Consider the following 72089-nt stretch of genomic DNA (forward strand, 5'->3'; position numbering starts at 1 on the left):
CGATCGCGTTTCGTCGAAAACGAAAGTGTGTAACGAGGCTTCTGAAATCTCCTGCTCGTATCGAGAATTATTAAATTCTCTACCGAGAATGGGGGAGCATCAATTGTACTTCGGACGAAGGGAAAAAAGGCTGAAGGACGCGTGTCGCGACCGTGAAAAGGGGGGGGGGGCGCGGTCGCGGCACGGAGCTTTTTCGGTTTTTCAGCTCTTGTTCGTGTCTTCGACTTGGCGTTATTAATTTTTGTCGTCTTTGACTCCTTTTGTAGGGCTTTTCTTCTATTTTTAAGCTTTTTTTACTCCTATTTGGATTTTACCAAATATTTATGTACCTTACACGAAAGAAACATATTCGAGAGTAAAAGTATTCTAAATAGGTATGAATAGCATAAATTCGTAGCAATATTGATGTAATTATTGATGATATTTTAGGTATATTTTGGGCTTAACAAATCTCCACACTTAATCTTTTGCTAGTCCCGAGCAAAATTTCTCTGATTTTATTCTTTAACTAATCTCTTTATGAAAATAAAACATATATCTTTGTATTACCTTTTAAATTAGTTAAGCCGAAAAGACTAACTTTGCATGGCAAATTTATACGCAAAATATCAAACTAACTTAGTATAAATACGATATATCATTCGTCTTGTATTTCCAATTTTTGTATTGAAGCATTGGGGACGAAATAAGCACGCATGTTTTTGAGTTTTTCATCTCAAGGCATTTCAAAGCACAAATTTTCCTTTCCCAAACCTAAACTAATATATGAGATATATTAAAATGAATAAGTACTTGATTGTAATTTATTTGCTTGGTTACGCCCGAAATAAGGGTGGTTTCAACCGTAACCTTATACGTATTTTATTGCTCTGTGTTTGCTTAAGAGGTACCGACCATGCCATGGGTGGACGCAACCGTGGCCAAAAGTAAACGGTACTTAATTTTCTTCCCTTTCATACCTCGATTGTGATAAGGTTGGTCTCAATCGTGGCCAAAAGTTAAGAATTCAACTAATTGATTGATTAATATGAATTATAAAATTGTAACTTGGGAAAAAGAAAAATAGCACATTCATCCTATATTGATTTAAAATTCAACATGTATTATGGCTAAAGTTTCCTTAAAAACTTCAATTAGTTTTAATGTAAGACGAAATCAAACCGAGCTAAAAAATTGTTAGTTTAATTAAAAGCCTATAAACCTAATTGAAAATTTAAAATAAGATTTATTCTATCATGAATTGCATGATATAAAATAGAGATTGAAAATAAAGAATTTTTTTACTTAAAATACATTCACTCGAGACAATTTTTTAAAAAACGTATCGGAGATTTGTGAAAAATTTGAAAAAATATTACCCGTATAGAAATATTATTTCTATCGATAATGATAACCTAAACAAATAATCATATTGACTTATGAAAATGTTAAGTTATTGTGAAAAATGTTTTGCAATATATATATGTGTCACATTTGCATGAATATCATCCGTTGCATTTGTTCGTATTTGTGTAGAAATTAATATATGAATGTCTCCCCCCACACTTAAATTGGACAATGTCCCCATTGGTGCAAAAATAATGGAGAAAACATAAAATACGAAACAAAGATTGAAATTGAGCAAATTAATCATTCAACATAAAATTAAAAATTGTACCAAACATAAGAAAATGAAAAGTGTACCAAATTATAACAAGATAAAAATAAAATGAAAGGAAAACAACCTAAGCTTGAGGTGGTGAATCGGGAGGTGTAGGTGACGTCTCCACATTGCGGCGTCGGAAAAAGAAAAGCATCCGATGCCGAGTCGATCGATGTTCACGCCTCAAAAGGTTGAGGTTGTCATTCATCACCATATTGTTTTCAACCAAATCATCAATTCTTAAATTCATTTGACGGTTGTTGGAATTGATTTGGTTCAAAATCCTCCGCAAATCTACCGGATCATCCTCCGCTTGAGGTGCTTGGGGTTGTGCTTGAGCCGGTGGTTCATCGTCCTCGCCTTCCGCATCTCCGCCGCCTTCGGTACCTACAAATTGTGAACTTGAAGCGCCACCACCCATAGTGCCACGAAGATGGGCAATTCGGGTAGCATATGAAATAAAGACGGGAGGTCCTTGTGGAAGCAATAAATGAGCTCGCTCAAGAGCCGAGATGTCCAAAAGCGGAACATACCCACGGTAGGTGGACATGTCATAGTCGGCCAATTCACCCCGAGCTCCCAACACAATTGCGGTGATAAAATTACAAAGAGGGATTTGAATGGTACTAGCCCTCGAAGCACGGAATAAATTGTCAAATATTATACCAATGCTATCAATCCTCAAGTCTTTAAGCAAACTATCCAAAACATACAAATCCCGAACTTGAACCTTTGAACTCTCAACACGACCAAACAAGGAGAAACTTAAATACTTATGAAAGAAGAACACACAATTGTCCTTAATCAACTTGCTTGAAGTGTTTTTCGAATTAAAATAATCTTGGTCCGAAAGAGTTTGCCAAACCGCATCATTATCAAAATCCTTAGGCTTATCGTAAAAATCAGAAGTAGGGAAACCAAACATGTTTCCCATTGCTTCATAATCAATGGTGTAAGGGATACCATTATTCCTAAAAGAAATTGAAGTTTTCTTCTTGTTCATGGACAAAGTGACCAAAAATTCCACCACATATTCATTAATACGCGGGAAACGCATATTAACGAATTCTTGCCAACCCAAAGCTTCAATAAAGGCATCAATTCGAGTAGAGAAATTCAACGTTCTTACCGAATGGAAGTCTAAGAAGTGCATACAACAAATTGGCGGTCGGCTTGAGAAAAATGTTTGAAACGAGCGGCTTCTTCCTCCGAATAGATGTCAAAATAAGCTCCACATTGAACCCGAAGGCGATTAGCTTCCGTAACGGCGGGCTTGTTACCAACACGCTTTGTCCTAACCATGGTGATGGTGGTTTGAGTGTTTAGGGTGGAGAAGAAGAAGAAGAAGAAGAAGTTGAGAGAAATACCAAAGCTTTGAAGATGAGGTTGGGGGTTGTGAATTGGAAGTGATTGAAAATAGGAAATTGGAGTGAATAGATTGGGAAGAGTAAAAGTAGGTTTTTGGGGAAGAGTTTAGAGTAAGGGATTGGGTAAAAATAGAGGTGATGTGAGGTTTGTGTAAGAAGTAGGTTTATATAGGGTTATATAGGTAGGTGAATAGGTAGAATAGGAATAGGAATAGGCAAAATTTGGTGACAAAATCGGATTTAATAGGGCAAATTATACGCGTGTCGCGACCGAGAATGGCATAGCCGCGGCACGCGACTTTCAGGCAATTTTCGCAATGAAAAATGGCCGAACTTGCTGGTCATACCGAGAATGAGAATTGGTTGAAATGGCCAATTTTGGTGCCTTTTGACTTGGTTTGTGCATTTTTTGTTGTGGAAAGGTTCCTGAACTTAATATTAAGTGTTCCTGCACTTAAAACTAAAATAAATGACATTAATTGCAAGGAAAACCAAAGGTTTAACCTTAATAAATTGAATTAAAATAAATTTATTATGAAGAATTAATGAAACTTAAATGTGCATTTATGCATATAAGTTAAGAGAACCATATTAAATGCATAATAAGTGCATGTTAATACATATTTAATACATGAATTGAATTGATTAAATGTAAACTTAATTCATTAAAAAAAATTGAGTTACAAATAGAATTAAATGTGAATATACGTGTGGAAAAATAGAAAACCATATGAATTCATGTGAATCCTTTTTATCTTAATTTGATTATGAAAAATTAGAATGTACCCATATGAAATATGCTAAGTATATATAATGGATCAAATGGATAAAAATTAAGAATCGAAAGAAATAAGATCTTTATTATTGTAACATATGTACAAATAATGAAAACAAACTAGTAATTAAAACAAAACAAAATATATACAAAAATAAAATGAAAAATAGAAACTATTCTACATATTCATCCCTATCTAACGGGATATTTCTGGCCTTAATACGATCAATTTGAAACTGCACGAAAGTTTCACGTTCTGGTGCAGACAAAAATTGAGGCTTTGCTCGAAAGACACGTTTCACAAGTCCTTCGTGCTCGAGAAATTCATAATCAATTTTCGGGAAGAATTCATCATCACTCCAGGGAACATCAATAGTACCCTTTGAATCGAGAATTATTCCACAGATTATATTGCCGAACCCAATCTTCTTATCTTTGGATCGAGAAGCGGCGACAAGACTTCCATCAGAATTTTGTAAGAATCCACTGCATTACCCTGGAATATATCTCCAAGAACATATAAATCAGTGTCACGGACTACACTCCTGAATGTGCGCCCGAATAAACTGTGACACAGAAATTTGTGCAAATACAGCATGGAGTTGGAGCGAAAAGAGTGATTATAGGCGAGTTTTGAATTGAATCGCCAGAATCCAGTGAGCATTCTCCAAATGTCCGAGGATGTCATGTCTCGTCCAGGATGACGTTTGATTGTATCCCTCGGGGGAAAACCAAACCAAGCATGCAACTCGGGATAGCCGAAAGTGAAGATTTCGCCTTCTCGACGAAAACTGAGACGTACTCGTCGTTTATTTGTAAAACGCACGGTACAGAAAAATTCGAGTATCCAGTCGCCTATTATTGGAAATCGCATTTGGGCAAATTTTGTCCACCCTAGGCGCTCCATATAGCGGCTAATGTCATCAGAAATGCCTAATTGGCTATTAAGAAATTCATCCATATACAACATTCCGGTGAAGAATTTGTAACGGTGATTCCAATAATGCCTACCTTCATCGTGGTTGAAGATAGGAAAAGGCGCCCCATATCGCTTGGATAAGTCTGGGCGTTTGTTGATTGAGGCAGCGTTGTGCCTAGATGGTTTGTATTTGGTAGGCATGGTGCAAAGTTTGTGTTACTTTAGCAAAGAACGGTATTTGTGAAGAAAAATCAGAGTTCTGACAAAGATGAAAAGAAATTGTAACAGAACTTGAATCCTCTAGGATTGTGACATTTTAGACCTGTATTATGAAAAGGTATAAAATTACACCTTTCGAAAATGAAGAAACTCAATGTTTCGTTTGTCAAGAGGTTTGTTGAAAGGATTGTGACATTTCAGACCTGATAGTGCAGGAAACACGCGTGTCGCGACCGTGAATGGCAAAGCCGCGGTCGCGACACACTGATTTCCTTGTGGAAATCAGGCATCAAAGCTACCTCCCGATTCACGGTAGAGAATTTAAAATTCTCGGTATGAACAGAGAAATCCGAATCCAAATAGACAATTCTGAAAAAGAGTATTCTCGGCAGGGAATTTCAAATTCTCGGCAGAGAATTGCCTTAAACTACAATTTCATCCTAATTATCTAAAAATTAAATCTAAAATCATGAAATAAAAATATTTACGTAACTAAATCATAACATAAAGTAATCTAATCATAAAAATGGCATTTTGGAAAAATAAAATAAAATAAAATAAAATAAAAATAAAATAAACAAAAACATAAAAACAATAAAACAAAATAAACTGTGTAAGAAAAACTGAGTAATTTATACATCAGATAATCTCGTTACGAACGGAATTTCAATTTATGAAATATTTTTGTAATAGATTTTACATCGATTACCATTAACTTTGAATCGAACTCCGTTAGGACCTTCCAGTTCTAAAGAACCATAATCGAAAGTTTTGATGACTAAATACGGTCCTAACCATCTGGACTTAAGTTTTTCTGGAAATAAACGAAGTCGTGAATTAAATAACAGCACTTTATCCCCAACATTAAAGTGTTTAACTTTAATTTTGGCATCGTGCCATTTTTTCACTTTTTCTTTATAAATCTTTGCATTTTCGTACGATAGATGACGTAACTCATCTAACTCATTTAAATTGAGCAAACGTTTCTTACCTGCTTGATGTAAGTCAAAGTTAAGTTCTCTAATAGCCCAATAGGCTTTATGTTCTAATTCGACTGGCAAATGACATGCCTTACCATACACTAAACGGTACGGAGTCATTCCTATTGTTGTCTTAAATGCAGTACGGTAATGCCCATAACGCATTATTGAGTTTAGAAGACCAATCTTTTCTAGAGGATGAAACCGTTTTCTCGAGAATCCATTTGAGTTCTCTATTTGATATCTCCGCCTGGCCATTTGACTGCGGATGGTACGGCGTTGATACGCGGTGGCGTACTCCATATTTTTTCATAAGTGTTTCAAAACTCTTGTTTATAAAATGAGTACCGCTATCACTAACGATAACTCTTGGACAACCAAATCTACAGAATATATCGTCAAGAAAATTAACGACAACTTTAGAATCGTTCGTCGGGGTTGCAATTGCTTCAACCCACTTCGAAACATAATCGACGGCAACTAATATGTAAGTTTTACCATTGGAAGGGGGAAAAGGTCCCATGAAATCTATTCCCCACATGTCGAAGACTTCAACTTCTAATATGGTTGTGAGGGGCATCTCATCTTTCCTTCCTAGATTTCCTGTTCTTTGGCACTTATCACAACGAGTGATAAACGAACGGACGTCCTTAAACATCGTAGGCCAAAAGAAACCGCTTTCAAATATTCTAGCTGCTGTCTTGTTAACTCCATTATGTCCTCCATAAAAGCTAGAATGACATTCTGACATTATGGATTCAAATTCATTTTCACCAACGCATCTCCTAATTATCCCGTCACCACAAGTTTTGAACAAAAAAGGATCTTCCCAAAAGTATTGTTTAATATCGAAGAAAAATTTCTTCCTTTAGTGGGAATTTAATCCTTCCGGAACAATATAGGCTGCGAGATAATTAGCAATATCTGCATACCAAGGTGATATGAAACTTTTCATTTGATAGAGATGTTCATCAGGGAAATCATCTCTTATACCGATAGTTTCACCTATAGGACCGTTTTCATCTTCAAGTCTCGATAGATGATCGGCGATAAGGTTTTCAACTCCCTTTTTGTCTTTAATTTCTATATCAAATTCTTGCAACAATAAAACCCATCTAATTAGACGTGGTTTTGCATCCTTTTTAGCAAACAAATATCTTAATGCTGCATGATCAGTGTAAATAATAACTTTTGAACCTAATAAGTATGACCTAAACTTGTCACATGCAAAAACTACGGCTAACATTTCTTTTTCTGTTGTGGTGTAGTTTAATTGTGCACCAGACAGTGTGTGACTTGCATAATAAATGACATGAAGTTTCTTATCTTTCCTTTGACCTAAACCACATCCGACAGCTAAATCACTTGCATCACACATAATTTCAAAGGGTAAATCCCAATCGGGTTTAGCAATAATAGGTGCACTGACTAAAGCAGTTTTCAATGTTTCGAAAGCTTTAACGCAATCTTCATTAAAATCAAAGGTAGAATCTTTCATGAGTAGATTAGTGAGTGGTTTGGAAATTACAGAAATTTTTTTAATAAATCTTCTGTAAAAACCAGCATGTCCTAAAAATGATCTTACTCCCTTAACAGTAGTTGGAGGGGGTAATTTTTCTATTACTGAAGTTTTTGCTCTATCTACTTCTAATCCTTTTTCAGATATTTTGTGACCTAAAACAATTCCTTCGTCAACCATGAAATGACATTTTTCCCAGTTTAATACCAAATTTGTTTCTTCACATCTAGACAAAACTTTATCCAAGTTTCCTAGGCATGAATCAAAAGAATCTCCATAAACTGAAAAATCGTCCATAAAAACTTCCATGATATCTTCAATGAAATCATTAAAAATCGCAGTCATACAACGTTGAAATGTTGCAGGTGCGTTACATAGACCAAAGGGCATTCTTCTATATGCAAATGTTCCGTAAGGACATGTGAAGGTTGTTTTATCTTTGGTCATCCGGGTAAATGTATATTTGAAAGAATCCGGAGTAACCATCAAGAAAACAGTAGAAAGCATGACCAGCTATCCTTTCAATCATTTGATCAATGAAAGGAAGAGGAAAATGATCTTTCCTAGTTGCTTTATTTAAATTTCTATAATCTATACAAATCAAAAGAATCTCCATAAACTGAAAAATCGTCCATAAAAACTTCCATGATATCTTCAATGAAATCATTAAAAATCGCAGTCATACAACGTTGAAATGTTGCAGGTGCGTTACATAGACCAAAGGGCATTCTTCTATATGCAAATGTTCCGTAAGGACATGTGAAGGTTGTTTTATCTTGGTCATCCGGGTAAATGTATATTTGAAAGAATCCGGAGTAACCATCAAGAAAACAGTAGAAAGCATGACCAGCTATCCTTTCGATCATTTGATCAATGAAAGGAAGAGGAAAATGATCTTTCCTAGTTGCTTTATTTAAATTTCTATAATCTATACAAACTCTCCAACCAGTGGTGGTTCGTGTGGGTATTAATTCTCCTTCTTCATTCCTTACAACTGTTATGCCTCCCTTTTTAGGTACACAATGGATTGGACTAACCCATTCACTATCTGAGATAGGGTAGATGATTCCATTGTCCAGAAGTTTAGTAATCTCACTTTTTACTACTTCTTTCATGTTCGGGTTTAGGCGTCTTTGCCTATCTGCTTTAGGTGGCTTATCTTCTTCTAAATGAATTCCGTGCATTACAATACTCGGATTAATACCTTTTAAGTCAGAAATTTGCCAACCCATGCTTCCTATCCTATTTCTAACAACTTCTTTTAATTTTTCTTCTTGAACTTATGTCAACTTGTTAGAGATAATTATAGGTAGAGAATCGCCTTCGCCTAAGAAAGCGTACCTCAAATGACTTGGTAATTCCTTAAGTTCTAATTCAGGTGGAACTACAATCGAAGGCGGAACTGGTCCATCTTCACGAATCAAAGGTTCTGGGTCCTTATCTTCTAGTTCCTCACTCATTATAGGTTCTATTATTTCTTCTTTCTGAACAATGTCATTTACACATTCTTCAATTAAATCGAGTTTCATACAAGCGAAATCTTCCATAGGATATTTCATCGCTTGGTTCATATCAAACTCAATCTTATCATCTCCTATCCGTAAAACTACTTTCCCTTCCGACACATCAACTAGAGCACGTCTCGTGTTCATGAACGGTCTACCAAAGATGAGCGGACAATTTACATCATAAGCAAAATCTAAAATAATGAAATCGGTAGGAAAAATAAACTTGTCAACTTTAACTAAAACATCCTCTATTATACCGTATGGTCTTTTAGTGGTTTGATCCGCTAATTGCAAAACCATATTGGTACGTTTGATGTCTTCTTCTAAGCCTAACTTATTAAAAATAGATAATGGCATCAAGTTAATACTTGCTCCTAAATCACAGAGACAACTGGGAAATTCAATATCTCCCAATTTACACGGAATGGTAAAACATCCGGGATCCTTGAGTTTTGTGGGCAAATTGCTTGACACAATCGAACTACAATCTTCAGTTAGTGAAATGGATGAAATTCCTTCCCAACTGATTTTCTTTGAAATTAAATCTTTGAGGAATTTACCATAATTGGGAATTTGCGTAATTGCATCCATAAACGTTAAATTAATATGCAAATTCTTAAGTTTGTCTAAAAATGTTAAAAGTTGTTTATCATAGTCCTTGTTGCAGACTTTGTGTGGAAAATGTGGTTTGGGTACAAAAGTTTTTGTATTAGAGTCAATCGGTGCATCTTTTTGATTTAACGTATCTTCTTTGGGCTTTGGTAAATCAGTTCCAGGTAAAGTCGAATTTCCGGTCATTTCCGGGCCTAAGTAATTTTTCCCTGAACGAAGAGTGATAGCCTTAACATGCTCTTTCGAATTTTCTTCCGTATGGCTTGGAAGACTTCCCTCTTTGCGGGATGGAATTGATTTAGCGAGTTGTCCAATTTGAATCTCCAAATTATGGATGCTAAATGATTGGTTTTTAATAAGCTGATCGAATTTATTCTCGATCCGTTTAAAACCATCGTCGTGATTACTTATTTTTCCGCTCATCGCATCATTGAATTTGTCGATTTTAGAAGATAAAGTGCTAATCGAATCTCTTGATTGATTTTGATAATTAGTAGTACGATTTTGATTAGCATTAGCATTATTATTGTCTCTCCAGTTAAAGTTAGGATGATTTCTCCATCCAGGATTATATGTATTGGAATAAGGATTATTAGTTTGGTTTTGCCCTTGGACAAAATTTACCTGTTCAATCTCACTCATACCTTCGTAATCCACATCTGTTTGGATTGGTTGACCATTAGGATCACACGGTGCCATAAACCTATCAATTTTGTGCGACAAGGCAGAAAATTGGGCTTGCAACATCGCTACTGGATCAAGATTCACTATACCTTTAACTGATGATGTTGTTGAGGATGATGGTTTCGCTAATGGTATGTGTCCACGTTCCGCGGGCCACATACTGCTGTTGATTGCCATTTCCTCTAAAAGTTCTCTTGCTTGGGCAGATGTTTTCTTCATGAATAACCCTCCAGACATAGCGTCCAATGAACCTCTTATTGTAGGATTTAGTCCATTATAAAATGTTTGCATTAAGAGTTCAGCGGGCAATTGGTGGTGTGGGCATAAACGTTGAAGTTCTTTAAAACGTTCCCAAGCCTCATAAAGAGTTTCACTATCATTTTGAGAAAAAGATGTTAACTCTTTAATGACTCTTGCGGTTTTTGCTAAAGGGAAGAATTTTGATAAAAATGCTTGGGCTAATTGTTCCCAAGTCTCAATTGATGCGGCTGGCATAGAAGTTAACCATTCTTTGGCTCGATCCTTCAAGGTAAAAGGAAAAAGGCGAAGTTTGATTGCTTCTGCAGTTACATCAGTAATTTTAAAAGTGTCACAAATTTCTAAGAAATTTGTCAAATGAGTATTAGGATTTTCGTTAGGTAACCCGTAAAACGTTACATTATTTTGCAACATATTAAGCAACGCAAGCTTAATTTCAAAATGATGTGCATTAATTTGGGGTCTAACTATACTGTTGGTTACACCGGCCACTCTTGGCCTAGCGTAATCCATAAGTGTGGCCATAACTTCTGGCTCGGTAATTTTAGTTTTTATTGGGGTTTGGTTTTTCTTTTTCTTTTCTTTCTTGTTCTTTTTAAGAGTTCTTTCAATTTCTGGGTCAATAGGATCTGGTGACGTGCCCGAACTTCGAGAACTGCGCATGAACTTGAAATTTCGCACGAACCGAAACTACTTACAAAACAGAATTTGAAAAATAAATATGTTAGTAATTGAAAATAATTAAAAATATAAAAGTTTGAATAAGTATGAATAAACCTAGATTCGTAATAAAACACGAAAAATTTAAAATTTTGTCAAAAATTTTGGCATTCCCCGGCAACGGCGCCAAAAACTTGTTGAGCGATTTCCGCAAGTGCACGGTATACGCTTGTAGTAATAAAAGATATCGATCCCACAGGGAACGTTTTTTGAACAAAACTTATTTATAATCGGTTAAATTTACTTTAAAGGTTTATAATATGGAAAATCGTTTAATCGGTTTTGGTTTTGAAATAGCTAGAATGAGAATTAGATTAGAATATGAAGATGTTAGAAAATATCTGATTTAAGATTTAATTTGCAAAACAGGAACGTTTTAGTACTTTAGAAAAGTAAACAGGTATATTTGTTTGCATTAAGCAAAGAAACAACTTTAAACTTTGTACGAATTATAAAGATGAAATAAATGACGGAACCTCTAATTAATTGGCTTTGAACGCGACAAAACCCTTTCGGGATAGTTGCCCTTAATCAAATTAAAACTCTTTCAAGATGATAATTTGCCTAAGTGTTCAACAAAGTTTCATTGTAAAGATTTGAATTAAATACGTTTTAATGAAAACACCAGCATCAATCCACTTCGGCTCATTTACCAAAGTGCTGCATAAGAATCTATCGAATAGAACGGACTTTATTAGATGAAATATAAATTGATACAAGTTTACAGAGAACATGGAGCATTGAATTCTTCGACGGCGTGCAAGTGAACGGGTTGTCAATCCTTTCCTTGGGTTTCGTTAGAGTTTGTCAAGCTCAGGGGCGAATCCTCTACTCAATCTTCTCGCTGAATCTTCGTAATAGAGACTGGGTCGGTCTACTACCAAAATGAAAACTAAACTGGAACAATGTCTAAATGCTACTGAATTTGTTATTAATTTGTAAACAATGTGTGTACATCATATTGCTTTTTACAGAATCTAAATCTAACTTCTGAATCACTTGATTCGGAATTTCTGCATAAATTCTACACTAATTTCTTTCTTCTACACATATCACTATATCATTATTATTCTTCAATTCTCCATCAACTCTTTATTTATAGATGTTGAAGAGTCTTGATTAAAGTGTCGTGTCCGTTGTGAAGGATTGTGTCCGCTGCGAAAGGACGTCTTTATCCACTCGAACGATCGCGTTTCGTCGAAAACGAAAGTGTGTAACTAGGCTTCTGAAATCTCCTGCTCGTACCGAGAATTATTAAATTCTCTACCGAGAATGGGGGAGCATCAATTGTACTTCGGACGAAGGGAAAAAAGGCTGAAGGACACGTGTCGCGACCGTGAAAAGGGGGGTCGCAGTCGCGGCACCGAGCTTTTTCGGTTTTTCAGCTCTTGTTCGTGTCTTCGACTTGGCGTTATTAATTTTCGTCGTCTTCGATTCCTTTTGTAGGGCTTTTCTTCTATTTTTAAGCTCTTTTTACTCCTATTTGGATTTTACCAAATATTTATGTACCTTGCACGAAAGAAACATATTCGAGAGTAAAAGTATTCTAAATAGGTATGAATAGCATAAATTCGTAGCAATATTGATGTAATTATTGATGATATTTTAGGTATATTTTGGGCTTAACACGCATACTCACAATCCAGGAATAAGTGGAAGTTATGCTCATTCCATTGATTACACAACTTGCAAATAGAAACCGTCGAGATTCCTTTCAAGAGAAGACGATCACAAGTAGGGAGCATATTAGTACCAAGTCTCCAAATAAAATGTTTGATCCTTGGAGGAAGACTCAAATTCCAACACTCAATCCACTCCTCCCAATGCCTCAGAGTCATTTCCACATAATTGTCTTTGCGCCACCCTATAAGCAGACCGCACCGTGAATTGTCCCCTCTTGTCAAAGTGCCAAATTAACTCATCTTCCTCCTCGACCCCAAGCAGAATCAAAATGATTCGAGCCACATCAGTAGGTGTAAAAACAGACACTAGATTATTCATATCCTATACAGAATTATTCTCCACTAACAGATCATGCACCATTAAGTTCTCAAATCCCGCCCATACACTCGCAGTAGGCCGTAGTATATCTCCACCGGCACCCATGGATCAGACCAAACATGAAACCCCAAGCCTTACCAATCCTCCACCGCCTGCCAGCATCAAGAATGGGTTTAGTTTCGGTCATGCTCCGCCATACAAAGCTCGGGTTACTACCCAATTGAGCTGTCCAAAAATCCCCATTACGGTAATATTTTGGTTTGATAACACTCACAAGAGCATTTGGCTTCAAGACTAAAGACCACGATTGTTTAGATAGAAGCGCAAGATTAAAAGCCTCGATATAACAAAACCCAAGACCCCCACACTCCTTACGTTTACACAACCTTTCCTAGGACATCAAGTGAATTCTCTTTTTCTCATGCTTCGAACCCCACCAAAAGGAATTCATCATCATTTGTAACTCATCGTAGATGGATAGAGGAAGTTTAAAAATACTCATACAATAGACAGGAATCGCTTGGGCCACAGATTTAAGAAGTACTACACGTCCCGCCTGAGATAAGAGCTTACTGTTCCACCCAAAAATTCTCTTCCACATACTATCCCTTAAATAGCTAAAAATCCTCGCTTTACTCCTCCCGAAAAGCGAAGGTGACCCCAAATATCTGCTCGTATCCAAGGGAGATGGCACCTGAAGACAATCTTGTATAGTGGCACGCATATCACCCTTCATATTGCTACTAAACATAATGCCAGATTTATTCAAAGTAATAGCATGCCCTGACAAATTAGCATATTTACTCAAAATGGCCTTTATAACCTCACATTCGTCAGTATTAGCACAAAAAAGAGGAGACTATCATCAGCAAACAACAAGTGTGATACTTTAGGAGCATATCTATTTACGTGACACCCATGAAGAAGGCCATTTTGCTCAGCATCCTTAAAAAGACCAGATAGGCCTTATGCATAGAGGATAAAAAGATAAGGAGACAATGGGTCACCCTCTCGAAGACCACACTCGGGTAAGAGGCCCAATAAGGTTGCCATTCAGTAAAAATTTATACCTCACAGATGTCACACACTTCATAATCCACCCAACAAAGATGTTACTAAACCCAAGCCTAGCCAGAATAGCATTCAGAAATGGCCACCTGACCCTGTCATACGCCTTACTAATGTCAATCTTGAAGGCGAAATCCCCATGTTTGCCAGCCTACTTTATTTTCATAGAACGAACAAGCTCAAAAGCCAGAAGACTATTATCAGTAATAGAGCGGCCAGACACAAATGCAGACTGCTAATCAGAAATAAGCCAGGGAGGATCCACTTCAGCCTATTGGCCAATACTTTCGCTACAATCTTATAAAGGACATTACATAAAGATATAGGTCTGAGATCCTTCATACTGACAGGTGACTCAACCTTTGGGATAAGCACAACAGTAGTCTGAACAAGGTGAGAGGGAAACATACCAGATAGCAGCCACTCCTTACATTGGTGAAAAATATCTTATCCAATCATCGGCCAAAAATGCTAGAAAAAAGACGGGTTCAAGCCATCAGGCCCCGGGGATTTATCAGGGTGCATAGAGAAAACCGCATCCCTAAACTCTTCAATGGAAAAAGGCTCCAGCAATTGACCATTCATCTCATTAGTGACCCTAGGATTTAAGAAATTGACATTAACCTCCTCATCAGATTCAGCCTCCTTAAATAAATCAACAAAATAATCGAACACTACTCCCTTCATACTATCTTGGTCCATAACATAGGTTCCGTCACTCCGAACAAGTTTTCCAATCTGATTCCTTCGCTGACGAGTAGACGCCGACTTATGAAAATAATTACTATTTTTATCCCCACACTTCAACCAAAACGATTTAGAATGTTGCCTCCAGTAGTCTTCTTCCTGAAGCAGAAGCATATTTAGCTCATCTTTGATTGCACAAACGACATCTGACCCTACTGTTGAGAGTCTTGCATTGCAATGTTGAGGCGTCGTTGACACTGTGCAATACAATCGGTGAATTGCCTCCAGAACTGACCACCCCATCTATTCATAGACTTTGTAATACTATCCAAATGATCTAGCAACTCCCTTCCATCAGTGTGATATCAGCTTTCTTTCGTTACTTCAATAAATTCATGCTCCTGTAGCCATGCGTTCTCCATTTTGAATCATTTTGAGCTCATATAAGTAGGTGGACGAGCAGTACAACGAATCAGAATTGGGTGGTGGTTAGATGTGCTGGTGAATAAATAATGTAGGGTAGCCATAGGATAGAGATCAAGCCAGTTGCTACTAATAAGACATCGGTCCAAACGTTCTTCGATAAAATTATTTGTACCCCACCCACCTTCCCATGTAAAATCATATCCCATCAAAGGGAGGTCCACCAAGTCACACCAAGAAACCGCATCCTGAAACCCTCGAAACAACCACTCTGGGTGTGGAGCACCCCCACGTTTATCAGAGACAAAAAGAAGGTCATTAAAATCCTTGAATATGCACCATGGTAAATCGGAACGCTCCTTAAGGGATTTCAAAAGGGTCCATGATAAATGTCTATCACTCCTGTTTGGTTGCCCATAAAAGCCAGTACCATGACATATAATACACATATGGTCCTCAATCGTAAAATTGATATAAGAGCTAGAGTAAGACAAAATAGAAATCTTCACTTTATTATTCCACAAAAGAGCCAGGCCCCCACTATGGCCAATACAATCAACGGTAAAGCAACTAGAAAAACCCAAATTACATTTTATTGACTCAACTTTATTAGAATGCGCTAGTGTTTCCATAAGAAAAATAAAATTCGACCTCTGAACACGGGCAATATTCCTCAAGACGTTCACTACACGGGGATTGCCCAAACCCCTGCAGTTCCATGAAAGGCCTATCATGACTCCCGGTAGGGCTCCCCAATGACCCGGTCGATTCTAGTTTGTTCTCGGACTGACAATATTTTAGTAATAGCTACAACCTCCCCCTCAGTACTAGCCTGAGCAGTCTTACGCTTCCTTTTTCGCTCCTTTAGCATCCCAATCTCAATATCAACATCAGTTTCCAGGCTACCCATACCATGATCCTTATTGACTTCTCAAAAACCGAGTGTTGCACTGCCCCTTTTCTTGTGATAACCATAACAGTTGTAGGTAAAGAGTTTTGAACAAGCTGCTTATTAATTTTATTGGCAGCATTTCCTCCTGCCACAGCATCAGTGTTCATATCAACAACCATCTCCAATTTCCTCCCAGGTTTTGTAAAAAAAAAAAAAAATTTAAGTTAAAAAATAAGTGTTAAAGTGCAAAAATACCCATAATGTTTTGGGTCAGGAGCAATTTTATCCCTAACGTCTAAAATGGTATAATTTTATCCCTGATGTTAGAAGCCAAGAGCAATTTTACCCCTAACGTTGATAAATTGGGTCAATTTGAGAAATAATTCATCAAGCTGTCTTCTCGGTTATGAATAATAGTGTCTGAAATTGATCCAATTTATCAACGTTAGAGGTAAAATTGGTGCAAAATTACAAAATTGATATGCAATTGGTGAAAAATAAAGAAAAAAATGATTGTATTTTATAATAGTGTCTGAAATTGATCTAGTTTATCAACATTAGGGATAAAATTGCTCTTGGCTACAAACATTAGGGTAAAATTGCACCATTTTAGATGTTAGGGGTAAAATTGCACCTGACCCAAAACGTTAGGGATATTTGATGCGTAACAACCCGAGAATCCCGGAAATGGATGATTACGAGTCGGAAACATTATAATTTACGTTTTTTATCAAAAAAATCATGAAAATAATGCATGACACTTGAACGATTTTGCATTTTTCGTCACCAAAAATTGAACAATTTTGCATTTTTTGTCATAAAAATTGAATAATTTTATATTTTTTGTCTAAAATTTTTTTACGTAGAATTTTGCCCCCCGCTCCCTCAAATCCTGGATTTTCCACTGCTTTGTACCAGCCTCAACCTCCTCACACAGCCAACGGTCTCCCCCAGTAGCACATTGTCTCCTATCCGCAGCTCTAATCCAGTGACCCCATTCCAATCGAACTTCTCCTTCCACAAACCTCTTGTTACAGTACATATCTATATGACCCAGCAAGCCGCACAAGTAACAAATGGGGATGGACTTGAGGACTTCATACTTAAAGTGAATAATTTTTGAGTCACCATTCTGTATTTTGATTTTTTCCAATGTTTCAGCGGGCATCGAACATCAACATTAACGTTAATGCGCATATAGGAATTCCATCCTCTAGAATTATTTTTCAGATAATATTCAAGAAAGCTACCCAAAAAATGACCTAACAGCTTTCCCACTGCCGCAGACATATATCCCAAAAGTACCTCATGAACCTGCACCCAAATCGGAAGACAAAAACAAAGGAATAGAATTGGCTGTAGATGGTGAAGAAGAAGAAAATGTCCAACAATTCGCCATCAACTAGGGATCGGAAGTCAAAACTAGGGATCGCCATCAACAATTCGTTTAATATCAAACACATGAAACAATTGAAAAAGGTATAACTCATCCCCAATATCTCGAATCATTATCCCTTTCCATGGACGCCATAACCCCACCACACGGTGTTTCATCATCGAAAATCGAATTTCCTTGTCTGTTAAAAATCACCCCACCAGGCAAAACTCAGTGAGGGAAATATCGGACTCATCGCCCCCTTGTACCACCTTAATCGTAGATTCCTCTTCAACCGTGAGGGATAATCGACCAAAACTTTCCTCCATAGGCCATTTTGCTCAGCATCCTTAAGAAGACCAGATAGGCCTCCAACATAGAGGATAAAAAGATAAGGAGACAATGGGTCACCCTGTCGAAGACCACACTCAGGAACAAGAGGCCCAATAAGTTTGCCATTCAGTGAAAAGTTATACCTCACAGATGTCACACACTTCATAATCCACCCAACAAAGATGTTACTAAACCCAAGCCTAGCCAGAATAGCATTTAGAAACGACCACCTGACCCTATCATATGTCTTACTAATGTCAATCTTGAAGGCAACATCCCCCTATTTGCCAGCCTGCTTTCTTTTCATAGAATGAATAAGCTCAAAATCCACAAGACTATTATCAGTAATAGAGCAGCCAGGCACAAATGCAGACTGCTCATCAGAAATAAGCCCAGGGAGGATCTGCTTCAGCCTATTGGCCAATACTTTCGCTAGAATCTTATAAAGGACATTACATAAAGATATAGGTCTGAGATCCTTCATACTGACAGGTGACTCAACCTTTGGGATAAGAACAACAGTAGTCTGAATGAGGTGAGAGGGAAACATACCAGATAGCAGCCACTCCTTACATTGGTGAAAAATATCTTATCCAATCATCGGCCAAAAATGGTGAAAAAAAGCCGGGTTCAAGCCATCAGGCCCTAGGGATTTATCAGGGTGCATAGAGAAAACCACATCCCTAAACTCTTCAATGGAAAAAGGCTCCAACAATTGACCATTCATCTCATTAGTGACCCTAGGATTTAAGAAATTGACATTAACCTCCTCATCAAATTCAGCCTCCTTAAATAAATCAGCAAAATAACAGAACAATACTCCCTTCATACTATCCTGGTCCGTAGCGTAGGTTCCGTCACTCCGAACAAGTTTTCCAATCTGATTCCTTCACTGACGAGTAGAAGCCAACTTATGAAAATAATTACTGTTTTTATCCCCACACTTCAACCAAAACGATTTAGAATGTTGCCTCCAATAGTATTCTTCCTAAAGCAGAAGCATATTTAGCTCAACTTTGATTGCACAAACGACATCCGACCCCTGCTGTTGAGAGTCTTGCATTGCAATGTTGAGGCGTCATTGACACTGTGCAATAGGATCGGTGAATTGCCTCTGAAACTGACCACCGCATCTATTCATAGACTTCATAATACTATCCAAACGATCTAGCAACTCCCTTGCATCAGTGCGATACCAGCTTTCTTCCGTTACTTCAATAAATTCATGCTCCCGTAGCCATGCGTTCTCCATTTTGAATCGTTTCAAGCTCGTATAAGTAGGTGGACGAGCAGTACAGCGAATCAAAATTGGGTGGTGGTTAGATGTGCTGGTGAATAAATAATGTAGGGTAGCCTCGGGATAGAGATCAAGCTAGTTGCTACTAATAAGACATCGGTCCAAACGTTCTTCGATAAAATTATTTGTACCCCGCCCACCTTCCCATGTAAAATCATATCCCATGAAAGGGAGGTCCACCAAGTCACACCAAGAAACCGCATCCTGAAACCCTCGAAACAACCACTCTGGGTGTGGAGCACCCCCACGTTTGGTAAATCTGAGACGAAAAGAAGGTCATTAAAATCCCTGAATATGCACCATGGTAAATCTGAATGCTCCTTAAGGGATTTCAAAAGGGTCCATGATAAATGTCTATCACTCCTGTTTGGTTGCCCATAAAAGCCAGTACCACACCATATAATACACATATGGTCCTCAATCGTAAAATTGATATGAGAGCTAGAGTAAGACAAAATAGAAATCTTCACTTTATTATTCCACAAAAGAGCCAGGCCCCCACTATGGCCAATACAATCAACGGTAAAGCAACTAGAAAAACCCAAATTACATTTTATTGACTCAACTTTATTAGAATGCGCTAGTGTTTCCATAAGAAAAATAAAATTCGACCTCTGAACACGGGCAATATTCCTCAAGACGTTCACTACACGGGGATTGCCCAAACCCCTGCAGTTCCATGAAAGGCCTATCATGACTCCCGGTAGGGCTCCCCAAGGGACCCGGTCGATTCTAGTTTGTTCTCGGACTGACAATATTTCAGTAATAGCTACAACCTCCCCCTCAGTACTAGCCTGAGCAGTCTTACGCTTCCTTTTCCACTCCTTTAGCATCCCAATCTCAATATCAACATCAGTTTCCAGGCTACCCATACCATGATCCTTATTGACTTCTCAAAAACCGAGTGTTGCACTGCCCCTTTTCTTGTGATAACCATAGCAGTTGTAGGTAAAGAGTTTTGAACAAGCTGCTTATTAATTTTATTGGCAGCATTTCCTCCTGGCACAGCATCAGTGTTCATATCAACAACCATCTCCAATTTCCTCCTCGGCTTTGTAAAAAAAAAAAAAATTTAAGTCAAAAAATAAGTGTTAAAGTGCCAAAATACCTATAATGTTTTGGGTCAGGAGCAATTTTATCCCTAACATCTAAAATGGTATAATTTTTATCCCTGATGTTAGAAGTCAAGAGCAATTTTACCCCTAACGTTGATAAATTGGGTCAATTTGAGAAATAATTCATCAAGCTGTCTTCTCGGTCATGAATAATAGTGTTTGAAATTGTTCAATTTTTGGTGACGAAAAATGCAAAATCGTTCAATTGTCATGCATTATTTTCATGATTTTTTTTTTGATAAAAAACGTAAATTATAATATTTCCGACTCGTAATCATCCATTTCCGGGATTGTCGGGTTGTTACGCATCAAATATCCCCAATGTTTTGGGTCAGGTGCAATTTTACCCCTAACATCTAAAATGGTGCAATTTTACCCCTAATGTATGTAGCCAAGAGCAATTTTATCCAAATTGGATCAATTTGAGACACTATTATAAAATACAATCATTTTTTTCTTTATTTTGCACCAATTGCATATCAATTTTATAAATTTGCACCAATTTTACCTCTAACGTTGATAAATTGGATTATTTCATACACTATTATTCATGATCGAGAAGACAGATTGATGAATTATTTCTCAAATTGACCCAATTTATCAACGTTAGAGGTAAAATTGCTCTTGGCTTCCATCATTAGAGATAAAATTGCTCCTGACCCAAAACATTAGAGGTATTTTTACACTTTAACCATTATTTTTGGACTTTAATTTTCTTATTATAATGGGATGAAGGGGGCATATGGCCCCTTTGACCCCTACATCCGCCCTTGTCCATCCTCTAGAATTATTTTTCAGATCATATTCAAGAAAGCTACCCAAAAACTGACCTAACAGCTTTCCCACTGCCGCAGACATATATCCCAAAAGTGCCTCATGAACCTGCACCCAAATCGGAAGACAAAACAAAGGAATAGAATTTGGCGTTTCACCAGGCTGCAGATGGTGAAGAAGAAGAAAATTTCCATCAAAAGACCAGGGACCGCCATCAACAATTCGTTTAATATCAAACACATGAAACAATTGAAAAAGGTACAACTCATCCCCAATATCTCGAATCATTATCCCTTTCCATGGACGCCATAACCCTACCATATGGTGTTTCATCACCAGAAATCGAATTGCATTGTTTGTTAAAAATCACCCCACTAGGCAAAACTCATTGAGGGCAATATCAGACTCATCGCCCCTTGTACCACCTTAATTGCAGATTCCTCTTCAGTCGTGAGGGATAATCGACCAAAACTCTCCTCCATAGCAGCAATAACTGTCGATCTTAAGGTTTCATGGATATAAATTAATATCTATAAATTAATATTTTTATTTACCTCATATAAAAATGAATAAATTTTGGGTTAATTACAAATAACTATCTTGTGGTTTGGCCGATTTGCAATGTGGTACCTGTGGTATTTTTTTTGCAAACACAACTCTATGGTTGCAAAATTTTACATGTTTTTTTTACTTTGCCAAATTTGGCCGATAACGACTTCGAAATAAAAAATTTCAAGAGCTAAATGATATTTTAAGCAACTTTAATTCTTCAACTTTTTAGGTTTGAGGTCATTTAGATGTTGTTTTTTATGAGAGAGAAAGATAATGTTTAGAGAGAGAAAACTCCAAAAATTATGATTTTGAAAAATTAATAATATGGTTCCATAGTAAATATGACACCAAACAAGTTTAATTCTTGAAAATTTTCATTTCGAAGTCGTTATCAGCCAAATTTAGCAAAGTAAAAAAAACATGTAAAATTTTGCAACCATAAGGTTGTGTTTGCAAAAAAAAAATACCACAGACACCACATCGCAAATCGGCCAAACCACAGGGTAGTTATTTGTAATTAACCCATAAATTTTTTATATGGTTTGGTCAGTCCCCGTCATATTTTATTTGTAATCGATAAACGAACCCATAACTCTAATTCAATTGGATCTAATTAACATCAAACCTATTAACCCAAGCAAGATCATAATTAATTATGGACTAAGACCATTTAAATTTGGGTCAAGGTCCATTCCAATGGTCGGGTCAGAACCACTTCAAAACTCGAGTATGAGTAGAAGGAGGTCGGATCCATCTCAGTCTCAGTTAAGATTCACTTCAGAATGGATAGAGAACCATTTCAGCATTTGGGTCGGATCAAAATGAATGGGCCAAACTTGGCCAGCAGGCCCATCATAATAATTCTAGAATATTCTCAATAGTAGTGATATTATTATAATCATATAGATATTTCAATACTTAAGGGGAAAAATGTCTTTTTGCCTAAAAACTTGAAGACAAAGTCTGAATTTTACTATAAATAAATAAGAGGTCCTACCTCATTTGCAAGGGGGCTAGGTTTTAGAGAGAGGAAAATCATAGAGAAAATTAGAGAATTTTTCGAGAAGATTTTTCTTTTGAGAGTTCTTAGTGAGATTACAAAAAAAAAAAAAAAACTCCATTCTATTCCAGAAATTGCATATACCAACGTAAAAAAATCAATACATGAGTTCATTGTTTTTCCTTTAAAAGTGAGTGTTTCCCTTTCTATTTTCATTTATATTTTGCAATCTTTTCTCTATCTTTTATTTTAGTCAAGTTGTATTTTTATCCATAATCTTCCTTTTCATCTAATATAACTCATTTTTTTAAAATGATTTGTTTTGAAATAAAACTTTTTGCAATAAATAAAAATATGTGTTTAGATCTTAAATTTTTTTATTAGAAAACTATTTTAAATCATAGATAATATTATTGTTTTAATTTATTTTGTAAATGAATTGATGTTACTAAAACATTGTTTTAAAAACTTAACACATCATGCTACTGGTAACAAAATTAATTTCACCCGTTCTCCTTAAGTTATTTTGTGTATTTAAATTATTGTTTTCTAGTCTTAATTGATTAATTTTATTTGTTTGCTAATTTTTTTAATACAATTTCCAAATGAATTTAAAAAATTATCTTTTTTGTTCAATTTAATTCTAAATTCAATTTGTATGTAATTTCAATTAATTTGTAAATATTTTATTTAAGGAAATGTCTAATAAATTTCGTACCTTAAAGAAGATAAAATTCCATATTGAATTTTATTTCCTAACCTAGGTTGGACCTTTATTTAAGGTAATATTTTAAGGATATTCTTAGTATATTTTACCTTACATATATGCATTACTAAATTAAATTTATTAAAATAGAAAAGACATCCATTCATACCTACATATAGATTGGTGGTGACTCGAGTTACACCGCAAATGAGCTTTCCAAGAAACCTCACTTCGAACTGGGGGGAAAATGATAGAGAGATCCTTTGAGCACGCCTTGCGCCCCGCAGGTCATAGGATGCGACATGGGGAATCCCTAAAAAGAGGCTCGATGATTATTTTGTTTCCAACACATCTACCCTGCATAAGTCCCCATGGGTGACGGGGAATCCCCATCACCAAAAAAAATATTAAACTCGTCATCCAAAAAATATTAAACAAAAATTCATTATCCTAATTTAACCAAACTTATTTGTCCTCGCGATGTGGAGTTTTTCCTTTCTTGAAAAGAAGTTTGTCCTTACATTTAGAATTAGTCGACGATTAATGAGTGTATATAGAAGCTAACTTATGGGTGAAAGATCAGGTCAGTGAGATCCTTGTAATATAGATTTAAAATTGGTACTTGAAATGTTCATAATTATACGTTTTTTTTAAAGTTACTTTATCTAAAGACTCAAAACTGCAGTAAGCAAGTGGTTTGGAGCATATGGATCAAAATAATTAATAGAAATTTTAGAACTAATAACTCGAGAGGTTTTTTTATGAATCTTAATTAAGTAGTCGGACCAGTATAAAGTAATTAACAACAGTTTAGATCTAATAAAATTTAAAGCTTCTTTTATTAATTACTTTAGCCAGACTAAGGTAAACTAACAGTAGTGTTCACATGGATCCCTAATGACCCAATGAATTTTGTCATTCACAGTTAGATCTAGGTTTCAGACTAAGCTTATATTTAGTAAACCTAGATCTAACGGTGAATAACTAAATTCATTTGGTCATTGGGGTCCATATGAACAGTACTGTGTAAATTAATTAATAAAAAGTTTAGAACGAATAACTTGAAAACCTATTAGTTAGTAAGAAAAACTAACATTTCAAAGAGGATAAAACTAATTGAAAAAGGTTAAGTGTTATTACTAAGCTCTAACATTTGACATTTTTCAAGTTGTTTTATCCTCTTTGAGATGATGATTTTTCTTAATAAATAATTGGTTCTCAAGTTATTGGTTATAAACTTTCGGTTAAATACTTTACCTTGATCCAGTTAAAGTAATTAATCTAGAGAAGTTTTAAGTTTTATTTGAGCTAAACATTTGTTAACTACTTTATATTCATTCAGCTAAAATGATTACTTAAGGTTCATGAAAAACCACTCGAATTATTAGTTCTAACATTTTAATTAATTATTTTACCTTGATTCGAACAAAGTAATTAATCTAAATAAGTATTAAGTTTTATAAGTTCCAAACCTTCAATTTATTATTTTACTTTGGACTGACTAAAGTATTCAATAAAAAGGATAGATAAATCGACAAGTCACATTGAATGGTATTTGGTCCAACTTATGAAACTAGGGTATGATAAGTGAATCTAAATCAAGGCAAATTATTAGAAGCACCGGGTTCTCCATGTCAAATGGAGGACCTTCCATACATATTTTGACACGTGTAACATGGACCCACGTATATTATAAGAGGCCCCACTATTTTAATTATTACGTGGAGTCACAATACACATGTCCAAATATGAATTGGGGGTCCTCCGAGTGACATGGAAAACCTGGTGCTTAATATAAGAACTCATCAATCAATAAGATGGAGCTAATCAGAGTCGTCGAATTAAAAAGGATAGAAATGGTCAATATTTCTTCCGGAGATAGATTTATCTTAGGATAAAGACCAAATTTAATCCTAAAGTTTTAAGAAAAGTGCATATTTTAGCCTTAATTTATGAAATTATGCAAATTTAGTCCTAACATTTTCAAGCAAGATCAATTTTAACTATATGTTATCGAAAATTAGAAAAAGCTTGTTTGACTGGTATTTAACGGTCACTTCATACCTTCCAAATATCAATTATGTCTAAGATATTTAATGTATTATTAACAAAATTATAAAAATTCGGCTAAAATGCTGAAAACTAATTCTGCTACATATAGTTAATCACAATTTTTTTTCAAACTGTCTAAAATATTTACTGGGCTATTAATATAGTTACAAAAAAATGTACGAAACTGCTTCAATTTATCGACAAACGTGTTTAAAAGATTCGATGTGAGAGTTAAATAACAGTCAAACCAATATTTTCAAATTTTTGATAGCACATTGTTAAAATTGATCTTGGTTGGAAATGTTATAGTTAAATTTATACAATGTCATACGTTATGGTTAAATTTGACCCTTATCCTTTAGGTTATAAGTGGGTGTTTAGTGGACTAAATTTATTAGTAAAAAGGCTCTATTTTGGGGTCATTTTCTTAAACACACTCGAATTTACAGATTCATCTTTTCGTTAAAAAATTTACTTTTGATTGATGGTTTTGTAATTTATTTGACTAATAATTTGTGTTTTAGTTTAAGTAGTTCGGGTACATTACATTTAGTTTCTAGTTGCTGTACATATTCATTTTTTTTCGGACCAATTTTTAAGTTTTTAATAAATTTTATTCAAAATGTGAATAATTCGTAAATTATCCAGAATATGCGGTATTATTTCGGAAATAATTTATTAAGAAAAAACTGTGTTATTAAAGCTAATTTATCGCATTTATATAAACCGGTAAAAATACCAAATTATATTCAAAATGGGAATTAAAAGAATTAATGTATAATTTTAACATGTTATGAATTTTATTCGAGATATATTCCTATTATTTTGTATAAAAATGAATTTTCTTGAATTTGAGTTATGATTTATTAATTAAAGTTCAAGTGTCAATGAGTAGGATTAATATCTCGGTTTTTATTAATTTATCGTAAATTATATTTAGAAACACCTATAATCTAAATTGTGAATTATATAATGTAACATAATACATATTAAAGTTAATATTAACTTTGTTTGAGATATATATTATAATTAAACGTTTAGAATATACTCGAGTTCTAAAAAAATAATTTATAACAAATGAATTCAAAAATTGAAATATAAACGAATAAACAATAATTGAATGCTCAAATAGAATTTTACTAATAAATGATAAGTTTATATTTACAAATATTACATCTTTTCAAATTGCAAGAAAAATAAAAATGTTGGTTGTACCTAGAAGACAAGCTATTTTGAGACCCGTCACTAAAGCAACCGAAAGGCGACTGGAATTAAGCAATAAAGCAACTCAAAAAGAAGTGATAAAATGACTGAAGATTCAACATTCAAGCGACATAACCAATCTTACCACTTCCGAAAACCTGGATCAAAACCCGCTTGCAATTCAGAAGTTTTAGCGGATAGACAACCATTTTAATTTGGATACAAACCCATTAACTAAAGCAAACCCACTTTGGGCTAAGATCCATATAAAAAAGGGAAATTTACATAGAAATTCAGATTTGAAAAATTATTTACAACTATATCAAGTAGTGATTTTGAATTATGTCAAAATAGTAAAATTAGCATTTTTAATATATTTTAAAGATTGAAATTTATAAATTAGATGTCTAGGATATATTTTCTAGGGTTTAGAATTTATGAATTGGGTTTAGAATTTTTAAATTAGAGTGTAAAATCATACTTTATTTAGAAAAAAAATGACATATTAAGATTTAAGTTTGATGATATGATTTAGTTGTAATTTCATGATTATTTATGATATTCATGTATTTGACCAAAAAAAAAGGTCAAAGTCCACATAAAACGGATCAAAATAATAAGGGTCAAATACATGAATATTATGTGGTGAAGCTCTTAGCCTAGTGGTTGAGAGCTTACCTATACCTTGGGAGGTCATGGGTTCGAATCACATCTGAGTCTGGTGGGGATTTTTCTTTCTTCTTTAATATAAGCGCATTGTGCGCAAATTTTTTAAAAAAAAAAATACATGAATATTATAATTAAATACAAAATTACAACTAAGTCATATCACTAAACTTAATTCTTAATATGTCATTATTTTCTATATATTATAATTTTACACCATAATTTAAAAATTCTAAACTCCAATTCATAAATTATAGACCCTATAAAATATATTATAGATTTCTAATTTATAAATTCTAATCCTTAAAATATATTAAAAGTACTATTTTACTAGTTAAATATAATAAAAAATTATGACTTGACATAATTGTAAATAGTTTTTAAAATATGAATTTCTGTATAATTTTTCAAACTTAACCCAGCACACGTAACAGGCCCAATCCACATCAGCAGGGCCAGCTGGCCCATCCAGCAACAATTTTCAGGAAAAAATTCGAGAAACTTCCAGGGGCAATAAGGTCTTTTTTCGCCCAAAGTCTTACACTGGTTTGAGAGAGTTTTAGAGTGATACGAGTCTTTATAGAGAGGCCAAATTTCAGAAAAGGCTCATTAAAAAGGCATAAAACTCATTTTGACCTCTAAACTAAAATTTCAAAATCAATTAGGACCTTAAACTATCAAAATCATCAATTAAATCTTTAAACTAAGAAAAAACCATTAATTGAGTCTTTATTATATATTAAAATCAGAAACTATAACTATTTGACATGAACTGTAATGATACCAGCGTTAGCTCAAAATGAATTTGAAAAAAAAAACTCTGAAACTGTTCATCCGAATGATTTTCAATGTGAAATCAATTGATGATTTTTACTTAGGATGGGAACTCAATTGGTGATTTTTACTTAGTTGAAGGACCTGATTGATAATTTTAATAGTTTAAGAACCTAATTGACTTTGAAGTTCTAATTTAAGGACTGAAATGAAATGAGTGTTATACCATTTTCAAATCATCTTCTTTAATACTACAACAACAACAACAACAACAAAGCCTTAGTCCCAAAATTATTCGGGGTCGGCTAACATGAACCATCATATAAAACTGTGAAATCAGGTCGTGTCAGCACACAAATTCGCTCCCTCCACTCCATCCTATCCACTACCATATTTTCCTCAATTCCCAGTAAACTCATATCACTCTCGATCACCCTCCTCCAAGTTTGCTTAGGTCTTCCCCTACCCTTCACCACTACATCCCTTTTCCACTCTTCGGTTCTCCTAACCGGCGCATCAAGCGCTCTACGTCTCACATGGCCAAACCACCTTAGTCGGGTTTCTCTCATTTTATTCTCAATAGATGTGACCCCTACTTTTGTCCTAATTATTTCATTACTCACCCGATCCTTTCTCGTATGACCACACATCCATCTCAACATACGCATCTCCGCCACCGACATCTTATGGATGTGGCAGTGTTTCACTGCCCAACACTCCGTACCATATAACAATGCTGGTCTAATTTCCGTCCGGTAGAATTTCCCCTTCAATCTATTAGGCATGCCGGGGTCATAAAGGAAACCCGTAGCACTCTTCCACCTCGACCAACCAGCTTTAATCCTATGAGCAACATCTCCATCTACTTCTCCATCCGTTTGGATAATAGATCCCAAATACCGGAAGCAATCCGAGGCCTGAACAACTCTCCCATCTAGGGTGATTGTCCCTGCCTCCCTACTCCTATGGCCGCTAAACTTACACTCCAAATATTCTGTCTTACCTCGGCTCAACTTAAAGCCTCTAGATTCTAGAGTTTGTCTCCATAGTTCCAACTTCCTCTCCACTCCTTCTTTCGTCTCATCAACCAACACAATATCATCTGCAAACAGCATGCACCATGGTATACCATCTTGAAGTGAACTTGTTAGTTCATCCATAACGATGGCAAAAAGAAATGGGCTTAGTGCGGAACCTTGATGCACTCCAATCGTAATAGGAAACTCTTCAATCTTCCCAACACTAGTACGTACACTCGTGCATGCTCCCTAATATATGTCCTTTATGATATCAATATATTTCCGCGAAATGCCTTTCCTTATCAAGGCCCACCAAAGTACTTCCCTTGGTACCTTATCATATGCTTTCTCCAAGTCAATGAAAACCATATGCAAGTCTTTCTTCTTATTTCGATAGTGCTCCATTAATTGTCTCATTAGATGGATGGCTTCCATAGTTGATCTTCCCGGCATAAAGCCAAACTGGTTTTCCGAGATCTTCACCGTCCTCCTTATCCTTTGTTCGATCACTCGCTCCCAAAGTTTCATAGTGTGACTCATTAATTTGATTCCCCGATAGTTGGCACATTCTTGGACATCACCTTTGTTCTTATACAAAGGGATTAAGATACTTTTCCTCCATTCTGATGGCATCTTATTATTTCTCCAAATTTTGTTGAAGAACGTCGTCAACCATTCGATTCCTCTTTCTCCCAAACATCTCCAAATCTCAATAGGGATGCCATCAGGTCCTACTGCTTTCTTCAACTTCATCTTACTTAATGCCATTTTGACTTCACCTTTTTGAATTCTCCGCAGGCATTCATGATTTATCATATCGTGATGGATACTTATATCTCCCACATCTTGTCTGTGATCTCCATTAAATAAGTCATCAAAATAGGACCTCCATCGTTCCTTGATATCCTTATCTCCAACTAGGACTTGCTGGTCCACATCCTTCACACATTTAACTTTTCCGAGATCTCGTGTCTTCCTATCTCTCATCCGAGCAATTCTATATATGTCTCTTTCCCCTTCTTTCATATACAATCTGGTATACAGATCCCGATTCACCTTTGCTCTAGCATCTCGTATGACCTTCTTTACTTCCCTTTTAGCCTCTTTGTATTTTTTCGTAGTTCTCGTCACTCCTACATTTCCCCAATATTTTATAGGATTCTTGCTTACTCTTTACTGTTTGTCGTACTTCTTCTGTCCACCAAGATGTGTCCTTACCCGGTGGCATTCTACCTTTAGATTCCCCTAGAACTTCCTTCGCTACTTCCCTTATACTATGCTCCATCTTAGTCCATATCGAATCTATATCTAAATCCATATTACAAGTCCAAACATCTTTTTTAGTCATCTCATCCACAAATTTTTGTTGATTCTCTCCTTGCAATTTCCACCACTTAATCTTTGTCTCTACTCGTGGTGTTTGTTTTCTTATACATTTCCTACTTCGAAAATCAAGCACCACTACTCTGTGTTGGATTGTCGTACTCTCACCAGGGATCACCTTACAATCAATATAACTCTAGCACTCCTTACTAAGAAGAAGTCAATTTGGCTCACATTACCGCCACTCCGATAAGTCACTAAGTGGGATGTTCTCTTCATAAACCATGTGTTCATGATACTCAAGTCATAGGCTGATGCGAATTCCAAAATATCATTTCCTGCTTCATTCTTATCTCCAAAACCATACCCTCCATGAACACTCTCAAACCCATCTCGCCTAGAACCCACGTGTCCATTGAGATCACCCCCCAGTACCATTTTTTCATCCCTAGGAACCTGTTGCACCACTTCCTCTAAGTCCTCCCAAAAAGCTTGTCTTATAGAGACATCTAATCCTATTTGTGGCACATATGCACTAATGATATTCACAACCTCATCCCCTATCACTAGCTTGACACTCATAATTCTATCGCTCTTCCTAGACACCGCTACTACATCATCAATATATTCCCTATCAATAAGAATACCTACTCCATTTCTACCCTTATCCTTTCCTGAGTACCAAAGCTTATAACCCTAAGGAGCTATCTCTCTAGCCTTGGCTCCAACCCACTTGGTTTCTTGTAGGCACATTATATTTATTCTCCTCCTCTTCATAACATCTACGATTTCAGCTAATCTTCCTGTCAAAGAACCTATGTTCCATGTCCCAAAGCGTAACCTACTACCCTTACCCCTACCCCTACCCCTACCATTACCGTGGACTAGCTTATTTACCCGCAACCCTTGCATATTTGACACCACCCTCGGGTCCTGGGGTGGCGTGCCGCTTTGGGGCGACGACCTAGCAACCCTTGCACATTTATCACTACACCCGGGTCTAGCAAGTGCAGCGCGTCGCTGAGTAGGGAACGCCCCAATGATATTTATAGTATGGTTCATGTCATAAGATGTGGCTGAGTTTTACGTTGGCCGCCTAAGGCGCAAAAATAACATTAATGTTATAGTCAGAAGCAATTTTACTCTTAACGTCTAAAATAGTGCAATTTTACCATTAACGTTGGCAGCTTAGAATAATTTTACCCATAATATTATGAAGTTGGATCAATTTTAGAAATATTTATCAAACTGTTTTCTTGGTCATGAATCTTATTGTTAGACGAGGTGCCGCGGCCTAATCTCCCGGGCGGACCGGGGGGTGGACAACCTCATGGCGACATAAGCGGTGATTGGCGCCGAAAGCAACCAATCGCGGAATCAAGCTGCTCGGCAGGACCGGAGCTCGGAGATATGGAAGAGTCGCCACCCACGAATGGGAAAATGAACACCGATCCCTTGCGGGAGACCGGTGTGGGTTCGGAAAACTTAGGTACGAGCCGAGAAGGCTAGCTCCTTTTCGGAGAAAGGCTACTAGGCACCCCGACATCGCCCGGTTATGAACCACCGGCCTCCTACTCAGCATGTTAGGCGATAACGGACTAATCGTATACTTCTTTAAGTTTAAAATTCATTTGAAACCCTTTTCTTTCTCTTTTTGGAAACCATTTTGAGCATATGATATTGAAAAGCCACATCAGTAAAGAATCACCCATTTATATTTATACATACACAGAGAGGGGGAAGAAAGAAGTGATTTATTTACAACCGTATTTAAATGTTATGTTGTGTGTCTATTCTACATTAACTTACTTCCCCAAAATGATGTTTATTACATGGTTCGCACCTTAATCGCCGTTGGAACGATTTAGGTGCGTTTTAAAACCCCGTTTGATGAAGCTTACCCGAATCGCCGTCGGAACGACTCGAGTAATTGAAAACGTTAAAGTAAAAGCCTTTTAATAAGAAAACGTGGTTAAACATACAAGTCAATTTTATTTTGTACAAATTCATTAAGAAAGCGATTCAAAATCTCCATTATTAACAAAGAAAACGATTTTGATTACAATGTTCGCTTAATCCGTCGTTGGAACGGACTAAGGTTTTAAAACGTGGTGTTTTGAAGACGATTTGAAATATCAACCAAAATGACTCTATTTATCTACATTAGAGATCTAAGAAAGCTCATTAGCTTAAATAATTTAATTGAAAACTCTCTTTTTGTGACTTATTTTCCCCACTTATTTAATGGACTCTCTAACTTTTATAATTACATCAATAAACACATTTAGGCCCAAAAATTAATCTTTCCAAGTGAAGCCCATTTGAAACATGGACTTATAAATGACCAAAAGAAATAAAGAAAATAATATAGATATATATTTACACATTTTAGCCCAAAAGACATAAAATAAGAGTAAAAGAAAATATACTATCTAATACATATATAAGAAAGAATAATGAAAATAATATATTTATACTTTAAACATAAGAAAATAGTGAATGAAATTCATAAATAAGAAAATAGCATTTATCACTCAAAATAATTTTATTTAACAATAATTAAGATAACCCAAATATACCCCAAAACTATATATATACATAACTAATATAATCCTAATGTCAAAAAGACTATATGTTCATCCCCCAATATCTACTAATTATCTCCCAAAATGCCCAAGTAAATAACATTTAAAATAGAATTTAATATAATTTAAATGAATAATAATAAAAAAGAAAGTAATATGTACATATACAAAAAAATTAGAATAAAAATGGAATACCAATCTCCTAAAATAATTATATATGTTAAAGTTTTAAAACAATTTGAAAAGAATATATTACATAATTATATATATATATATACTAAGGATTAAAAGTCTAAAAGTTAAGAAAAAGGGACTGAAATGGCATTTTTTACATTTTGGCAGATTTACCGACGGAAAATCCGTCGGTAAACAGCCTTTAGTGACAGAATTGGCGAATTACAACAGCACTCCCATATTTTCCAGATTTGTTCAAAAGCTTTAAATTAAATCTAATTCAATCGTTTTGGACTTCCGAACTACCAAAGATGGATCATAGTCGAAAACGGAAGTTCCTAAAACGATGTTTTTATTTTAAAACGTTATTTGGAAACCTCTTTTAAATTAAAAAACTTATAATTACAACATTTTCGATACCCGAACTACCTTTTTATCGGATCACGGTTCGTATTGGGATATCCAAAACGAGGTTTTTATTTTAAAACAAAACCGAATTTTATTTAACACGAAACGAAAATTAAATAAATATGCTAACTAAATAAAACGTGACAAAATAAATAAATGACTAAAGGAATAAAAACTATAGCATAAAAATAAATAGAATGAGAGAAATAAATTAAATAAAATAAAGAGTATAGTCCTCGGATAATACCTTTGATTCGGTATCTGACAGTCGAAGCCGATTGATTCCACGAACCGCGAGCTCCCGATTTTAATAAAAATTTAGTAAAAATTGAACTTAGGAAATTTGGAATTTTTGAGAAAAAAAATATTTTTCTCAAAAAAAATCCACTCTCTCTCTCTAAAAATGTTTAGAGTGAGAAAGTTTTTCCTCCAAAAGCCTCCTCCTTTTTCACCTTGGGATCCGTGCCCTTATATAGGGAAACGGATCCCGGAACAATGGGCGACGCCCAAAAAAAATTGGACGTCGCCCATTGTGGTTGGGCGGTCGCCCAACCTAGTGTTGGGCTACCGCCCAACAATGTTGGGCGATCGCCCAACGACGTTGGGCGAGCGCCCAACGGCGTTGGGCGAGCGCCCAACGCGAGGTTGGGCCCCGCGTCCAACCCTTGTCGGGCGTCCGCCCGACGCGTTGGGCGTTCGCCCGACGTGGTTGGGTGCCCGCCCGGCGACCCTCGGGGCGTGCCCCACGCCGTCGGACGCGTGCACTCCGTGGCCACCGAGCGCGCGTTCCGCGCAGCTAAACGCTCGCACGTCGCGGCCGCCGAACGCGCGCCTCGCGCTGCCAGGCACGTGTGCTCAACGGCCCACGAGGGCGCGCACCGCCAGCGGTCCCAGGCATTGCTCGGGCGTCGAGAGCGTGCCACTCGCGGTGCGTCCGACGGACGCCGCGCGCACGTCTCGAGCCGTCAAGCGGGCGTTCGACCATCGTCGTCCGCGTGCGGGATGCCGTTGTGTGCCCGCGCCGTGCCGTTAATTTTCCTCAGCTTATTATTCTTTATATATTTTTCAAAACTTCCGGAATCAATCGCTTCGACCGTCTTGTTTCAGGTTTTCGTCACAGGTCCTCCGACTCGGTGTCTACACTTATCATCTAAATTCTACATGTGAGTCACTTTATCACTTATTATTGTCAAATCATAAACATATGATTAGATGTGAAAAAAATATACTACTTTTTTACAAGCTGGAAAAAAAATTCAAAATATTTTACCGAATTAATAAATATTAACCTCCAATTTTATTATTAAAGGGATATAAGGTACTAAGATAGGCCTGTGGTTTTTGGAGAAGTATCAATTTTGGCTTCACGTACAAAATAGCACTAATATAGACCCAACGTTTAAAAAAATACCAATTTAGGCCTCAATAACGGAACAAGACACGTCATTGATATTACTCCGTTAAGTTCTTTTAATTGGAAATCAGAACTTAACAGACTAATAGGAATGACATCTCCAATCCTTTCTTGAGGCCTAACTTGATACCATTTTTTAAACGTTAAGCCTATATTGGTGTTATTTTATAGGGTAAATAATTATAAGGTCCATGTGTTTTTACTTAATACACTACTTAGTCCCTATGTTTTTAGAAATAATTATATAGTCCCCCAGATTTTGTTTTTTTTAACTCCTTAGTCCTTATGCTTGGGTTAATGGTCAAACTATACTAAATAAATTTTAAAATACCAAAATTACCCTTTACTTTATGTTTTAATAATAAAACATATATTTTTTCTATTTTATATACATTTTGTTCTATATAATCACAATTTCTCTATTATAAACTCCATTATAAAGTAAGTGATTTATTAATTTTTATACAATTATAGAACTTTAATTTAATAATGTAAAATCTATTGACTAAAAAAATAAATGAAAAATATTTCAAAAATTATTAAAATAGGAGTAAGACTAGCATTGTAAAAAGTTTTTACAATTCTATAAATTTTGCGAATGAAGAAAAAAATATATGATTTTTAAAAAATTATAATAATATTTAATGTTAGTTTAAAGATATTATATCAAAAAATAATTACAATTTAAGAAAATGAATAATATGTTTTTTCAAGTATATTAATTTCGGTGTATATGTAGTTCAAAAACTTTATTAAAACTAATTAGATTAAATTTGAAACTAAAAGATTAATTTTTTAATGTATATAACTAGGGACAATTTTGGACTTTCATTTACAAAAACAGATGGAAGGACTAAAGAATTGATTACGATAAAACTTAAGGACCTTATAATAACATGATGGACTTACTAGTTGTGTTAAGTAAAAATATAAGGACCTTAAAATTATTTACCCTATTTTATACGTGGAACCTAAATTGAAACTTCTCTAAAAACCATGGGCCTATTTTGTTACCTTATCTCATTATTAAATCACAGAAAATATGAACTTTTTTTTGAAACGAACTGATATAGCATAACAAAGAACAAAATATCCGTGTTTTTTAATAATGTATGAAATTAACCAAGTTTGTCAATTTTACAGATAAAATTGTACCATTTTAAACGTTAGGTGTAAAAGTACTCATCTTCTTTCCTTTTGCTCTTTCCTTTTGGGGTTAAGGTGTAAAAATACCCCTAACGTTTTGGGCTAGGAGCAATTTTACTCCTAACGTCTAAAATTATGCAATTTTACCCCTAACATTGGAAGCCAGGAGCAATTTTACCTCTAACGTTGATAAATTGGGTCAATTTGATAAATAATTCATCAAATTGTCTTGACGGTAATGAATCTTGTCAACTACACTTCACGTGTGCGTCATTTTATCAGTAACAAATCACAAACATATGTTAGGATGTGAAAAAAAAATATAATGTTTTTGTACGAATTAGACAAAAAAAATCAAAAAATCCACCGAATTTATAAATATTAATCTCTAATTCTATTATTAAATTATAAAAAACATGAAATCCTTTTTTTGGAACGAATTGATATACAATTGGTACAAAATAAATAACAAAAATATTTGTGTATTATAATGGGTAAAATTGACCCAAATTATCAACGTTAGGGGTAAAATTGCTATTGGCTACCAATATTAGGAATAAAATTGCACCATTTTAGACGTTAAAGGTAAAATTGCTTCTCACCCAAAACGTTTGGGATATTTTTACACCTTAACCCGTCCTTTTCTAGTTCAGTTACAAAAATTTAACAGTTGTTTCAAAAATAATTTAGGTTAGTACCTTTTAACATAAAAACTGTTTTTGTTTCATTCAGATCGAAGAAAAACCCACACGTATCTTTCCATTCTCTCACGTTTTGCATAAAATGAACGAGGTGCAATTTCTGATACGAAAACACGATTTACAGAAACAATCCGATCGACATGATACAATTAACACGAAAATCATTTTTCTAGCATTTATAACATATAAAACCATATAGAACATAGATATGAGATACCACGATTTTAACACGAAATTGCCACCTCTATTTCTTTTAGTTACGGATTACAAAGAAAGCACCAAAAACAATACAAAAAGCTAATCAGTTAACCCTATATATATATATATATATATATATATGTGCGCAAAAATATTCTTAATGTTTTGGGTTAGGAGCAATTTTACTCCTAACGTCTAAAAATATGCAATTTTACCTCTAACGTTTGTAGTCAAAAATAATTTTACACCTAATGTTGATAATCTGGGTCAATTTGAGAAATAATTTATCAAATTGTCTTCTCGGTCATGAATCTTGTTATCTACACTTTACACCGGCGTTATTTTATGAGTAACAAATCGCAAACATATATTGAGATGTGAAAAAAAAATAAAAAATAAATATATTATCTTTTGTACGGATTAGAAACAAAAATTCAAAAAATTCACCTAATTTATAAATATTAATCTTCAACTCTATTATTAAATTACAAAAAAAACATGAAATCTTTTTTAGAACGAATTGATACGCAATTGGTGCAAAATAAAGAACAAAAATGTCTATGTTTTATAAAAGTGTCGAAAGTTGACCCAAATTATCGACGTTGGGGATAAAATTGCTCTTGGCTACAAATGTTATGGGTAAAATTGCACGATTTTAGATGTTGAGGGTAAAATTGCTCCTGACCCAAAATGTTAGGGGTATTTTTGCACCTTAACCTATATATATATATATATATTCTCCCTTTCCATTTTTCCCTTCCAGATCGAACCACCATCAGCCACAACGAGTCAATCCTCTGAAATCACATTGGCCTTCACGATCTGAATGGAGGATGAAAGATGGGAATCGCCTTCATCGACTTTCAACGTGAAAGGATCTTAAACGAGTGAGGATGAAAGAGAGGAAAACAAGTTAGACAATAGAGGAAATCGAGTAGTGGAAGACGCGGAGCCGTGTTACGGCTACCGCGGAACCAACACGTCGCTGCCTGAGATGAGAGCAAACGGCTATTTCGTGACCGACCATTGGTGGAGTTTTTTTAACTCTAGGTCTTTGGTTTAAGAGGAATCAAGAGAGAAAGGAGCAGCTTTCTAAAAATCGATGGTCCTGGATGGACCTAAACGGCCCTTGTACAGTCTAGACAATATATTTTAAAAAATTTACTATTTAATTTTATGTAAATTTTTTAATTTTAAACAAATTATTAAATTATTATTTTTATGAAAATAACTATCAAATTATACTTTAAGAATATTTGTTTTTTTATACATTTTGTTATTAATATTATTTTATTAGTATATTTTTATTTTTTAAAGATAATAATTTAACAAATATTAAAGTATATATTTTATATCATAAAATATTTTATATTATTTTTACATTGTATAAAAAAAATAAAAATACAAATCCGATTAATTTTTGGTGGTTCTGTTTATTCAATTAGCGTTTAATGTCTTTTACAATGTTGGAGAGGAAGAAGAAAAAGGAGATAAAGGCTGGAAAGTGATTAGGGTTAATCCAAATTCTGAAAAGAGTGGTTTTATATTCCCTTTAAATCCAAATTTAATCTGAGCCGTTTGATCAAGATTGATCAGTGGCTGAAATTAAATCCTGATGAAAAGAGGTTAGGTTATTAAATGGGCTGCTTACACAGAAATTCATTTTTCAAAATCTATTTACAACTATGTCAAGCCATAATTTTAGATTATGTCAAACTAGTAAAGTCAATACTTTTAATATATTTTAGGGATTAGAATTTATAAATTAGAAGTATAAAATATATTTTTTAGGGTTTATGATTTATAAATTGAAGTCTAGAATTTTTAAATTATAGTATAAAATCATAATATATAGAGAATAATAACATATTAAAAATTAATAATGGTGATATGACTTAGTTATAGTTTTGTATTAATTATGATATTCATGTAAGTAACCCTTCATCCGAACCAAACCTATTTACAAGCCTATTGGCCAACCTAGCCCATCCAAGCTCATTCTTTCTAGATTGGGCTTGGACATGCTTATTTAATGTTTGAGCCTGCAATAAAATGGGTTAGATTTATGATTTACATCAAAAGTGCAAGCTAAGGAGCTTATCCACCTAAGTGTTTGGAGTAGATAACAATTTCCAACCCCGCTTACCTAACAAAGCTAGATTAAAGTTTTGTAGGTCTCTAAAGCCCAAACTCCCATCTCTCTTCTCTTGACACATGTGAGCCCAACTATGCCAATGAATCAACCTCTTACTTCTAGGTTTCATACCCCACCATAACGAGCTCATAATTTTTTGGAGCTCTAATCATAAAGACTTAGACAACATAAAGACACTCATACAGAAGGTGGGTACAGACTTAAACATGACTTCTTTGCCTGCCGTAGATAAAAAAAAATGAAAACTTCATTACCACATTTCTTTTAGTTACAAATTACAAAGAAAACACTAAAAACAATACAAAAAGCTAATCAGTTAATCCTAACACAAGAAAATTGACCCAACATAATTTCTCTCTCTATATATATATATATATATATATATTCCTTTTCCATTTTTGCCCTTCCAGATTGAACCACCGTCACAAGGAGTCGATCACCCGAAATCACCTTGGCCTTCGCGATCTGAACGGAGGATGAAAGGTGGGAGTGGCCTTTGTCGACCTAACGTGAAAGGATCTTAAACGAGTGAGGATGAAAGAGTTAGGAAAACAAGTTAGACAATAGAGGAAATCGAGTAGCGAAAGACGCGAAGCTGTGTTGCGGCTACTGTAGAAACAACACGTCGCTGCCGGAGAGGAGAGCAAACGACTATTTCGTGACCGCCCATTGGTGGAGTTTTGTTAAGTTTAGGTCTCTGGTTTAAGAGGAATCAAGAGAGAAGAGGAAAGAAGGAGCGACCATCTCCTGAAGCTTCGAATTTGAAAGAGAAAGGATCAGCGTTCTAAAAACCAGTCAAGCCAAAATCACCGTTCCGATTTACTCAAATCAATCAAATGGTCTTAGACGATTCTAGATGGTCCTAGACGGACCTAAACATCCCTTGGACAGTCTAGACAATTCATTTTAAAAAATAACAATTAATTTTATGTAAATTTTTTGATTTTAAACAAATTATTAAATAATATCAAATTATACTTTTAAGTAGGGGTGGGTATCGGTTCGGTTACTAACCAAACTTTTGGTTAACCGAACCGAAGTTTGTGTTATTTTCATAACCGAACCGAACCAAACCGAAGAAGATTGGTAATCAAATTTTATTTAACCGAAATTTTTTGGTTCGGTTCGGTTACCGATCGAATAACCGAAAACTCATAATATTTAATTGGTTTTCAAATAATGCTTTTGTATAAAAATTACAGTTGAAGAAATTAAAGACTAATGAACCAAAAGTTATATATACAAAGATAAAAGTATATTTTTTCAGTAACCGAACCGATAACCGATTACCAAACTAAGCCAAAATTAAAATCGAACCGAACTAGAATATTAAAATAACGGAACCAAATTAAAACTTCGGTTCTGTTATCGGTTTGATAATCGGATTTATATTTTTATATTTTTATAATTTTTAATAAATAAATTACGAAAATATAAATTATACAATATAAAAATAGTAATATAAAATATTTTATGATATAAAATATATATTTGAATATTTGTTAAATTATTATCTTTAAAAAATAAAAATATACTAATAAAATAATATTAATAACAAAATGTATAAAAAAAAATGACAAATATTCGTAAAAGTAATAAGTGTGGTATTATTTTAATCATATAGATATTTTAATACTTAAAGGGCAAGGAATGTCTTTTTACCTAAAAACTTAAAAAGCAAGTCTAAAATTTATTATAAATAAGAGGTTTTATCGCATTTGTAAGGAGATCCAGTTTTTAATGACAGAAAAATCACAGAGAAAATTAGAGAATTTTTAGAGAGATATATTTTTTTAAGAATTTTTAGTGAGATTACAAAAACAAAACTCATTATATTCAAAATAATCTTATTTATCAAAGCAAAAAAAATTAATACATAAGTTCATTATTCTTGTTTTAAAGGTGAGTTCTTTCATTTTCATTGTTTTATGAATTCCATTTATTTTGCAATCTTTTAAATTGTATTATTTTTTTTTTGTTTTTAATCTATTTTTCATTTTCATCTAATACATTTGTTTTGAAATAAAACCTATTGCAATTAATAAAAATATATATTTAGATCTTAAAATCTTTTTACAAAATTGTTTTTAATCATTTTCTATTTCAAAAGATACTACTGTTGTTTTTATTTATTTTTAAAACCAATTACTGTTTTTACCAAAAAATTATTTTAAAACTTAACATATAATGCATAAATTAATTTTACCTGTGATAAAGAGATGATTAAGTTAATTCGTACATTTAAATTATTGTTTTCTGGTCTTAGTTTATTAATTTAATTAGCTTTCTAAATTTCATCATACAATTTTCAAAAAAATTTCAAAAATGTCTTTTTTTATGTTCAATTTATGTGTAATTTAAATTAATTTGTACATATTTTCTTTAAGGAAATATCTAATAATTTTCTTGCCATAAAATAGATAAACTTTCCATATACAATTAAATTATAAATATAATTGAATTTTATTTCCTAACCTAGGCTCCCTTTATTTAAGGTAATATTTTTCATATATGTCAAGGATATATATTTTTTTTTTTTGATCAAAATGTCAAGGATATATTTTACTCTACATATATGCATAATAAATTGGATTCATTATTCGCAATATGTCTAACCCCCCTCCCTCCCCTTAAAGATTCTTTCCTTTTTACATATATGTTATATGCGTGAAAATAATTGAATCAACACTACAAAAAAAACACTTTCGGGGATGACGAAAATTGTCCCCAAAACCAAAAAAAAAATCTTCTCCTATAGTTTAGGGGACAATTTTTTTGTCCCCCCATGTTTTGTCATTGATTCTATAGGGGACGAAAAAAATGATATCGTCCCCTTTTAAAGAGCACGGCTGTCGTCCTCGTTCCTAGGGACGACTATTGGCCCCTTTCCTATGGATGACATTTTATCCCCGTTCCTAGGGACAACTATCGTCCCTGTTCCGTGTGACAAAATTTCATCTCTATTCCCTAGGGTCGACTGTCGTGCCCGTTTTTAGGGATTGGACACCAATTACAGGCACATTGAACACCAATTGTTTGATAATAATCGAAAAAATACTTACAAAAAAAAATAACAGTTGCATTTACTTGTTAAGAAAGATTGGACAAATATTGAGTCAATATCACTAACACTTGATAAAAGAATCTTGGGAGAGAAAGGGGTTTACGGCAAAGTGATGGTTCTATAATAGTGAAAGCAAATATTAGAAGATTCAGTTACAAGCATTTAGACAGAATACCCACATGCACATCTAAACACAAAAGCATAATTGGAATTAAGGATTGGAACTTTTATCCACCCAATTCTCATGGGACGACTAATATACATGCATGGCATACTTCGAAGTTTTAAATGATCACAAGATCGAGATTAATTTAATTGCCCCTCGTAAATTGGCAAGTCAATGGGAATATTCTTTGTTTGCTCTGTAGTTAGACAAGATCAGTAATTTATACACACAGAAACTAACCTACAACACCAGCTCACCGAAGATACACCCTCCCAATAGTAGTTCCTTGTTTATTTCTTAGACTGCTAACCTTTTCCTACTCAAAATAGTTTCATATAAGTTAGTTAGCCTCTCACTGAATTACACACTATACAATTCCATATGAAATTCCAATTTCAAGACAAATTCAAAATAGTCTTACATTCAATTTCTAGTAAAAAAAAATATCTAGCGTACAAATTAGGAAGTATACTAACATATGTATGGCGAAGATTTAAAGGAAGAATGTTGTTTATCGTTTGTAACCAACATAGTCAATATCAGATGCTTAATACGGCAAATTAGTTAATATCAGATGCTTAATAAGTCAATATCATAGTCAACATAGTCAGATGCTTAATAGTCAACATAGTCAATATTAGAGCTTCATCAATAATTAATCAAAATTAGATTTTGATTAATTATTGATGAAGCTCTAATATTGACTATGTTGACTATTAAGCATCTGATATTTACTATGTTGACTATGATATTGACTTATTAAGCATCTGATATTAACTAATTTTCCTTATTAAGCATCTGATATTGACTATGTTGGTTACAAATGATGAAATAATATTCTTCTTTTAAATCTTCGCCATACATATGTTAGTATATTTCCTAATTTGTACGCTAGATATTTTTTTTTACTAGAAATTGAATGTTAGACTATTTTGAATTTGTCTTGAAATTGGAATTTCATATGGAAATGGATAGTGTGCAATTCAGTGATAGACTAACTAACTTGCATGAAACTATTTTGAGCAGGAAATGTCAAACCCGACCCTAAATGACATTGGGTATGAAAGGAAGACATGATAACGAACACCTATGAATCGAAAATGCAAACCTATTTTCTATGAAATCGACTGATCACTTTTTAAACATAAAGCTTTATTAATTCATCACAATTAAATTCCATCGAATTATCTTTTAACTTATTATATTCTTCAACTAGGAAAAACGTTTATTCAGACTATCTAAAATTTTATTTATTATTTGGCTTGGACTTGATAATTCCATCAGGCTTCCTACGTATCCCGGATGCAACATCATTTAAAATTTAAAACGGGAATCAAAGCCACATAGTTCTACTAATTTCTAAATAATCTAATTATAGTCGGATCTTTTATAAGCTCCGCTCAAATAATCTAAAAATAATATAATTAACAAGCCCAAAAATACTTATTAATTTACCTATAACCTAAATCACAATTGATATTTACTTGCCAGACCATTTTTACTTAGTAATTATGGTAGAACAACCACAGGCAAAAAAAAAAGAAAAAATTGAAACACAAAAATACATGCAATTCCTTTAAGAAATCCATATACAATGGCAACCTCGGAGTTTAAAGGAATTTACGTCAAAGCCAATCAATTTTCTTAAAATTTCATAATTTATATAGCTTTGTTCTTACTTTTATCAATTAGGTTAAATTCTCTTATTAATAGTATAAATTACTCGTATTCTATTTCACGTTTGTTAAATAAAATTAATTTTGTCCAATTTCCATTTTGTAACGAAAATTTATATATGACGCATTAAGAATAAGCACTACAACAAATATCTAATATTATGACGAAAATTTGTCTGACAAAATAATTTTTGTCACAATTAATGTACTTATTGTGACAAAAAAATAATTAGTAAAACAATGTGAAAATTCCAAACAAAATTATGACAAAATAATGTTTCGTCCAAATATTTATCATAATAAAGCACCGGCCAATCAATATTATGACAAAAAAAATTATCACACATTTTTGTCATAAATACATAAGGTTGTGACAAAAATTCATAGGTAAAAATAATTTTTTTATCACAACTAATGTATTTATTGTGATCAAATAATAATTAGTAAGAAAAGGTAAAAAAACCAAAAGAAATCGTGAGAACAAATATTTTGTCGAAATATTTATCACAAGAAAGTAGAACTTAATACGTATTATTATAAAAATAAATTGCCACGTCATTTTTGTCATAAATATATAAAGATGTAACGAAACATTCATACGATAAAATAACTGTTTTTGCAATTAATGTACTTATTATGAAAAAATTATAATTAGTAAAAAAATGAAAAAACAAAACCAAATTATGACAGTAATATTTGTCAAAGTAGACTAATCTATTGTTTCGGAAATCAATTTACAAATTTTCATATTTATTTGGGGATTAGAATGTGTCAGAGATGAATATAAGATATACGATTAAGCCTTAATCATCTTGAGCTTTTAGTTTAAACGGTTCCATGACATGGTATTAGAGTTGCTTGGACCAAACGGTTGAGGGTTCGAGTCCTGGCAACCTCATAAATTTGTAGAATTAAAAACACATGGCGGGTTGGGCCTGTGTTGTACAAGCTGCAAGCCCAATGGGCATTTTCGTATGGAGGTGTGTATGTAACATTTTTCTTACTACATTATGTAGTCACAATAAATCATATTTCACGGTTATTTAAATTTTGTCATAATAGCTAGATTAATGACAAATTATAGTTGTAACAATAATTAAAAACTAATTATGAGGTAATACAATTTTGTCACTAAAAACTTATTAAGACAGGTTTATTGTGACTAGGATGGTGACAAAACACTTTGTAACAAGAAGTTTCTTATGACAAAAATATAACTTATTTTGACAAATTAAATTATCGCAACAAGCTTGAATTCTTGTAGTGAAGGTTCCATCTTTTTGGATATGAATCTGTATAGAGTAAATTTATGTAATATGGTTAGTAGTATTCATTTTATTTTATTTATGAATTACATGTAATTAACCGGACAAAACCAACTCCAAATTTAAAACTACTATTTTTATCAAAATAAATTGTTACCAAATGAATCCACTCAAAGCCTCAAACAACTCTTTTTCAAACGAATTCGACTCTCAAATTCTGACCTGATTTTATTTATCAAATATATCAACTCTAACTCTAACACTAACACGACTCTTTTACCAAACAAAACATTTTTACCAAACAAAGTTAACTCAAGGTATAAAATGCCTCTTTTACTGAAAGAATTCAACTCACACGTCTAACACCACTATTTTTTTTATCTAAACGAAACACCACTATTTGTCAATTTTTATCAAACAAAACTAATTCAAACATCATACTCGACATCAGATCATTTTTAGAAAAATCCTTAGGAGACAAATTTATGGGGTTTTAAAGCTCAATATACATATATCTATACATGTAAACCAAAATACTAGTTGGTAGTTACTTACATCAGCCTAAATTTGGGAATAACACCACAAAACCCTAAATCTTCCACACAATCTGCCTAGCCCGTATTCTATGTACACAACTCCAAATACAAATCGCTCCAGTCAGAAGTTGCTCCTATGTGCCTAGAGTCTCCAGTTAAAATGTGAAGTGGTTTGGACGGTGAGATCTCCGAAAACACCCAAAATGGTGGAACTGCCCTGTTTTTGGTGGTGGTAGAAGGTGGAGGAGAATGAAGAGAGAATGGATGAGGAAGAAGAATGTAGAATCATGAATTTTGATCAAACTGATTTTCAATTCTCAAATAAGGCTATATATAGGCCTTGAAGTAAGTGGTTAATTATTCATTTTGGTCCTCCAAACATCTAATAAACTTATAATTATTATAAAAAGTGCAATTACCCTCAAAACTATACCTGTAATACCCAATTAATCGACCAATCCTAAAACGAATATAATATAATTTAGGGTTTGGGGTATAATAAATAAAAATTAAAGTCACGGACGTGACAGAAAAATGTTAGCAGTCCAAGAAGTAAACAATGAACTACTATTGGGAATATTCCCATTGACTTGCCAATTTACGAGGGACAATTAAATTAATCTCGATCTTGTGAAAATTTAAAACTTCAAAGTATGTAATGCATGTATATTAGTCGTCACATGAGAATTGGGTGGATAAAAGTTCCAATCTTTAATTCCAATTATGCTTTTGTGTTTAGATGTGCATATGGGTACTCTGTCTAAATGCTTGTAACTCAATCTTCTAATATTTGCTTTCACTATTATAGAACCATCACTTTGTTGTAAACCCCTTTCTCTTTCCAAAATTCTTTTATCAAGTGCTAGTGATATTGACTCAATATTTGTCCAATCTTTCTTAACTAGTAAATACAACTGTTACTCTCTTTTTTGTAAGTATTTTTTCGATTATTATCAAACAATTGTTGTTCAATATGCATGTAATTGGTGTCCAATCCCTAGAAACGGGCACGATAGTCGACCCAAGGGAATAGGGATGAAATTTTATCACAAGGAATAGGGACGATAGTCGTCCCTAGGAACGGGGAGGTCAGTCGTCCTTAAGAATAAGGACGACAGTCGTCCCTTTAAAAGGGGACGGCATCATTTTTTTCGTCCCCTATAGAATCAAGGACGGAAGAAACAATGACAAAACATGGGGACAAAAAAGTTGTCCCCTAATGTCACACCCAACCCTAAACGGTATCGGGTATGAAAGGAAAATGAGATAACAATCTACGAATCCGACTTATCCATTTTTAAACGTAAAAATTTATTTAATTTATCACAATTAATTCCATCGAATTATCTTTTAATTATTATATTCCTCAATTAGGAAAAAACACTTATTTAGACTATTTAAAATTTTATTGATTATTTGGCTTGAACTTGACAATTCTATCAAGCTTCTTACGTATCCCGAATCATCTCTTAATTTTGAAATCAGGTCTATCTATTTTAACCTTAACAAGTTTTATAAACCTAAAAATGGTCAGACTTAACTTTTGAACTTTCTAATATACCTTAAGTTACTAAAATCCATTATACTTCCTACATTAATTGAAATTCATAACAAGAACTTAAATCAGGAAAAAGAAAAATTCAACCTATGTTATTCATGATCATTCACGCCTCTAAACAAGAAATAAAAGATAAAAACACTTATATCTTAATTCATATTATTTTGGCTAGGGTGGGCATGGTTCGGTTAACCGGTCCATTAGGTAAAAAAATTAACCAAACCGTTATCAACGGTTTTTTAACCATCCAAACCAAAACCGGTCCATATCGATCGGTTACCATACAACGGTTAACCATTAATTTCGGTTAGGTTTTTCGGTTAATGGTTTTTAACCAATTCTCACTAGTAAACCAAAAATCAACGGTTAACTATAATTTTTACCCAAACCTAAATCTTTAAACAATATTAAAATACACATTATTTCAAAAATTCAAACGAAATGAATTCATATAAAAGTTCAGAATTCAAACATAAGTACCAAACTAAAAAATAATTATTAAGTTTACATTTAAAACATAAAGAAATGTAAATAATATTTCGTCAAAATACTTATTACAACATAAAGAAGTATAATCTATGTATTTATATTTATATTTGTATTTATGTATTTATATTTATATTTGTATTTGCCTTGCCTTGGCCGTCAAATGACCTATATATATTTTTTTAAATTTATATTTATTAAACGGTTCGGTTAACTGTTAACCGTTAACCGTGGTTTTTGAACACTCTAACCCGAAACTGAAACCGAAACCAGTACCCATCTATTTTTCTAACCATTAAGAAAACTACCGGTTCGGTTAACCAATTTTTTTGGTTCGGATTATCGGTTACCGATTTGACCGGTTTTTTTATCCACCACTAATTTTGGCATGGTAGATAGGTACAGAAACTTGTTCTTGGACCCTAAAACAATCTCAAATATCACTCTCTCCGAAGCACAAAGCATAAACAATAAGAAAATTTGCTAAACAAAGTCAGGTTGTCTTCTAAAAAAGGCCATTTAGAAATTAAAGTGCTAAAGGTCAAACAAAATAGGGTTAAATTCAAATATAACCCATGTGGTTTCAAGTTTTGGCAAATAAACACATGTGGTTTGATTTCGAGCAAATAAGTACATGTGGTTTGTTCCGTTTTTCAAAAACACGGAAACGGTAAAGACACCGTGACGTGGCCAGAGTATTTAGTCAATAAGAGTTCATTTGTCGTTTGCGTGTTTTTTGCAAATAAGTACATGTGGTTTGCATATTTTTACAAATAGATACCTGTGGTTTGGATGTTTTTGCAAATAGGTATCCGTGATATAACAAACCATAAACAAATGCTTAATTTAGGCAAATATTATTGTTTGTTATGGTTTGTTATACCACAGGTATTTGTCTAAATTAAGCTTTTGTTTATGGTTTGTTATACCACGAGTACCTATTTGTAAAAACATCCAAACCACGGGTACCTATTTACAAAAATATCCAAACTACATGTACCTATTTGCAAAAAACATGCAAACCACAACAATTTATTTGAAATTAACTCTTATTGACTAAATTACCCTCGGCCACGTCAGCATATAGACGGCGTCATCATTCCGTTTCCGCGTTTTTGAAAAACGGAGCATACCACAAGCATTTATTTGCTCGAAATCAAACCACATGTATTTATTTGCTAAAAGTTGAACCACATGGGTTATATTTGAAACTAACCCAACAAAATATTATATAAAGCAAATAAAATGAAATTATGATCTACGTTATCAACCTCATATGCCTAATAAAAGAATGCATGTATCAATCGGTCCTTTATGAACACCGAGAAAACCAACGGTGGCCATTTACCTTTTAAAAGGTTCGGATCCGTACAAAGATGACTTAAAATTGAAGATTTCAATGGAACACACACCCCCCTCTAATAATATGGTGATTCTGGCAATGCACCGTATCACCCATGATAAAATCCCAAAGATTCAAGGGGTGTACATGGTCGGTTAACCAGTCCATTAACAAAAACCATTAACCAGTTCATTTAATTCGGTTAACCATATTTCGATTAGCTTATTACTTCGGTCCGTTAACCCATATTTCGGTCGGTTAACTATTAGTGAATTTTCGTAGCAAATATCACTTTAAATCTATAATTATTCACTTTAAAATAAATATATAATTATTTAAATATTAAATAAAATTATTGAACTTCAAATTTACTTAACAAAATCGCCAAAACAAATAAATTTTAAGTTATTTTAATATTTTTAACTTAAAAATTCAATATAATTATGTATATTTATATATGGGATAAGGTACCAAAATAGGTCTAAGGTTTTTGGGGAAGTACCAATTTAGGCTCAACGTTCAAAATAGCACCAATATAGGCTTAATGGGCAAGAATACTACAGTAATTAATTGTATTATAATAAATAAGAAAATAGAACTAAATAACAACATAACATATAAAATTAATAGGAAGAATGTAATATGGTTAATTTAATTGTGGCGTTTAATTTAAATTGGATATATTTTGTAAACGTTAAGCTTAAGTTCGTATTATTTTATAAACGTTAAGTCTATATTGGTGCTATTTTGTACGTGAGGCCTAAATTGACGCTATATTGTAAACGTTGAGCCTAAATTGATATTATGTTGTAAACGTTAAGCCTATATTGGTGTTATTTTAAACGTTCAGCCTAAATTGGTACTTCCCCAAAAACCTTATGGCCTATTTTGGTGTCTTATCCCTATATATATTGATAATTAAATTTATACATATATTTATATTAGTTTTATGTGTATCAATACAAAATCAGTTTATTTTTCGGTTCGGGTTAACCATTGGTTTTGAAATGAAAAATCGTAAACTAGTCCACTGATTACGGTTAACCTATTTTTCGGTTCGGTTTCAGTTTCAGAAATCGGTTTTTCGGTTTTTGGGTTAGTTAGACAGAGTCTAAAAGTCTAACAGTGTAGAGATACTACAAACAACAAATTTAAGCCCAAAACCAAATAGGTATCAAAATGATCTTAATCAAAGCAAAACCACCTCTAACCTTCCCTCAACCAAATTTTTAGAATTTAGAACCCTTCCTCCAACCATTATCTTCTTACCTCAACCTCAATAATACTCAATCCTCAAAACAAGATTCAATTCCTCCCATTAGGGCCTAAGCCCGGAGTGCGCCAGCCTAGGGCCCAAGACCGGAAGGAGGCCCAAAAAAATTTAGCTTTGTAAATAAATTTCTTATGTTTTAAGTATTATAATTTAATTTAAACTAGCATAATGGTGTTGCATTGTCTTTCAACTAAAGAGGGTATGGGTTCGATTCTCACTTTTGTAATTTTTTTGATATTTTTAATATATAAATATTATGGGTAGTCAAAAATAAAAAGACAAGTTTCATTTTATTACCTCATTTTAGAATAACTATTTTTAATTTGATTAAAATTAAAAAAAAAGTTTCATTTTATTACCTTAAATTGATTAAATTTGAAAATTAAAAATTAATTTATGCAATGATATGAATAAAAATCAATTGGTAAATTTTATATTAATGGGTTCCTTACTGCTTGTTTTGCCTAGGACCCCTAAATTATCAGGACCAACCCTACCTCCCATCATAAGAAAGTCCAAACATCTTTTAGAAACCACACAAAAAATAGGAAGAAGTTCTAGTGAACTCCAACACAGAACAAAAAACAAGAGTTAAACGAATATAAATCCGTCAAAAAGGGACTCGCTCGCTCTAATCCATTTTTACCCTATTTGTTCTCTATTATGTTCCTTTAATCCAATCATCTCCCTTTTCGTATTTATTTCTATTTTATAAGTACATAGTAAATTAAGTGCTTAATGGTTCGGTATTAGTCGAGGAATTCATCGGTGATCCGAAATCAATCAGTTTTCAATTTGAACCTTTATTTATTATTTCGATCACAAACAAATCACTGTATATAACTGACCTCAATTCTCGTAAAAATATAAAAAGACTAGTCCAAGAGATGTTTCTCGAATCTAATAGAATTAAATAGTGGTTTCGAAATATTATTCCGAAATTCAAATTAATATACAAATTTCTTTTGATTTTATTCATATACTTAAAATGCTCACTATCCAAATTCATATTTTGTTTAGTGTATATACTCCTATACAAACTTTTAACGCCTAATTAGCTTATTAATACATGTAAAAATATTATATAACTTAATATCATATTATAAATAATATTTTTGGACACGGATGTGACACCTAAACTATAGGGGACGATTTTTTTGGTTTTGGGGACAATTTTCGTCGTCCCCGAAAGTGCTTTTTATTTTGTAGTGTGCTCATTTATTGTTGGGGGTAAATAACTTGCTCAATGATAAAGTTTAAGAAAAAAAATGCCAAAACAGATAGTGCTAGAAAAAACGAGTATCGTTTGCAAAGAAAAAATGGTTAAGAAAGAAAGAAAATAAAACTTGTTAAAAAGCTTAACGGGACTTTCCAGAGATGATGAAAAACGAAAAGAAAATAAAAATAGAAAGAAAATGTCAATTTTAGGGAGACCCTTTTATCGTCTATTATTCAAATCAAAACATGTAAATTTAACTTGATATTAGATGCAAACTCTATAACTCTCAACAAGCAAAAGCATACAAAAATATCAAAGAAATAAAGTTTTTTTATGTTTGCTCTTTAAGGCTCAAAATTTCTCAATCGTTTGGTTATTTTGTGCTAAATAGCTTCCCTAAGCTCAAGCTTAATCGCATATATGTCTTTGATTCTTAATTTATGAAACCGATGAAATAAAAATAAGCAAATTAATCAAAGTAGAACCAGATTGAATTCTAGCTCATGAGTTTATAGATACATTGTGTCTGCCACCTAAACTAGTTGACATGCAGATTCAAGTTCAATTCTCATCTTTTCAAAAATAAATAATGAAGCTCAACTTCAGAGGAGACATGTGATCATTGGGACTATATCGTAACAAAATTAAAAACTAACACAAAGACGCGACATAAATAAAGACACAACACAAGAGAAATTTTTTCTTTTGGGTTTGTATACCCCTCCTCCTCACACTTAACAATAAAAGCATAGAGTGTAAAAGATATGGGGTTGAGAAGAAAAACTCATTGATTGTAGCACCAAAAGTAGTCCTCGCCTCGGCTACATACTAGAGACCGAAGATCCTTTTGGTGCATAGATTGGAGTAGTTGATATGTGTTGAAGTTCAAATTGTGCATCTCTAGTGTCATATCCTCTACCGCCTCCATTCGTTCCCTCATTGTCGTGTCCTCTCTTTCGATTTCTTCTTCTTCTCAATGTCCTTCCTCTATAGCAACATCCTCCTCGAAGTCTTCCAGCATGATGTGCTTTCGTGGTCATCCGCTCTTCTGAGGTTGACTTCCTTCTCCTTCTTTCATGATTCGTGTGGAATCTCCTTGTATCGCCTAAAAAATAGTTTTAAACATGGACCTCTGGAGAAATGCCTTGTTCATAACATTAGATGGAATGGGGTTAGGTTCATCAAAACAGGCCCTTTTGAAATACAAAGTTAGTTACTAAGTGACCCAAACCAACATGTTTACGCCTCTCAAAAATCATCTCATTAAAGGATGTGAAGATAACTGTTACCCCATCTATTTTAATCTTGATGACTTGTGGAGAATTTCTGATTAACTTCCGTCCATGTGGGGGCGTCGTTGGGTTCGACGGGGGGAAGCTCCGATGCCAAAGTCAGTATTAAGGATCCAATGAGTAAACTGAATTGACAAAGAGTAAGTGAAAAAGTACCTTGATAGATTGGGATGCAAGCTATTTATAGTCATTGAGATCATAACGCCCAGTAACTTGAAAGTCGCCATAAGTGCCTCATTAATAGCGGTTACGGGTTTCTTTGAGATGTGGCCGTTAGCTCATTAATGGCTTATTAATTGCCTTTATGGGAAACCTGCTCAGCTGTTCAGCTGGCGGATCGAAGGGTGATGGCGGATCTCTCGTAGGTCTAACTACGGATCTCGTATGGCGGAGCTTTGATGATTCGCCCCTCGGATGTTGTATATGATACGCCATCGCATTTTAGATCGATCAATACATGATCGTTTTGGTAAATATCTCCTTTGGTCCTTTGGTAAATATCTCGATGTTATCAGAAGCCCTCCTAAAGTCCTTTAAAGTCCTTTAGGGCTTTTGAGCTTCTTTGCGCGCCGTCATGATGTATCGCATTAATGGTCACTCTGTTCAAGACCATTCATTGGGTGACAGGTGTCACAGGCGCACTGTTCGAGGGAAGAGAAAACACCTTCTTCCACCTCTCTTTTCTCTTTCTTCTTCATTTGCGTGTTCTTCCTTCGTCTTTCTTCGAGTTTTTTCAGAGTTTTTTCCGGAGTCCAGAATCCTCAAAGCCTTTTACTCTCATGTAAGTAAATATTCTTGCTTTGTTTTCTGGATGTTTAGGAGTTCTTCTTCTGAGTCTACCTTCAAACTTTTTAATTTGACCACTTCCTCTGAAACCACAATTAGCTGGACTACTTCTTCGGAAAATTCTGATTCTTCCGAAAGTACTGCCAGTTGCGACCTAGCCGAGTTGTATAACTCAACGTGTAATAGCTATCGAACTCGTTTAGTTAGGACTCAGAATCTTCCCGTCGTCGTTACCCCTATTGTTCCGGCGACAGTCCCTAAGAGATTTTTTGGAATGGAGGCTTCTCCTTCAACTACATTTAGGAAAAAGCAGCCTAGGGCGGAGTCAACTTCGTCCCGTATGAGTGCTTCTGATCTAGCTGATTTGGCGGATCGTTACCCTTGGATTAAGGACTATGAGACCGAGTTGGCGGTTGCTCATCAGCGACCCGCCTGTCCATCCATAGGATATTTGTCCGTATATAGCTGCCACGTGGAGAGGGGATTCCGTCTTCCTCTTCCTAAAATGATGGCGGATATCCTAGAGTATTTTGGGATCACTGTCTGCCAGCTACATCCAAATGGCTGGTTAGATTTGGCCCTAGATTGTTATTTGGCGCCAACTTAGGGGTAGTCTGTAACCCTTGAGTCTTTCGATCTCTTCACAAACCGACGAAACGAAAGGCCGAGTCTTTTTACACTTTTGCCAAATTTAGTACCTATTCGCCTTTCTGTGGTAAGATGTCCAATATCCATCTCTGGGATGAAAGATTTTTCTTTGTAAAGATAAAGAAGGGCGAATCTCTGGGATTTCCATCGGTTTGGAATGCCAAGCCTTTGCACATGGCTGGTGACTTGCGCATATTGACGGACAACGATGAGAAAGTGGCGAATCTCATGAAAAGCATCAGGGCGGATGCCTGGACATACACTGACGCCTTGGATTTTATGATGAATGGCATCCCCTTGATCCGTCGGGAAGGGGACACACTTACTTACGTGAAGTTTACACAACTTGATGAAGGTAACTTTGTTTTTCCTTGAACTTTGATTATTTTATTGTTCCCTTGTCAGGGGTTTGTCTGAGGCAAGTCGAGCCCTTATAGAGATACGCAATAAGCAAAAGGAGATGGAGGCCCTAAAGGATACGTGATGCGGATTCCGTGAAGAACCCGATCTGAGGGATAAGTGTACCCCGTCGTTATCAAGTAATAAATTTATGGGTTTAAGTCCAGGTTATCGTCCACAGGATTTATTTCTGCAAGTACCGAATTACTAAGTCTCGGATGTTATCTAGGCTTAGGGGGTTTTGAGTTTGGTTTTGTTTAATTACTCTACTCCTAGGTTGAATTATACTAATTCTAATTAAGTTATCTAATTCTAGCTAAGTTATTCTAAGCCTAATTAAATTACTCTACCCCTAATTAAATTAAACTACTCCTAAGTGATCTTTTGTCAATGCAATCATCTAAAGGATCATGGAGGGATACGATGATAATGGAAATAGATTGTTTAAACAATTGAATTAAAATCTAAGTCACTTGTGTTCGAGGCGATTAACCCGACCTATCCTCCTAAAGTTCCTAGTTCGTGATTCCCTTGTAAGGCCGAAACTAGCTCTAAGGCTCAGTAATTTGGGCTTAATCTTCTATAGGGTCGTCAATCCTATAGGCACTGACTAGGTCAGATTCAGCTCGCAATATGTGCCAACTTGATTTTGGGATTATCGAATGAGTTAAACCAATCAAACAAAGCGTAGGACAAAGATTCAAAGCATTAAAACAATTGAAGAAACAAAACTATTATATTAATCAAAGATGGAGAACATTGTCACGAAGTTACAATAAGCCTAAGATTCATAGCATGTATCATAGGATAAACAAGTTATAAAAGAAGAAAAATCCCTTTCAGGGAACCTGTCAACCAATGCAGGCGTCTTCCTAGGACTTAAGGATGGAGCTCGAGCAATCCTCGGTGAATGGAGCTTCGGAGGCGTCTTCAATGGAGGTTTGAAGGTTTTTGGAGGAGGTGGAGAGGATTTCTCGAGGTGGAAGATAAGAGAATTACAAAAACAAAAGATATCTAATTTACAATTGAAAATTTCTATTTATAGACGCGTCTCGGGCCTCGTTTTGACCTAATTTCGTGTCCTTATTGGTGTAGGAAGACGTGGGGCCGAACGTGGCTTCGTGGGGGCGAAATTGGTCTTTTTGACCAATTCCCGCAGGTCTGCTCGCCGAGCAGAATTGCGACGAGCAGCCCTTGCTCGCCGAGCAGGCGCCTGGCGCCCTGCTCGGCGAGCAGGCTCCTGCTCGGCGAGCAGGCCTCCAGAGGCCTGCTCGGCGAGCAGAAATGGCCCGGGGGGCCCTGCTCGCCGAGCGTTTCCGCTCGAAGCGCGCTCAATCCGTACCGGATGACTTCCAAACCCTTTTTCGTCTGAACTTACACCTGCACACGCATAAAAACTCCAGAAAACATTAGTCCAAAAGCCGAATTGATCCGTCAATCGCTTATTTTGAGCAAACGCTTCGTTTGGTGCGACTTTTGACGGACCAATTAGCTTCAAAAGATAACGAAATTCTATTATGCGTGTTATTTCGGCCGTATTTGCCTAAATTGATCACAAAACGAGCCTAAACGACAAAAAGTAAATAGAATGCTTCCAATTTCTAACTAACTCACACAAAAGCATTTAAATGCGAGAATTGCTCGCTTATTAGCCAAATAAACCTAAAAACCGTCCTAAAACCGTACCCAAAGATAGGGGTTTTTGACCCCTATCAAACCTCCTCGCACTTAAAACTTTACTTGTCCCCAAGTAAACTAAAAAACTAAACCCGCCATCACAAGCAAGCTAGAAAACTTCCCAGTTTGACTAGGTGCTTGACACAATTTCGAGCATCTGTAATTACATGCATTCGGAAGTACAAAGTAGAGACACGATATCCAAAAGCCGCATTTCAATTACAATAGGTCATAGTTTTAAGTAAAGGAACACATGTTCAATTGAACGAGCTTGAGGGGATCGCTAAGTAAAACACCTCACCATAGGTAGTTCACTCATTCACACAATTTTGGTGGCTAAAGTGTTTACTCTCGGCTTATATTCTTGCTTAGGATTACGTTGATTTTGAACGTTCATCCGAGTTCCTCTACTATGCTAAATGACTCCGATGATATCAAAAACAGCCTCTAATTGGGGTTGTAATGTGGTTAGAGGGTTAAAGGTACAACAAAGGTTAAGTGTTCTAGCGCTACAACAACAAAGTTTAAATGGCTTTAGCAAATATGAAGTGATTGGGCTTTTTATTCGTCCCTTATTGTTTTCTTTTTGGGATGTTTTCTTTGAGACATTTTTGATTTTTCTAAGAACTAGGGAATGGAGTTCTTCCCTTTTGTTCGTCTCTTTTCTTTTCTTTTTCTTTTTCTGTTTTTCTTCTTCTCTTTTTTTTTTCTTTTGGGATAGTGATGCTCATTCACTTCTTATCCTTTTGGCTTGCTACTATAATGCCATAAACAACGATAAAGCGCTAGAGAAAAACAAAGGCTCAATTTGAGCTTTGCAAAAACAAAGGTTAAGTAGCGAACCAAGTTGTGGTTCGCAAAAACGGGTTAGAACGAAAGAAAAATCTACAAACTACAAAAATGTCGGCTCAAAGGGGCTTCCTAGAGTGGATGAAAAAGAAAAACAAGGTAAAGAAAAGGTTAATTCTAATGAGGCTGATTCATCGTTTATCATCTCAAATCATTGCATGTAGGTTCAACACAGTATTAGGTGCAAAATCTGTAATCTTCCACAAGTCAAAGCATTCACACAAAAATGTCAAGAAAAAGAGTTTTTTGATGTTCGCTCTTAGGCTCAAATTCAACTCACAATTCTTTGGGTTTCAATTTTGTGTTTACTAGTTTTTCCCCAAACTCAAGTTTAATATTACATGCCTTCAATTCTTAAGTTATCTACCTAAGTAATGATTTTAGCATTTCTTCAAAAGTAGGGTCTAAATGCAAACTGTAGCTCATGCTTTTACAGATACGAGAGTTGTGTCCCACACCTAAACTAGTTGTCATGCAATTTTAGATTCGGTTCTCAGCCCTCAAAGACAAATAATGAAGTTCAGATTCGAAGGAGGTTCGCGGTTTTAGGTCCTAAACATGTAAAAACATAAACAAAACACCAAAACGCAAACCTAAACTAGACACGACGCAACAAAAATTAAAAATTTATACAATTTTTGTAAGTTTGTCTACCCCTCCTCCTCACACTAAAATTATGCAATAAGTTCCAACATTGCATCATAAATCATGAAGTACGAGTGTAAAAAGTTAGGGTGGAGAAGAAAACTTACGGATTTTATCGCAATCGCAAAAGCTTGACGATTTGCGGTGGCAAATTTTTTTTTTTTTATTTTTTTTTTTTTTTTTATTTATTTATTTATTTCAGCTTCGTTCGGGATTTAAAAAAAAATCTCGAAAAAAAATTCCTTATCGCGGCCGAGCACCGCCGCTGGGCAGCAGTGCCCAGCGGCCAGCGGCAGGCTGGCGCAGTGCCCAGCGGCGGGCTGGGCGCCAGCGCCCAGCGCGCGGCGAGCAGGGCCCTGCTCGCCGAGCTGGGCCTCCTGGGGCCAAATTTTTTTTTTTTTTTTTTTAACCTGAAAACTTAAAAAATAAAAAATAAAAGAAAATAAAATAAAAGAAAACTAAACAACTAAAAAAAATATTTATTTATTTATTATTATTATTATTTTTTTTTTTAAACGAACACTTAAAAAAAAACGTAAAAGAAAACTAAAAAGACTAAACTAAGAGATCAATGTATAATCTAAATAAAACAAACCTGAAAAGTTTTATTAAAACTTGGGTTGCCTCCCAAGAAGCGCTACGTTATAGTCGGTGAGCTCGACATAGAATTCCCGCCTAGGTGTATGCTTCTACTCGCGTTAGGAATTCAAATTCCTGAATAAATAATCCGTACCTACAAAACGGATTAAGAGCCTCTAATAAGTTTAATGAAAGCAGGAGGCCGAATTTAAACATATTATGAAAAAGTTTGGTTTGCTCCCTTTTGGATTCTCTTGGTAGGTCGAAGAGAATGAAAACTTCCAAGCATGAAACAAACCTAAACTTTTCTAATGTTTGAGGAAAAGGTACTTGAGATACACAAGTTTTGATTTGATCTTTTATCTCTACCACATGATTTAGAATTTCGGATTTTGAACCGGGGTTGCTTACCGCTTCCGGTTCTTCACTTACCTCGAGTGATGCATGTGATAGTGGACTTGGTTCTACCTTTTTGTCATTCCTCAAAGAGATGGCTTGAGCTGATTCCCTTTGTGGGATTTCTATGTTTTCCTTTATGCTTGGGAGAGCATCTCGGGATTTGCATCTCTTGGTTTATTTGAGCCAGTTGGTTGCTCAAGTCCTTGCAAACCTCCTCGTTGATTGTAAGTCGGGCTGATATTCCTTTCAAAAGGGACAGCACCTCATCTCGTGAGCTAGAGGGTTGTGGAGGAACTTGGCTTGCTTGTTCGTAAGGGAACATTCCCAATTCGTTTTCCCTGTGCTCATTGACAAACCTATTTGGAGGCCTCAATATGTTAGGGTTCCCGTAGGACAGATTTGAGTGTTGAGGTCTCCTCCAATCACTACCATAAAAGCTGTAAGAATTGGGGTTAGAATTATACCTTTGGTGATTACCCACAAAACTTACACTTTCATTGGTGTTGAGGCTCAGATTTGCCATCAAGATATCCATTTTCTCATTTAAGTCGGCCATGGAGGGATTGGGAGCCTCATTCTCCAGGGTATGAATGTATTGTCTTGATGGGATAGTAAACTTTTGAGCTTGCCACTCGACTTTTTCTTGCCAATTCATTGATCAGAGAATGCTGAGAAAAAGTGAAGTTCTAGCACAAAAGTTGATAAGTAACAGTATACAGATATGAACAAGTATAGAAACGTATAAAGAAATCATATATCAACAAGTATAAACGATATAAACAAAGATATTCACAATGAATGCCTAAACTAACAAATCAACCTTTGGTTCGATATTGCAGAAGAAATAAATCCTCGGCAACGGCGCCAAAAACTTGATTATTGGCGGTTGTCGGGTATTTATAGAATTAATCTACTATTCCCCGGCAACGGCGCCAAAAACTTGATTATTGGCGGTTGTCGGGTATTTATAGAATTAATCTACTATTCCCCGGCAACGGCGCCAAAAACTTGATTATTGGCGGTTGTCGGGTATTTATAGAATTAATCTACTATTCCCCGGCAACGGCGCCAAAAACTTGATTATTGGCGGTTGTCGGGTATTTATAGAATTAATCTACTATTCCCCGGCAACGGTGCCAAAAACTTGATTATTGGCGGTTGTCGGGTATTTATAGAATTAATCTACTATTCCCCGGCAACGGCGCCAAAAACTTGATTATTGGCGGTTGTCGGGTATTTATAGAATTAATCTACTATTCCCCGGCAACGGCGCCAAAAACTTGATGCGGATTCCGTGAAGAACCCGATCTGAGGGATAAGTGTACCCCGTCGTTATCAAGTAATAAATTTCTGGGTTTAAGTCCAGGTTATCGTCCACAGGATTTATTTTTGCAAGTACCGAATTACTAAGTCTCGGATGTTATCTAGGCTTAGGGGGTTTTGAGTTTGGTTTTGTTTAATTACTCTACTCCTAGGTTGAATTATACTAATTCTAATTAAGTTATCTAATTCTAGCTAAGTTATTCTAAGCCTAATTAAATTACTCTACCCCTAATTAAATTAAACTACTCCTAAGTGATCTTTTGTCAATGCAATCATCTAAAGGATCATGGAGGGATACGATGATAATGGAAATAGATTGTTTAAACAATTGAATTAAAATCTAAGTCACTTGTGTTCGAGGCGATTAACCCGACCTATCCTCCTAAAGTTCCTAGTTCGTGATTCCCTTGTAAGGCCGAAACTAGCTCTAAGGCTCAGTAATTTGGGCTTAATCTTCTATAGGGTCGTCAATCCTATAGGCACTGACTAGGTCAGATTCAGCTCGCAATATGTGCCAACTTGATTTTGGGATTATCGAATGAGTTAAACCAATCAAACAAAGTGTAGGACAAAGATTCAAAGCATTAAAACAATTGAAGAAACAAAACTATTATATTAATCAAAGATGGAGAACATTGTCACGAAGTTACAATAAGCCTAAGATTCATAGCATGTATCATAGGATAAACAAGTTATAAAAGAAGAAAAATCCCTTTCAGGGAACCTGTCAACCAATGCAGGCGTCTTCCTAGGACTTAAGGATGGAGCTCGAGCAATCCTCGGTGAATGGAGCTTCGGAGGCGTCTTCAATGGAGGTTTGAAGGTTTTTGGAGGAGGTGGAGAGGATTTCTCGAGGTGGAAGATAAGAGAATTACAAAAACAAAAGATATCTAATTTACAATTGAAAATTTCTATTTATAGACGCGTCTCGGGCCTCGTTTTGACCTAATTTCGTGTCCTTATTGGTGTAGGAAGACGTGGGGCCGAACGTGGCTTCGTGGGGGCGGAATTGGTCTTTTTGACCAATTCCCGCAGGTCTGCTCGCCGAGCAGGAAAGGCTGCTCGCCGAGCAGAATTGCGACGAGCAGCCCTTGCTCGCCGAGCAGGCGCCTGGTGGCCTGCTCGCCGAGCAGGCGCCTGGCGCCCTGCTCGGCGAGCAGGCTCCTGCTCGGCGAGCAGAAATGGCCCGGGGGGCCCTGCTCGCCGAACGTTTCCGCTCGAAGCGCGCTCGATCCGTACCGGATGACTTCCAAACCCTTTTTCGTCTGAACTTACACCTGCACACGCATAAAAACTCCAGAAAACATTAGTCCAAAAGCCGAATTGATCCGTCAATCGCTTATTTTGAGCAAACGCTTCGTTTGGTGCGACTTTTGACGGACCAATTAGCTTCAAAAGATAACGAAATTCTATTATGCGTGTTATTTCGGCCGTATTTGCCTAAATTGATCACAAAACGAGCCTAAACGACAAAAAGTAAATAGAATGCTTCCAATTTCTAACTAACTCACACAAAAGCATTTAAATGCGAGAATTGCTCGCTTATTAGCCAAATAAACCTAAAAACCGTCCTAAAACCGTACCCAAAGATAGGGGTTTTTGACCCCTATCAATACGCAAGTGGCGGATTTCCAGAAGAGTGCTGGAAAGCATCCTGCTGAAGAGATTGTGGATCTTCCCCTGCAGAAGAAGAAGAAGTCCACAACTTCTGGCGGAAGAAAGTTTATGGCGGATGCCATGAAAGCTGTGAAGCCTATAGTGGAGAAGGAACAGGTATTTTGCTTTAACGTTTCTCCTCTCCATATTATGAATCTAAGTTTTGACCTTTGAATCCTTGCACAAATGGTGAAGCCTGACCTAGGCGGATACTGGCTTGCCAAGTATGGCGATGAAGGGTCTGTGAGGAACGATTCCGTTATCAACGATCTCGATGAGGCCCTTGGGCAGCTTGGGGAAGTACAGTTAAATCAGGATAAGTTCTCTGGGATGGCCCACTCCAAAATGGACAAGAGGGATCTTCTTCAGGTATGTTTTACTTTTGTATTTCACATTTTTAGATGAAAGAGTGATCTCACTTGAGGAGATTTTGGTTTTTACCTCCCCCTTTATTTTGATAGGCTTATACGCATGTTCATGCTATGGAGGCGGATCTACTCCAAGGGGTGGCGGATAAGGCGACCATAAAAAGATTAGAGAATGAGGTCGTTGTTGCCAATGCGAATGGTGCTTCCGCCGTTGCTGTTAACGAAAGTAAGGATGCTGAGATCCTTAGATTAAAGGAGAAGATAAGTGCGGATGCTGAAGATCACAAGGTTGCCTTATTGGATGCAGAGATCCTGGCAGGGGAACGGGCTTACTATTATGGCGAGTGGATCATGGCGTATGTTCAACTTGCTCATCATGAGATTGATTTTATAGATCCGGAGTACATGGTTCCTGACGTGGATGTTTGTCTTAAGTATCGCAAAATCTCGAACGTCAAGGACTTCATCCGTGATCACATTCGCAAAGTGATGAATGGAACCGCCGAAGAGAGTAAACCCCTTGTCGATCTTGAGCCAGAGGACCTTGATGAAGTATCCCAAAAGGCGGGTGATAAGAGTGAGGAGCTGATAACTGATTGTACCATTCCTCAGGAGGGAACTATTTTTGTAGAGAAGGAGATTCCCCTGGAGGGCGCATCTGGCGCAAAAGATGCTAAGGAGGATGGTCCTCCTAGAGGACGTGGAGGTGGAGGTGGATGCTCGCCATCGGATCCATCGTCCGGCTCCAGCTCTTCATCTTCTCAGAGTAGATCACCAAATAGGAGACGTCCCAGAGCGGATCAAGGTAATATAGCGGATCTAGTTAAAGCAGAGGTGCGTCGCCAGAATGAAGAAAATGTCAGGCATAACCCATTCGCCAATCGTGATTCGCCCTTTACCGCGTGGATTGAAGCTGAGGAAACGGACAGGCACTTTAAAATTCCTAATATCCCAGTCTACACGGGCGTGGACAATCCCGAAGCCCATGCCAGGAAGTACCTCATGTTGCTTAGCCTTAATCGAGCCAGCGAAGCGGTATTATGTCGGATGTTTATCACCACACTAGGAGGACCCGCCTATTATTGGTTCCAATCCTTACCTCCTGGATCAATCGACAGTTGGGATCAGTTGAGTAGAGAATTTTGTGCAAAATTCGCCGGTTGCATCCCTCCAGTGGTCAAATCGCGGAAGCTTTTTGAATTGAAACAAAAAGCGAATGAGCCCCTCCAGGAATATGTGGACAATTTCAACAAGTTATGTATTCGCATTGTGGATGTAGATGTCTCCATGGCGGTAGAGGCACTAGTCAAAAACACAACGTGCAAAAGCTTGCAGGAAGATCTGATCAGGAAAAAACCTAGAGATATGGCTGAGCTGATCGAAAGATGCAAAGATTTCATGGAGGTCGATGACATTCGTAGAGAGTCTGTTTCTCCACCTAAAAGGGAGAAAGGCGAATCTCGTAGAAGGGATAAGGAGAAGGACAAGCATCCTGATTCGTCCTCCAAAGGCAGGCGTAGAGGCTCCAAAAACAAATCGGCTTACATGCCGTCATTTACGCCACTAAACGCCTCTAAAAGCGAAGTGCTAATGTGGATAGAAAATAGCCAGCACAAGCGGAGCATTTCATACCCCGATCCAAAAGGGGGGAGTACACCAACATAGGGAAAAATCCCAAAAATTATTGCAAATACCATAGGAGGAATGGTCATGATACGGACGCATGCTGGGAGTTGGCCAGAGAGATAGAAAGGCTTATAGAAAGGGGAAAGCTAGACAGATTCGTCCAAAGTGATAACAAGAAAGGAGATAGTGATAAATCAAGGGATGATCCAAAGAAGAAGGCAAAAGGGACTATTAATGTCATCGCGGGCAGACCAGATTATCAACCTGTATTGAAAAAAGCCAAAACCACCGCTCTGGACAGAGTGTCACTCAATCGCCCTTTTACGGACGTAAGCCTCGAGATTCCCCCTCATGCAGATGCCCTGGTCATTACCATGATGGTAGAAGGATGGGAGATGAGAAGAGTAATGATTGACACAGGAAGAGTAATGATTGGCGAATGCCCCTCTTGTAATGACGTTGCATGAACTTCATGTGTCAATCATTACTCTTCTCTTCTCCCATCCTTCTACCATCATGGTAATGACCAGGGCATCTGCATGAGGGGGAATCTCGAGGCTTACGTCTGCAAAAGGGCGATTGAGTGACACTCTGTCCAGAGCGGTGGTTTTGGCTTTTTTCAATACAGGTTGATAACATGGTCCGCCCGCGATGACATTAATAGTCCTTTTTGCCTTCTTCTTTGGATCATCCCTTGATTTATCATTATCTCCTTTCTTGTTATCACTTTGGACGAATCTGTCTAGCTTTCCCCTTTCTATAAGCCTTTCTATCTCTCTGGCCAACTCCCAGCATGCGTCCGTATCATGACCATTCCTCCTATGGTATTTGCAATAATTTTTGGGATTTTTCCCTGTGTTGGTGTACTCCCCCCTTTTGGATCGGGGTATGAAATGCTCCGTTTGTGCTGGCTATTTTCTATCCACATTAGCACTTCGCTTTTAGAGGCGTTTAGTGGCGTAAATGACGGCATGTAAGCCGATTTGTTTTTGGAGCCTCTACGCCTGCCTTTGGAGGACAAATCAGGATGCTTGTCCTTCTCCTTATCCCGTCTACGAGATTCGCCTTTCTCCCTTTTAGGTGGAGAAACAGACTCTCTACGAATTTCATCGACCTCCATGAAATCTTTGCATCTTTCGATCAGCTCAGCCATATCTCTAGGTTTTTTCCTGATCAGATCTTCCTGCAAGCTTTTGCACGTTGTGTTTTTGACTAGTGCCTCTACCGCCATGGAGACATCTACATCCACAATGCGAATACATAACTTGTTGAAATTGTCCACATATTCCCGGAGGGGCTCATTCGCTTTTTGTTTCAATTCAAAAAGCTTCCACGATTTGACCACTGGAGGGATGCAACCGGCGAATTTTGCACAAAATTCTCTACTCAACTGATCCCAACTGTCGATTGATCCAGGAGGTAATGATTGGAACCAATCATAGGCGGGTCCTCCTAGTGTGGTGATAAACATCCTGGCATGGGGTACTTCCTGGCTCGATTAAGGCTAAGCAATATGCGGTACTTCCTGGCATGGGCTTCGGGATTGTCCACGCCCGTGTAGACTGGGATATTAGGAATTTTAAAGTGCCTGTCCATTTTTCAGCTTCAATCCACACGGTAAAGGGCGAATCACGATTGGCGAATGGGTTATGCCTGTGTAGACACCGAGTCGGAGGACCTGTGACGAAAACCCATTACAAGACGGTTGAAATGGTTGATTCCGATAATTTAAAACAAAAATCACGAGAGGATCCGTAGGGGTTGCGAGCGTCCAGTGGACGGTTCGCGAGTGCTCAGCAGCGTTGGGCGAGCGCCTGGCGGCAGCCGGCGCGCGCCCGAAGGCAGTTGGACGCGCGTCCGGCAGCGCAGGGTGCACGCCCAATGGCGTCTGGGCGCACACGCCCAACTTACGTTGGGCGGGCACCCGACGACGTTGGGCGGACCTTCGTTGGGCGGACGCCCAACGTATGTTGGGCGATCGCCCAACTGAAGTTGGGCGTCCGCCCAACTCAAGTTGGGCGTTGGGCGTCCGCCCAACTAAGGTTGGGCGTTCGCCCAACTTTAGCCGGGCGTCGCCCAAAAATTTCGGGATCCGTGCCTATAAAAGGCACGGATCCCCATGCATTTAGAGGAGGGAGGATTTTTGGGGAGAGCTTTCTCACTCTAGACATTTTTAGAGAGAGAAAGTGAATTTGTTTGAGGAAAATATTTTTTTTCCTCAAAAAGTCCGAATTTCCTAAAAGTTAAATTTCTACAAAAAAACCCGAAAAACACAAAAAACACAACTCGTGGAATCAACCGACTTCAGCCGTCAAATACCGATCTTGAGGTATTATCCGAGGAATAGACTCGTTTTATTTATTTTATTTATTTTATTTATTTATTCATTTATTTTATTTTCTTATTTTATTTTTTTTAGGATATAGTTTTTATTTATTTAGTTATTTATTTATCACGTCTTATTTAATTTCCCGTATTTATTTATTTTTGTCTCGTATTAAATAAACGTTCGTTTTTGTTTTGAAATAAAAAAAACCTCGTTTTAATATCCCATACGAACCGTGATCCTATTCAAAGGTAGTTCGGGATTAAAAAACGTTGTAATTATAAGTTTTGAAAATATTTCTAAATAACGTTTTAAAATGAAACATCGTTTTAGGATTCTCCGTTATAGACTATGATCCAATTTTGGTAGTTCGGGGATCCGAAATGATAGAATAGATCTAATCTAAAGCTTTTGAATAAATCTGGAAACTGTTGGACTGATTCTGTAAATTTCTATTTTCTGTAGCTGTTTGCCGACGGATTTTCCGTCGGTAAAGCTGCTGAAAGGTAAAAAATGCTGTTTTGATCCTTCTTTCTCAACTTTTAGACTTTAGGTCCTTTATATATGTAACATATACTTTCAAGCTATTTTTAAATATTTTGTATATATATTTATTTAATGTGTTTAGATATTATTTTTCATTAATTTGGTTTAATAAAAGTATATGTATATGTACATATTTTTCTATTCCTTTAAACTATGCACATTTTGACATTTTGGGGGTTATTAGAAGGTTATTTTCTATATATGCTTATCATAATAGTTTTGGGGTTAAAAAGCTAATTTCTTATTATTTGTGAATATAATTATCATTTCTATCCATTGATTATGGTATTTATTATTTACCCTTTCTTTTAAGTATATATGTATAGTATCATTTCTATCAAAAATATGTATATATATACTTTTCTTCTTTTCTTTTCAAATTTCTTATATGTATATATTATTTGGAAAAATGTTTTGATTGGGTGAATTTGGATTCAATTCATTACTTATTGTCATTTTATTCACATGAAGGATAATTGAGTGAAAAATGGGAAAATAAACCACAAAAAAGGGAGTTTAACTTGTTTGTGTAAATTAAAGCTTTTCTAGATATTCCTAAAGTGTAAATAACGTTTTTTTGTCATTTTTAAAACCGTTTCCAAAACCTCACGTGTTGAAACCTTAATTCGTTCCAACGGCGGATTAAGCGAACCTCTTAATTAAAATCGTTTTCTATTTGTAAATAATAGAGTTTTGAATCGTTTCTTAATTAAATGGTTTTGTACAAAATAAATTGACTTGTATGATTAATCACGTTTTTAGATTAAAATGGTTTGCTCAATGTTTTCAAACGCTCGAGTCATTCCAACGGCGATTCGAGTGATCATCATTAACGGGCTTTGAAACATACCTAAATCGTTTCAACGGCGATTAAGGTACGAACCATGTAAATAAACTCGTTTTTGGGAATGGGATTAGCTTAGAGTTAGTGTATAGACTAAGGCATAAAATCACACTGTGAATAAATCAATTCTCTCTTCTCCCCCTCTCTCTCCTATGTATTTTAAATTTATGCAAAATGGGTGATTCTTTACTAAAATGGCTTTTAATGACATGCTCAAAACGGTTTTCAAAGCGAGAAAGAAAAGGTTTCAAATGAATTTTAAACTTAAAGAAATATGCGATTAGTCTGTTATCGCCTAACACGCTGAGTAGGAGGCCGGTGGTTCATAACCGGGCGATGTCGGGGTGCCTAGTAGCCTTTCTCTGGAAAGGAGCTAGCCTTCTCGGCTCGTACCTAAGTTTCCCGAACCCTCACCGGTCTCCCGCAAGGGATCGGTGTTCATTTTCCCATTCGTGGGTGGCGACTCTTCCATACTCCGAGCTCCGGTCCTGCCGAGCAGCTTGATTCCACGATTGGTTGCTTTCGGTGCCAATCACCGCTTACGTCGACATGAGGTGTCCACCCCCCGGTCCGCCCGGGCGAGGCCGTTCGGCACCTTGTCTAACAGCCTGACATTTTCTTCATTCTGGCGGCACACCTCTGCTCTAACTAGATCTGCTATATTACCTTGATCCACTCTGGGACGTCTCCTATTTGGTGATCTACTCTGAGAAGATGAAGAGCTGGAGCCGGATGATGGATCTGATGGCGAGCGTCCACCTCCACCTCCATGTCTTCCAGGAGGAGCCTGTCTATCTTCTCCCTGGTTTGGTGGCGATTGTGGCCTATCCGGACGAGGTGCCTCCACTAGCCTCTTACTTCTTCTACGACCTGAAGGTGGGGGAGATCTACCCGTCGGGTCGACCTATTTCTTGGAGGTGAAGGAGATCTTGAGCGTCTGCTACTCCCCTTTTTACGCTTTTTATGCCTTCGGCCCTCCGGTCCGTCGTCTGGGAGACTTGGCCGAGTGTGAGTAGGGGCACCTGATCCCGCCAAGGTTAATTCTAGGGTTTGTTGATCCTCCAAGGAAAGTTTGATCATTCCTCTGGCTCCCTTCTGCTCCATCAGAGAATAGTCACCGATTTAGTGGCGTTCACCAGCTGCCACGGAAGTAATCACCATGGAATCCGTAGATTGGGAGTGAAAGAACGAAGAATCATGAGCGTTTGGTCCTATGGTTGCATTTTGCCATTGGGATGCAGTAGGAGTTGGCGCCGTACGTTGAAGTGGAGGACTTAACATGTACGACCTTAGGCGGCTCTCCATCTCAGGACCAAACTCTCTTCCTATGGACCCTGCACATATTTAAAGAAATGAATCCGGTGACATACTTCCTTCACCATATACCGTAGGAGCTTCAAGATCAACGTGGCCAGCGTTTGTTACAGGAGTGGTTGATGGGGGTTACCGATGGTGTTTCAATCCCCGTTGAGGGATTCTGACCTCCACTCGTCATGTCTTACAGTGTGAACACAACCCTTATTTGGTTAGGATTCCACCTTCACCGCACCAATTGATGACTTGTGGAGAATTTCTGATTAACTTCCGTCCCTGTGGGGGCGTCGTTGGGTTCGACGGGGGAAACTCCGATGCCAAAGTCAGTATTGAGGATCCAATGAGTAAACTGAATTGACAAAGAGTAAGTGAAAAAGTACCTTGATAGCTTGGGATGCAAGCTATTTATAGTCATTGAGATCATAACACCCAGTAACTTGAAAGTCGCCATAAGTGCCTCATTAATGGCGGTTACGGGTTTCTTTGAGATGTGGCTGTTAGCTCATTAATGGCTTATTAATTGCTGTTGGCCCAAAATAAAATAAATTTTATTTTATGTATATACAATGCTTGGGTTTTGATTTTAGGATATAGTTTATATTTTGTCTAGAAAATAATAATGGTAAAATAAAAATAAAAATACATATGTAAACTAACCTCCAACCGATGAGCACGTCTTGCACCACACGGGGCATAACTCTAACACGCGAAGCGTATTAGCTAGCCCGCGAGGCGTGGAGGAAGCTACTTCCGAAGGACAGCTCGGGAGCTCAACCACGCGGGGCGTTCCTTCTCATACACGAGGCGTAGATCAGGCACCCGGAGAAGTTAGACTTCAGAGACTCCACCACGCGGGGCGTACCTTCCTTTATGCCACGCGTAAAACGCATCGACAAGGCGCTCCAGGATCAGAAGCACAAACACGCGGGGCGTGCCTTCCTATACGCAGAGTGTATACCATCCATCCGAAGACGTTCCACTTCAAAGGCTCCACTACACGGGGCGTACCTTACTTTACGCCACGCGTAAAACACATCAACAAGACGCATCAGGTTCAGAAGCTGCACTACGCAGGGCGTAGCTAGACTTACGCGGGGCATGTTCTTTCTCTCGGCGAATTAGAGGTTAGTTCTCGCCCGGAGCCCATTGTCGATCACCGATTTCTCAGAACACATCCGGACACAGCCACGGGCTAGCCTACAAGCTTAGCCCCATCCCCACATCTAGGCCCAAACCTTAAGATTTTCTCTAAACCACAAGGTAGTGGAGTGATGTGGTATGGAAGTTAGTGGAGGTTAGTGGTAGTTGGAAGAAGTTGAGGAAGTTGATGATGTGGCAAGGTAGTGGGCAAGGTTAGAGAGAAAAATAAGGGGTAGTTGACCAATAATTACCAAAATACCACTAAATAATTACCAAAACGCCACTCCAAAAAACTATAAATAGACCCCCTCCCCTTCATAAAAAAACACTCATTCAACACACAAAACCTCCTCTCAAAGCTCCAATGCTTAGTCTCTAGTTTCTTTTGTTCTTAGTTCTTCAAGTTCTTCCTTTCGTTCTTCATTTCTCTTAGTTTCAATTCCTTCTTTAGCTCTCCTTTAGCCTCAATTCAATTCCAATAGCCTCTTTTCAAGTTTTTCAATTCAATTTAGCATTCCTAAGCTCTTAATTTGCTCAATTCTAGCTAGAACTCTGTTTCCAAATTAATTTTCCAGATTCGTCCATTTATTTTCAAAGCCCGATTTCGTCTATTTAAAGTCATTTTCTTCTTTCAATCCCTTCGACAAAGTTGTTCTTGATGTCCTGAAGTTCGATCTAGTGTATTTATTTTCCCAATTCCGTGCCCAGAAACCATAGTTACAAGCCAATCTTTATAGCTCAAATTCTTTTAGATACTCTGTTTCCAGAATTTCCCAGATTCGTCCAGTTATTTTCAACTCTCAATTTCTCCCTTTTAAATTTCGTTTTAGCCTTAGATACCTTATAGAAGTTTGTTCCTGACATTCCGAAGTTAAATTTAGACTATTTAATTGTTCGATTCCGAGTTCTTAAGCACCCAATCGAGCTCCCCAAAGTTAAAGATTAAATCTGCCCCATTTGCCTACCACACGTTTCGACATTGCCAAAGATCACGTACCGTACGGGCCCGACCGGCTGCAGCTCTCCGAGGACCTCGCACTAACACCAAAATTCAACATCAATCCGAGATAGCTATTGTGGCTCTGAGTTTGTTGTTGAATTTCAATTTATTTTATCGCATTTCAATTCTTTGTATTGATTTGTTTATTCTAATTCAATTGATTACCTATATGTTTAATATAGAGATTTCTCAATTGTAATTTATTTCATTTTAATGCTTACTTTGAACACATGTATTCAAACACTTATTCATATCAATAAATATCATTTTTCCCAAAATCTCGCGTCAATTTCGCACTTTAATTTCCTTTATTTTTCCGTCTTCAATTTGTACGCTTAGCTTAAATAAAAATAATCAATCTAGCAAAGTTTCTATAACGGCGCTAGAGACCCAAGAAGGACTTTTTCAATCCTTGCGTCCCTCGCCAATCGCTTCCATTTAGAATTCATGTCTTCGGCGCATAATTTCACAAACGTAACCGTTTTTCATAATTGAGAAATAATTTCTCTGGCACGCCCGCACCCTAACCACACGTGACAAGGTTGAAATTAGCATATTTCGAAAATATCGCTAACAGTTGCCTTTATGGGAAACCTGCTCAGCTGTTCAGCTGGCGGATCGAAGGGTGATGGCGGATCTCTCGTAGGTCTGACTACGGATCTCGTATGGCGGAGCTTTGATGATTCGCCCCTCGGATGTCGTATATGATACGCCATCGCTTTTTAGATCGATCAATACATGGTCGTTTTTGTAAATATCTCCTTTGGTCCTTTGGTAAATATCTCGATGTCATCAAATCTAGATAACATATTGCTCAAATTTTTCAATTTGTGAATTTTCACA

General features: G+C 36.0%; 1 non-coding gene across 1 annotated transcript; it reads left to right on the forward strand.

The window, feature by feature from the left end:
* The first annotated feature begins 10532 nt into the window (after positions 1–10532).
* Positions 10533–10639, forward strand: LOC136210058 (small nucleolar RNA R71). The gene has a single exon (XR_010677769.1). It is a non-coding gene; the product is annotated as a small nucleolar RNA R71 (small nucleolar RNA).
* Positions 10640–72089: the final 61450 nt, after the last annotated feature.

The sequence above is a fragment of the Euphorbia lathyris genome, chromosome 10 (genome assembly GCF_963576675.1).
Source record: "Euphorbia lathyris chromosome 10, ddEupLath1.1, whole genome shotgun sequence".
Lineage (NCBI taxonomy): Eukaryota > Viridiplantae > Streptophyta > Magnoliopsida > Malpighiales > Euphorbiaceae > Euphorbia > Euphorbia lathyris.